The sequence below is a fragment of the Pyrus communis genome, chromosome 3 (assembly GCF_041283825.1).
Source record: "Pyrus communis isolate YQ-2024b chromosome 3, ASM4128382v1, whole genome shotgun sequence".
NCBI classification, from domain to species: Eukaryota; Viridiplantae; Streptophyta; class Magnoliopsida; order Rosales; family Rosaceae; genus Pyrus; species Pyrus communis.
Window position 1 is genome coordinate 22,766,570 of NC_142567.1, and position 72,089 is coordinate 22,838,658.

Genomic DNA, 72,089 nt, shown 5'->3' on the forward strand with positions numbered 1-72,089 from the left:
AATTGTGAGTTGACATAAAATTCATGAAGAATCCCACTTTAAGAGAGTTTCCTTAACATTTTTCTAAAATAAAATATTAATTAATTTCTAACACATCCCGGCCCAGGCCCCCACCACATCCTGGGCTCGACTCCACCGTAGCACGATATTGTTCGCTTTGGGCCCTGATCATGCCCTCATCGTTTTGTTTATGGGAACTCACACGAGAACTTCCCAGTGGGTCACCCATTCTGGGATTGCTCTTGTGCGAACTCGCTTAACTTTGGAGTTCCGGAGTTCCGATGGAATCCGAAACTAGTGAGTTCCCAAAAAATCTCGTGCTAGGTAGAGATAAAAATATACATATAAGCCTTACATGATTCACTCACCTGGACAACGTGGGATGTTACAATTTCCCTAGAAATTTGACCATTTTTTTTTCTCTGGTGAGTTTAGTAACTTTAGTTTCTGGCTTGGGTTCAAATGATTACAATAGAGTGGTACCAAAAAGGAAAATTATCACGAAATAACAGAGAGTCAAGATATTTCGATATTTTTATTTGGTCAAAGAGTTATGTAGAATTCCGGCTATAATAGAAAAACAAGTTGCACAAATAAAAAATAAAAAAATAAAAAAAACCCGTAAGCAAGACATCATGGAAAAGATATGTTTGGAATCTACACTTACCAAATATTTGTACTATCATTTGTATCATCTATCTAATATAAGTAAAGTCCACACATATGTGTGTCTCATCTCTGCTAAAGAGATCATACAAATATATGATAAGAGTAATAATTTTTTATTTGAAAATGACATATTTATGTTCATGTTTATGACTGTTAAATTAACGAGTTGACCCTTTTTTTACTAAGATATATACATGGACCATAATATATTTGATAGTGTTTTCTTTAAATGAGATTTTGATGTGACGATGCAATGATAGTAATACTATGGCCGTTATATGAAGTCGAGTTCTAAAGAGGCCTTTCCACCAAATCCATTTAGATCCCGGACTAGGTGGATTTGATGAAAAGGAATCCGGAGAGAATCACTTTCCTTCTAAGGGCATCAACTATTCACCCAATTCATGTAAAACATAAGATATTAGTCCCTTATAAGTATAAATGATGTTCACGAGAGGCCAAATATGATCAAACGAACACCATTAACACAATATTCCATTTTTATATTTTGAAAAGAAAAGAAGACAAATTAATAAACCATGCAATCAATCGCCCATCATTATTTAACTCTAATAATCAAATCTCAAGGTAGAGAATGTGAATTATCATCCTCTTCCAATAAAAATAGATAGAGAATGGCATTAGTAGCAGGAAAATGTTAGGAGATTACATATTTAGACCATATTCACTTACCATCTGATGTGGTAAGTGATGTGTAGTTGTCACGTTAATTAATGAATTTATCTCATTAGATGTTAATGATATACATTACTTGTCACATAAGATGGTATCCCAATGTAGTAAATATAGTTTCCCTCACATTACTCTTAATAGTACCATAGTGCATCTTGTACAAAGAACTAAAATTCAATAGTACGACTTTTTACATGTAATGTCTATTTATGCATGTGCGGCTCACATGTAAAAGCAGCTTGTTAAAGTTATAAAAAGATATATTTCTACACACATCAAATTCTAATTATGGTCCTTGGTGCATCTTTGGGGCATAAATATATATATATATATATATATATATATATATATATATATATATATATATATATCAAACTTAACCCTTGGTTTAGCCAAAAAGACCAAGAACATATACAAACCAAATTACTCTTCTTTATTCCAAAAGACATGCTTGCCAATTGCTTAAGACAAACCTTCTCTTACCATGATCATTAATAAGTAATGAAATGTTAGAATATAATTATGATAACTTAATTTTTACAATGTGTGTAAACACTATATGTACATAATAATCAATATATTCCCTCTTTCTCCGAGACATATCTATACACACGTCACATTGTAATCAATAATCTTATGACATTTTTTAACCGATCTTATGTCGGTTAGGAAACAAAATAAAGAGTCTATTCTTTGGTACAATTTTGTGATGTGTTGTGTCCAATCAATCTTTATTTCGTTATCCTTCCCACCATATTTCTCTATGTTTGGATCGTTTGCATTGCTTTTGTGTTTTACATATTTTTTACCGATTGGTGGTTAGGCACTCCATGGCAACATTGCTTTCCCTTTCTAATTAAAATATTTTTCTTAGTCGTACTTATTACGTCTCTCGAAGTCAAATGGTCATTTAACTTAGGAGGCAGATTGTTTGCCATACTGTTTGGATGCTATTCTCATCCCTTCTTATTTTGTGTGGTCACGGTTAAGTCACATCAACATTTTATATTGATTCTTTTTATAGAGACAATAAGACAAAAAGCAATAGGAACATAAAATGTTGACGTGACTTAAGCGTGACCGTACAAATAGGAGGGGATAAGAAGGGCACCCAAACAGGAGGGCAGACAATCTGCCTCCTTAACTTAATGATAATATCATATGGATTAATTATTTTTTACCAAATTTACAAATTATATAATGTGTTATTAATATGATATTTGTGCGGAACACTCCTTTTCTCTTAGACAGGGTTGAAATTTCTGGCAAGATTTTTATTGAGGCCCATTTTAGCACCATATTCTTTGTACGTGTTTTACGTACTTTCTTCAAAAAAATACATTAATCAATACTTAAGTAATATTTAATAATCAACAACAACATCATCTAGTTTATAAAATTTGATCTAAATAGTTGGTCTTTCTCGTAGATCAATCTCAAACCGATCAATCACGAGACGCCACACATGCCCACAGAAGAGCCACTTAATTGGAAAAGGATCTTCACCGGATCCTTTTCCTAAGGATCCCGCGATCGTAACCGTTCATCGTATATCGTGCAGTCAGTTTTCGTTAGGTACTATTTATATTTAATTTTAAATTTTAAATTTTGAAATAATTTCTAACCGTATGATGTATGATGAACAGTCACGATCACGGAATCCTTAGGATTCTTAGGAAAAGGATCGGGAGGATCTTTTCCCACTTAATTGACTAACGTGGCAACCTTGCTATTTTGATGCAATCTGTTCGTGACATGTATTTATAAGATGTCAATCATCCACGTAAGTGGCACCAAACAGAATTTTCTGTAATGCTAAGTATGCTTTATTCAGTAAACACGATTAATGATGACCTTGCAGCTTCTGCAACTAAATTTGACAGTCCCAAAACACTTTGACAAATTAAAGAGCAACGTTTGTTACCTTGCACTTCAACAAATCAACCTAGCCGAACCACTTCCAACAAAGCAGATCACCACGATTGGTATCCAGGTTCAACAACTGTGGTCTAAGACTGGAAATTGTCCAAGTTCGTCCGATCGATCCACCAAATTGTTTTTCCAATCTCACTAATACACATGATGTATGAAGTTGTAGGTCGCAGGTCCAGAGTCCCGATTCCCACAAGTGTGCCACATCAGCACACTAACGGAGTTTTTAACGTATTTCGATGGCAGGACCAAATTGATGCTTGGGAGCAAACATGAAGCCACAGTGATTGAAGTTAAACATAAAGGATTAAAATTATGGATTCGCAGAACATAAAAAACCATTTGTGATAAAAATCTTAATACCCCTCGGAATCTGACTTCGACACATCCTCTTCATCAAAATCCTCATCATCTTCATCATGTACAAAATATTGCCCTCATCCCATAGTGGCAATGGACATGTTGCCTTTGTCTTTCCACTCGGCTCCACAATTATAAAAGAACTCATGCCCACACCTGCAAAAGAGGGAAGCGCATTAGGATGAGTAATAAGATGACATAGATACAGTCACTTGCAAACTTGATACAACAGCTTTGTTGAGGCAATACCGTAGGGAGTTCAGTATGCAATTGCATCCAGTTTCGACGTTGTAACTTGTCACATCCTTTGCTCACGTTTCACATATGCATATTCGTTCTTCACATTTATAGTAACTATTGTTTTCAGAATTCGTCGTGAGCAGTCTTTCTTTTGATGGAGCTTGGCTTCTATGGCTATGGTGAATGGAAGCAGTGTGATTTTCTGAAGAAAATGACAGTTTTTTTTGGGGGTGTCTTATAATCTTATTGAAATCTGATGTCTCATTCCAAAATCTGCACTTTGTCTTCTTCGAAAATAGAGGACCTTCGATCCCATATGTCGATTCCTTCATACTCAAGAAAAATCGTATCTTGCTCTACATGAATGTAAAATAAAAACTAAAAGCGAAATGATCATCAATATGCTCGTATTGACTCCACGTTTGATTTAAGAAAAGTATTTGCTTCATGATTTATTGTTTTTCATTTCTTGGGTGTAAACTTGCTTCATGACTGACTCTTAATATAAACAATATTGGAAAGCCCACTGATCATAAAACTTGGTCTGCTTTGGGCCTTGGATCTCATTTTCTTTCGTTTTAAGTCATCATCTTAGGAAAATAAACGGGCCTTAGGAATTGGGATGAGAATTGGTTCTACACCTTTCCTTACGACTCTAAGGGCTGATTTGGTATTGTTGTGTGTTGAAAAAAAACTGTTTTTGCTGTACTGTGAGAATAAGCTAATTTTTGCTGCTTCACGTTTTCAGCTTTTTTTTTTTCACCAAAAACTATGAAAATAAGTTGTTTTTAAGTGTTTACCAAATACCTTTTTGAGCTCAGCTTTTTTTTTATACCGACTTTTTATAAAAGCACATTAGTACCAAACCAGTACTACGAAAGAGATCTTCAATGAAGAAGTTAAGCTTGGAAACCTAAAGCTAGTTGTTTTACTACCTCCTTGCACCTCCAAATAGGAAAATTGGGATGTACAAGGTTTAATTTGTTGTTCCAAATGAGGGAGATAATGAGAGTTCAAGGTGTTAAAATGTACACGACTTTTTAACAGTTTTGATCAGATGTTGTATTTGTAAGTTAATTTTTTCCATTCATTTCGAGCATAAACAGTGACAAGCAGTGATAAAAGTGGTGGTAGCTCCGCATTTACACCCTAACAATGGAGCTTTTCATCAAAAGAATTTGATTTCTCATCTCGTCATGCCCAAATTGATCAATCAACTCGAACTATTGGGGTCAAGTTGGTGGGTTGGTCTTGTTTAACGGAAGCCCCTAAACCTAAATACAAGTGTCACCACTTTATTCAACGTGGGGAAAACTGTTCATGAAAAATTCCAAAGGGTCAAATTTAATTTATGTCCGTTTGTATTAGTTTTCTAACTTGAGTTACGTAACAGATTACATATTGCTTGGACTAGTTGACTAGTTTGAAATTTCTTATACCGTATGTCCTGTGCACGTGGTCGAATTCATATATTTATACATTTTATCAATTGATTGTCCTCATTACCGTAGAACAGAGAATAAATCTTCTTTCTAGAGGGAAATTAAAGAAGCAACACTTCAATGAGGGCTTATTGATATCTTTAAATGTGATTGTATATATGTCGTGTTACGTAAGCCGTACCTTGTTATGTAAGACAAATATCTATAATATAGTATGAATTCTTGATTCGTGTCGATTTTGCCAAAGAAAATGATAAACACGCATTCTTTTAAGTTTTTCACACATTCTTTTTTTATCATGTTCGTTGTTTTCTTTTGATTTATTCAATCCGTTGTTTCGGTCTCAAGCATAATGTTTAGTTGAATACTTTAACTTATATATACTGTAATCAAAGATTGGGTCTATGATTCTATTCAAGATACCCTGCAGACTTTGAAGTTTTAATTTCCTTTCAAATGCACTACTATAGTGGACTTGAAAATAACGATGTTTCAAACAGTTGATATGACAAAAGGTTAGTTAATTACATCCAATTTAGTCCTAAATCGTAACACCATCCCACGAAATTAAACCTTAGTTATGAAAAGTATGTTATGAAATTTAAATGCGGAGAAAGATCGGGAAAGTGACATGTATCACACCAATAAAAGAGTCGAAAAATAATGCATAATATGTTACTAGTAAGTAGGAGGCTTTAAGTTCGACTTTCGTGAATTATAAGTTTACTACCAGCATATGGTCTAATATCCTGGTGGATAGGGTGTTGAGTTTCTACCCATACGTCATGCGTTCGAAACTCCCCTCCCAAATTATTATAATGTTTTCGAACTGTCCCCCTTCCCCCTAATAACAGTGAATTTGAAAAAAAAAATTGAAAAAAGAAGTAATGTACTACCAATTTATTATGTCGATCTATTGTGTAGTTTAGTTTAGATTTCTCACTCTTTAGTGTACAAATATAATGTAGAACCAAGTGTGTATGTAAAATCGCCACTTAGTACTACGGTCTAATGATATTCCTCTTAACTTGTAAGAGTGAGAGGTCATAGCTTCAATTCTCGCTAAAGGCAAATTTGAACTACATTATTGCTAGCTCATTGTGAGACTTTGACGAGAATCGAACCACATTATTGCTAGCTCATTGTGAGGCTAAGCCTACTACTTCTGTTAGTGTAGATAATATCATTTGTATAAAAAAAATAAAAAAATAAAAAAATAAAATAAAAAACCAAAACAAAAAGTGTGCATGTAAAATCTTATTGTATGCAACTTTTGGGAATGTCTCATGGAGTGACGGCCGAAGTTCAACGGCACCCACGGGCCGTATGGTGGTTGGCAACCAAAATAATTTGCAATGATGTCGGGGATCTCTACACTTTATCAGCTTAACCCTTTTTTTTTGTCTGAATATTTTATCACCTTAACTCCCGATGAGGTGAGAAAAGAAGCTCAAATGACTGCAAAGCTCAGATAGTGGCTACCCATGTGCATGCAAATCGCAGAAAACGTGTAACATACCAAGACTCATAAAAGCTATAGAGAACGAGAATAGAGAGGAACGTTTCAGGTGTACAACTTTTGGGTTACAGGTGCAACGCATCCATTTTTCTTTCTCTCTCTTTCTTTCTTTACATGAGAGAAGAGAAAAAGAGATAGAGACATGAATGCATTACACTCGTCACAAGAAAATACATCTTGTCTTTAGAGTTTTGATTCGTTAACTTGACAAGAGAGATAAAGACAAATATGAGTGCATTGCACATGCTCTCTCCTTTTCGAGTCTTCAATTTGCTCATTAATTATATATGCTCATTTCAAGTCTTAGTTCCCACGTTGAAACATTCTCTTTAGTAGCAGTTATTTAAGGTAATGCATTTTTCAAACAACATGTATAAGACTTGTACAAATTTTGACTCCTTCATTCTCGTTTTAGTTTGTGTTTGTCAATCTTCCCTTTTGTTAATCACTAAATTTTAGCAACTAAATGTGGATTTCATGTGTATATTAATGCGTTCGATCGTTCTCCAACTTCAAATTTTGGTGCAATCTGACCTCTTAAAACAGGCTACGTACACACCTAATGCCACTATGGGCGCCAATGGGAAATGATGTAGATTGATGGAAGATTCTTGTTTTTATGATTAAGAGATGGTGCCACATGAAATCTCATATAATTTCTTGATCAAATAATTAAAATAATGAGATGATGAGCTACAAATAGAACTATAGGGCATGTGTGTCATATCTATTTATAGATCTTGGCATGCACTAAAACAGTATAATGTTGGTAGGCGGTTCTATTTCCCACCCAACATTACTCAACTCAACTATTATACCTAAAAAAGAATAATAATGATCATTACTTCTTGATCATTTTCTTTTTGTTCAAAAATTAGGGTTAGGGTTTCATCATGCACATAAAAATAAACCCTGGTAAATGAATCATTTCTCTTTTCTCATAATGCCCAAGAATATTTGGGTATAAAAATTTAATTAATTATATTTTCATTGTCATTTCTTTGTATAGTGTGTAAGAAATAAAGCATTCGACTTAAAATCAATTGACAATCAATGCATAGACTCCAAATATTTTAAAAATTGACAATCAGCGCAAAGACTCAAAATATTTTAAACACTAACGTAAGTCTTTCATTCTCAACAAACACGATATATCATGACTATGAATATATATACCATCCTTGCCTTCTTCCACCAGCAACTCAAGATTTGCAACTTATTTACCCACTATATCCATTATTATCTTTATTTTTTTACACTATTTGTTAGGTTAGATAAAGTAATTACAACGTACAAATTGCTAGTACAGAAGAATTATTGTCATCATAGTGAAGAATATAATTTGAAGGATTATCATTGACATAGGCAACTCATTATTTTAAGTAGCTTTAGGTTTTGTTAATTTGATACCCCTATATATTACGGTACAATTTTGGGTCAAAAAAACAGACTTTGTTCCCGTTCAAGCATAGAAAATAATGGCATGTTGGGCAAGACAGAGATATATTGTCCCTTGACAAAAAAATGAAGAAGAAGAGAAGTCCAATACAGCGTCAAATTGGTTGCCGACAGGTGACAATCCTTTGTTGCCCTTGCTTCTTTGGCTTGGTTGAGAATTTTGAGAGGGTTCATCATCAACTCACGTGGGGTGCACATGAGTTGAATTATGCATCCAAAAACGCGTTTAATTAGGCGATCAAAGCCATGGTTACTAATGTGCTAATTACTATCGATGAGGGAGTAACACATTTACACGTGGTAATGACCCACAACAACAGGACCCCCCTTTCTGTTGTTGCATCATCGTCAAGTATAGAAGATGTGACTTTTAACAAACATAAGGGGAGACAGTAATAACTAATATGAACAAGACCTAGTGACTTATTGGCTAAGTGTCACCGTTTGGGACAGTAAGATGTAAATATGTAATTGATCCACACTAATCATTGTTTATAGTGGTAGTGGATGCAAAATGCGTTTTGAAGGATTTTATTTTTTTAACATGTTATGTTAGAGGAAGAGAAATGTTAAGAGGATTATCTTAAAGTGGAACTTTTCATGCATGAATTTTTTGTCACCTCACAGTTTAACGTTAATTCATGTGCCAACATTATAAAATATTATGCCAAAAACATAAGGTGACAGATAGTTCATAAAAAGTTTTACTTTTGAGAGAGTCTCCTTAACATTTTTCGTTAAAGGAATGATTGCATCATAGTAACATTTTCTTTCTACCATTTTGGTTGTCTTTTCATTCTACAATGTTGTGTGGTACATTTTCATTTTTTTGTCACTCTTAAAAATCAACCAAATTTAAAATCGTTTAGTCATCTAATAATTACACCATGTTTTTCACTTAACCACTAAATTTAACAACACTGATCGAATGGCTGAATGATTTCTGATGAGAATGAAAAGAAAAAAAAATCCGACAAGAAAGTCTGACTAAGGGCTGGTTTGGTATTACTGTGTTTTGAAAAAAAACTGCTTCTGCTATGCTGTGAGAATAAGCAACTGTGAAATAAAGCAGCTGAGTGTTTGGTAAACTTTTTTGTAAAAGTGCTTTTGAAAAAAAAAAAAAAAAAAAGCAATATTATAGGGTTTGGTAAACTTTTATGTAAAACATATATGAAAAAAAAGCTGGTTTTTCAAAGCTGGGTTTTGCAGTTTTTTGTTTTTGGCTTTTTTTCACCCAAAACTGTGAAAAAAAGCTGAAGCTGAATGTTTACCAAACACAAAAATAGCTCCTAATTTTTTTTTATACCAGCTTTTTTCAGAATCCCTCAGTACCAAACCAGGCCTAAGAAGGCCGATAACATCAAAGGAAAAACTCTTGGAATAGTGGGGATCAGATTGCAGATTACTCAAAGATTGCCTTTATTAAGGAAGTACTGCAGCTAGCATCAAACAGAAACGAAAAACGGAAAAGAAGAGATTAAAAATGGCATGTCACCTTGGAATTGTATTTATAAATTCCTTGAGATATTGTGGATTAATCAGTCATTTGCAGCAACCTAAACCTATTTACATTACAATATTGCCCAATGATGGCTATTAGAAAGTAGGAACAGACCTGATGCTGAAATGCTGTCGATTCTCAACGATTATTCGAGAGAGTCAAATTGCCTTAGAGCCATGACAAAAATTTTGGTACAAATACTACAAAATCATTCCTCTCCATGCAACTTAATTAGATTCCAATTTTTCATCTCCACGTAACTACATTACACCACTAATGAGTGTACAATTTTGAATTGATTTACGAGCAAAAGAACAAAAGTTCAAATTAATTCTAAAATTCTGATTACATCAGTTAATTAAATATGTTATAATAGTAAAGAACTTGTAATTTAAGTGATTATAAGTATTTATCTATGCACCTCGCATCGAGCGTTTGATCTCCTCTCCTTTATTATTCTTCAAGAACAACAAAAAACAGACATGATGCTGCATATATAATGACCCAAGTTGCAAAACAAAGTTTGTTGGCTTAAAGTTTGTTATACAGAAAGATGGTCAAAAGCATAAAATTTAAGTGATTATAGTAGGTGACCAAAAAGTTGGTTAAAGCTTAGATTCATTAATTAATAAGATCAGCATACAAATGGACTTCCAACATAATTTTTTCTCTCTCCAATATGGAGAAGATTACATATGGACCAAAAGCAAAAGACTCACCTATCTACTTTGCCTCCATCAAGCTGAAACAAAAGTGATTAGATCAATCCCAACTTGGGATGTTCCCTCCGTCTTGTTCAAACACTGTAGATCTCTCCACCACTTAATTCCTACTAGAGCTACCCAAAATTTATTAACTAATTATCATAATATCCTTCAACTTCTCCTTGGGAGAATTTCACTAGATTTAGAAACTTTTTTTGTTGCTATGGATATAATTAATAATTTTATTTTTCTCTAGATATTCATGTCCAAAGTGGATCCCACAATGAGCCTAGAGTGGTGGAATCATCAAGGAAGCCTAAGTTGGTCTGGTTGCCGCCGTGAGGAATGGTGGTGACGAAGTTGTGATCAAGTGATTGTGGAGGAGATCCTTGCTCGGAATTAGGTTGTGACATTTCCATGCAAATCAGAGCCACAAGGTTGGCTTGTTGGCATTGCATGTTGACAACCTCAGCCTGTGCCTTTGCTAGTTGTGCTTGCAGCTCATTCACTTGCTTCTGTAGGTGGCAGATTGCTCCTGCACACCCATAAACTGGGTCTCTAATTCTTGCACTTGCCTCATAAACCATGCTGCTCACTGCATCAGCTCTTTGAGATTCTGGAAGTTCCTGTTAAAAAAAAGTGCATGTTACATTTACTTATTATGTCTACAATTAAAAATGGGGTATCCACAAAATCAAGTAAATAATTTTTTTCTCAACTCTCTTGTACGAGATGAGGTTCCGAATAATGTTGGAAAACACATGACCCACTTCATAATAACGAAAATCTTGTACAAAAGCAGCCGAATCACGTATACTATTCGATTGCTTTCACAAAACCACAACCCCTTTATCTATTTGGAATATGCTAAAGAATCCTTACACCTCAAAACTTTAAAACAATATTGAGATATATATTTGATTAGATGTTAATTGTGAAGTTTTTCTTCCTTGTCATGTTGTTATCAAAATAATTTAGACAGGGACATGCTTAGGGAGACTAAATTTGTAAATTGAATGATGTGATTGTTGGTGATTGTATTATTATTTAGCGTTGATTAACGTGCTTATTTTCTATTAGTGACGCATTATTTGATTTAAAATTTTGGTCTCTCTAGATTACCCTTTAGTCAGACTAGTTGATCTCCCTGATAAAGTAGTATCAGGCCAGAGAATATGAAATGAAATTTCCTACCACTTTGGCACGTCTGCGTATTTATTTCTAGTGTCTACGGTGTGTGTGTGAACAACCCCTAGACTTTTCAAATATGGATGCAAACATAATAGTATTCCATGGAAAAATGTTGCCCTTAATTTACCATTTCACATGCGAAATATTTGTTGCAAAAACTACACAGTCTAGACATGTTTATGTTTTTGTATCAGACTAGTTCTGTGAATATAAATTACACATTTAGATAAGAATAATTGTATCTTTCAAATTCACGTTCGGACAATTAGACGATAATTTGACAAGAGAATACTTTCGTATATGAAATATTTCAAATCCCAAAGTTTTAGACCTACTTTGACTAGTTCTCTTGTTTTGTCCATGAGGAAGAAAATTACCTGCAATAACTTGATGATATTGCTTGCCCCAAAGACACGATGAGCTATAGTAAACTTGGCTGGCTCAGATGGAGGAAAGTAAGGAGCCAAAACGCACTTGTCTGCACATCTTCTCCTCAAGATCTTGCATGCAGCACAAGGACTTACAACAACTGTTGGACTTGGAGTCGGAGTTAGAGTTGGAGGAGACGATGGTGAAGAAGAAGGAGGAGATTGAGACATAGTTGATGAAGTGGTTGTGTAATTTGTGTTCATTGTTTCAGTACTGCACTCCATTGCAGCTAAAGCTTTGAGCCTTGTTTTGGACTTGGTATATGTTTAGAGAGAGAGAGAGAGAGAGAGAGAGAGAGAGAGAGAGAGAGAGGTGGGGTTTGTTTGAAGCGCAAAGTGAGGGTATAAATAAGGAAGATGAAGCTGGGGATGAGGTGTCATATGACGTCAGCTGTTGAATATTATTTTGTATTTAATTAGGCTGCGGCTTCTGCTGCCAATGCAATGACTGAATTATATATTTAATTTCTAATTAAGCCGTTAGGTTTGTGTGATTACTTTTTTGCTTTTGGATTATTTGGAGAAAAAAAAAAAAAACGTTTTTGCAAAGTTTGAAAATCTCAATCCTCTGTGGAAACCCAGTTCACTGAAAATCAAAATTAGCCAAATATAAACAATTCAATAATCTCCAATACTGTCCTTCAAACTTAGTATTTTAAGATGCAAATCACTTAAAATTGATCTTGTATTTGTTTGCATGTACAGACAAAATTTTCTTTAGTGCTAAAATTGTTTAGTTATTATGTTAATCAAATTTTACTTAATTTTTTTGTTAGTTAAGATAGTGGGAGGTTGGGTTTAGTCAAATGGTTACAGTATAAATTAAGAATTAATACAGAATGAAAACCATATCAACAAAACTAGGAAAAAATAAATAAAAAAACAAAAACACTTAATTTCTATTTCTAAAGCCACCCTCGGAATACCCTCTCTTCTTACTGACGGCCCTTGTTCACACGCAACTTTTCTTCCAAACTAGCTAGTGTTTCTACAATTTTAGCTTTAATATCTCATTTTCTGTACATGGTCGAGCGATTAAGGAACACGTAAGAGGCGGGGAACGCACTTTAAACTGAGACGTCATAGAACAAATTCTCACAGACACAAAAGTTTTGAAATTTATTAAGACAATATAGTTTGTAGACGAATGTACATATTTAATGTCTAAAATTCATGGTGACCTCTGACGAAATGATTTTTTCATGAGCTTTGATTTCTCATGTTTTACTTGCATGAATAGATGGTCAACGATTAAGGAACAAATATGAGACGTGGGATGGACTTTAAACTAAACGCGATTCAAATCTTCATGGATGTAAAGGCATTAGAATTTACTTAAACTTGTAGTTTGTAGAGGGCAATATATATTCAAGGTCTAAATTGAGGGCTTCTCTCCGGTGGAAGCTCGGATTTTCTCCTTAGCCAAAATAGTCTCACAGGAAATTTTGAATTATCGTTTTATGTCTGCAAATCTTTGATTATTGCCTACTTTTGTCAAGTTTAACTTTCTAATGGGAAAACTTGGTCCCTCCCCTTCTCTCCCTCCAATTTTCTTGGACTTCAGTTGTATATAGTACCGTTATTTCAAACAAAATTTTACACTACACAAAAAAGTCATATTTACTTTGAGAGTCACAAACAGTTTTTTTTTTTAACCAATATGTATTCATCCTATATTAAGTGAGCACCGATCTTTTAAATATTTCTCACTGTAATACACTTCTTTTAATGACTTACTCACATTATTCTATCATGTGACGATATGACTTTCACAGCTAAAAACTATATATATATATATATATATGAAAAAGAGGGAACAAGATCGAGTATTACAAAACCTACAGCTTTTTCTTTATTGTCTAACATTATTCTATCATGTGACGATATGATTTTCATAGCTAAAAATTATATAGGGAACAAGGGTATTACAAACCTACAGCTTTTCCTTTCTTGTCTACCATATTATGAAATGACAAATTGTGGTTAACCAAAACCCATATCGAGATGGTCAACACTTGAAACAAACTATCATTTAGCCTTTTGCCAGGGTGACATGTGGCAGAGATTGAGATAAACGAGTTAAAAAGTAGATCAGTTTTTTTGGTGAGTGATTGTGCCTGCCGAATACGCTGAGACAGTGCTAGTTTTCTTCTTCTCTAACCACCGCCTAATCACCTACTCATTTCATTGAGAACGACCCAAGAATCCCGATGTAGTTAAAATTTAAAAGCATTCTGCGTGTTTTTCTTGGAGAATGCCATCAATACCAATCTTTTACCCGATCACAGTAAAGATTCTTGTTCAATCAAGCAACAATAGTAAACTCTTTCGCGTAAATGCAAGTAAAGTTTCAGTCTCGCGTAAATTTCATAAGTGTAAGAGAAGTAATAACTAATATAATCAGTATATGAAGCAGTTAAGTTACATTGCAATCAACTTATCCCAAATAACTCTTTTGTTTTTAGTTAATTGAGCGAAGATGCAATTTTAATTTCAATAAAGGAGGTGTAAAATGTTTGATAAAATGTCTCTTAGGAGAGGCGTTACGGGAAAAATTGCTTATCTTCTGTTTTTCATAATTTTCTTTGTCACGACGTTCTATATAAACAAATAATTCCCTTCTCTGTCACTATGTAGTACAAAGAGACTTATACATGTCTGGCTGTATAAAGTTTCGAGGAAATGGATAGAGATAGGGTGGGGTATGGTTGGTAAGGAGCCGGTCAGCTCGTTATACGCATGAGGTGGGAAAAACTGGAAACTCTGGTAATCTAAAGTCTTAAGCTGCCATTGACGATTGTGATGTCTTAATCTAAGATATAAAAATATTTATTTTAGCATAAATATTTCCTTAACCAAATAATTAAAATTATTTTTTTGGTTCTTAATTAATTAATATTTAAGTGACTGATGAGTTTGCCGCCACTTCTTAAACTTCTACTTTGCAGTGGAAGCAGTTGGACTTGTGTTTTTTTCATCCATCTCCATCTCCACCTCACCCCACTGACCGTAGTTTATTTTTTTTTCTCTTAAAGAATCTTATGCGTGTGGACCTTAACATATTCCAAAATCTACTGTTATAGTTTGCTAGCTAGCTGCATTGCCACAGAAAGTCCGGATGAAAATAACGAGTTCATATTGCATAGCAAGCTGGCTAATAACCCCATGCAAACAGTAAGCATAAGCAGTTTGGAATTTTCCTCCCATAAATTTATGAAACAATGAATTCATCATTGATTATTGCCAAATGGTTTTCTTTTGTTAAGATAATGCATGCATGCTACTAATAACTTTGTCAAATGTTTGAGAGGAGTTGAAGGATATCATTTTGATTGCCATAATCTTAAGAATGAAACAAGTACTGTGTATCTGGTACAACGTGTAACAAGCTGATATATTGTATGGAAATCACAAGAAATATAATTTAAATATTAGGGATAGAGGTTGGATTTAAAATAACAAAAAACTTACTATAAAAGCACTAAAAGTCCATCAAAACCCAGACTCTTTAAAATCCTTTAAACCCAATGAAATCTTGAATACACTTGGACTTTTGTAGACTCACAAAAAGTCATAACTAAATACCACAAGATTTTCATAGACTTTTTAGAAATCATAAAAAGTTTTTATTGAATACAGTGTGACTTTTATTGATTCCTTAAAAGTCTATATTGAATAAACCTGAATTTCAGAATCAAGCAAAATCCATCAAGCTTCATATACAATACACCCTCTAAGACTTGTGTTTTCTTATGCATTTCGTGGAAACCCAAGTTTTACTAAACTGAGCAAAAATATGACAGAGGACGATGTGAAAACAACTTCAAACTCAACCGAATATGTATATGCGTGCTACAATTGGACTCTACGCACATACATGCATGTTAGGAAACGAAACAACTTCGAACAGTCCTTTTGCAAAAAAACCTAACCAAAATATATGAATGTGTGTTTCACGAAGATGTGGAGATTAGATACATGCATGGTATCAAAGGAACGTTATATATATATAGAAAGCATTGCATCTCTGTTTTTGTACTTACAAATTAATTTGATAAGGTATGCAAAATATCGAAGGAAAGTCATATATAGAAAGCCATCTGCTTTTTTCCCTTACAAATTAATTTGATATGGTATTGATGCTAATTTTCAATAAAATCTACAAAAGGGATCATAGATCGAGTTCTTGTCCCATCAAATTATTATTTGAAAGAATTGAAAACTGTCCAACTTAATTAGCAATTTTTTTTTCCAATAGTATGTCACATTGAATGTGTGAGGATGTGAAGGTATAAAAGAGTCCTTTATTGATGAAAGAAGAAAACTTGTAAGGGTTTATAAGAGGTTAGGCCACTCCCTATATAGCCAATTGGTTTTATGGTGAAACCTCAATTTTTCATGAGATCAGAGCAGGTAGTCCCACGTGTGAAGCCCAACAACCACACGCGCTCCACGTCAACCCATTTGTGTTGCCTACGTGCTAGGCTTGAAAATTGGCCACACGTGAGGGGGCGTGGTGAGAATGAGTACCACATTGATGGGAGGAGAGACCATGTAAGGGCTTATAAGTGAGTTTGGCTACTCCCATATTTCCAATTGGTTTTATGGTGAAACCGCAACTTTCTTCATGGTGTAAGAGTAAGTTGTCCCATGTGTGAAGCCTAACGGCCACATGTGCTTTGAGTCACCCTATTGTGTTGCTCACGTGTTAGTCTTCAAAATCACCATATGTGAGGGGCGTGTTGAGAATGGATCTCACATTGATGAGAATAGGGGACCTTCCATGTGCTTATAAGTAGTTGTGCTACTTCTCATGTTGCCAATTGGTTTATGGTGGAATGTTAACTTTCTCCACCCACATTGGTGAAAGGAGAAACCTTGCAAGGGCTTATAAGAGGTTGGAGTACTCCACATATTGTGGCAATTAGATTTATGATGGGACCTTAACTTTCTTCAAAGTGATATGGAAAAAGGAATGACGAATATTGAAAATAGAAAATTTAATAGATACATATATCAATCTAACGACTAAAACACTTGTATTACATAGCATTAAAGTCACACCCCTTAATTAGAGTTTAGAAACAGTGGATTATTGCCAAGGGGAAATGTCCTCATCATCCATTACACTAGTCATGGTGGTCGTAAGAAGAATCTCCTAGGTGCACTTGTGCAATACGGCATTGGTACTTTGAGCATTCAATTAAACCTCATTTTCCTAGCTCTTTTTATACATTCAAAAATAATTAAGTTGATTTTTTTTAGGTTGCATACTTCATAATTAAATGCAATTTCAACGTGAAAACTGTAATGATTTTGTGGTTCTTTGACATCATCCGACGACCCAGATTAATTTCATCCATGGGCATTCCATAAGTAGGGTTTGCATGGTTAGGTTGCCGTGCTCTTGAAGGTAGGGCACCCAAATATACTCATTGCATTTACGCTATGTGTACAGCACAAGTTTAGACCATGACCACAATATTCTCGAGAGTTGACCAAAAGTACTCTTAAATTATCAGTTGAGAGACAAATCAAAGTTGTAACCCTCATTAATATGCATAGGCTTCCACTGGAAGACCGACTGATTTCAAATTCTGAAGTGCAATCAGTCGCACGCTTAAAATACAAATACAAATGATTATATTGCATTGCCTGCCATTTCACAGAATGATAGATGGGAACACGTGGCACCCATTATCCACCCTCATGAGGCATTGAATTTGTGATGTGGGCCATGTATAGGGTATAGGCATTACAATACCTCACAAACTTAGGACAAGTAATATTATTTTTCTTCAAATTCTCTTTTCATTCCGTTCTCTCTCATTTAAACAATCACGATTAAATCATGTCAACATTTTATATTAATTTATTTAAAGAAAGAGAATGAAAAAGAAGAAAGTGAGAGAGAAAGAGAATGAAGGGGAGAAAATCCTATTCCAATTTGGTTCAAATTGGTAATAGCCGCGACTAAAACAAAAAATATAATTTGTCCTTCATTGCTTCGAGCTCTCTCAAAACCTCGATCTTGATCCGAACTTCCTATGTTCAATCTTTTACAACAAAAGTTCCCAAGTCATTTACTATCAGTTTATAGATTGTTCTGTATGAGAAGTACACAATGACTGTTTTGAAATTTCAATAACATCTCCTTATAATAATACTCCAAATATATTATCGATCATGTAAATATGTAACTCAAACTTAGAGTCTAAACATATAACATGTTACATATTTGGTACCAAATTATTATACTTATCCTTGAGTAAAAATGAAAACTAAAAAGTCTTGTTCAAATGGGTGAAAGTTGTCAGTATTGTAGAGCTTTGAGAACGAATAGGAGGCTTCTAAGTCCATATGTTTTCCATAGAAGTATTCATTCGGTTTCAAAAGATCAAGGCCCACGCGGTTTTAGCATGAAATTAAAAAGGTCTTTGACAGAAATAGAAGTAGAACCAGTTGGCAGTTCCCACTCAGACCGCTAAGAGCAATTGACCTCCAATTAAGCTGGCTCTTTCTTTCTTAATTCTCTCTATCAATGACTTGTTCAAGTAGCCCAATTAGCGGACATAACACGGTAATTTGTCTCGTTTTCTACTGAATTACGCAAATGGATTACAAGCAATAAACACGAAAGCAATCATTTTATTGTTGAAATAGAATACTACACTGATGTAGTGATAACTGATGAGATTGTAGAAAAAGCGTTAGCGGCCTACTACTGGTCACGCTAATAGTATTTTCTGCATTCATATGGTACAGTTGAGAGAAGTTTTATCACAAAAAACATCAGTGTAACTAGAAGGAAAATTTGTTGTTTGACGTGTGATTTTTGTATTCATCATGTGGCTCATAAGAAATGTTTATGGCCTCATTTGATTTTAGTGATTAGATTCGAATAGATTACTCTCTAAATTCAAGATATAATAATATTGAAGGTAGAAAATAATGATTTTTTTTCTCTTATTTTAAGGAGATTAGAAGAGGATTAGACATGAAATAAACTTCTCACTTCTAATCCTACCATTTCATGGAGGATTGAAAACTTGAAATATATAAATTTTCTTCTTGACTAATCCATCTCGTACGTCCAAGTTAACCACAATTTTTTCATTTCTTCTTTATGATACCTTAAAAATAGTGACTTATCCATTCCAACGTAATCCTCCATTCTAAACAAAGTCGATTTCTATCTCCTTTATCATGTGACTAGAGAGAACTTTTACGGTAATTCATGAAAATCGCATATGAGAGAAATATAAACACATGATTGTATATAACATGCGATCTGACAGTTTTTCCCGTAGCTCATTGGAAGCAGAGACTTGATACCCAGATGACCATACTTATCACATGTAGGACTAAGTTGATACAGGGTCGAATATGTTGGCATCACATGCAGGGAAAATGGCTGCTCGTCCTAAATTGGACAACGTGGAGAGCCGCAGGATTTTTTGGAAAATTCAAGCGTAACCCAGAAAATTTGTATAACAACAATAGCATTTGGATTTTGGACCTAACCTTATCATGAATTGACTCTAATATTAGAGATTTTATTTATTATTGTTATTATTATTTAACAACGGGAGAGGGGAATTGGAATTAGAACGTTTTTTAATGATAGATTCAAAAGTACAACTATACAAAAAGCTTTTGTTTTGAACTTTTACTAATAGATAAGAGCTCATTTGAAAGTATTTTTAAATTGATTGAAAGCATTTTTTGTGAAAATATTTTTGGAATCAATCCTTGGTAAAAATGCAAGTAAATCCTAAAAAATCACGTGAAGTGCTTCATGATGATTCTTGTAGGAAGCACTTAAAGTGCATTTATAATCCAAAAATATTTTCTCTAAAAACGCTTCCAATTATTACAAAAGTAAATCCAAACCAGCCCTAAAATTTATTAAACTATTTTCCTGAACTTTTTCCCTAGTGCCGATTAGTTCCGTAAGCTTTTGTTTTGGGCAATTATATTTCCCTATGTTTCATTTAAATTTTCGTTAATATTGTCACATTTCAAGAAATGTAAACTATCAAACAAAAATAACATTAAATGATCAACATTTGAACTTTTTGGGGCAAAACGTTGAATTGAACGTGGGTAAAAACGAAGATATATTCGTCATTTACATTAGTTCGGGGAAAAATGGTCTGAATAAAAATTTAAGGAAGTAACTCTCAATGATATAAGTTCAAGGGAGAAATCAACAATATACTTTGTATCGTATCTGTTATAATAAATAATTGACCAAAAACATATATGTTGTGAAGAATAGGTTATTGTACTCAAAATTCAGAGAGAAAATTGGAGCCATTGGTCCGTGGAGTTTACCACACTTAGGGTTTTATTAATTTTTATATTATCTAAACTAACTATTAACAAAAAAAAAATATGAACCAAAAAGGGATGAAAAGATCAAATTAACCTTGTCAACAAAACTAAAGAAATATAACCAGTTAAAATTTATGGCCAGTATAGTAAGTTAAACACAATAATTTTACTATTTTTTTTTTTCTCAAAGCCCAAGAGCCAAATCAGTTGCCTCCAATTTCTCTCTCATGTCTTTCTTTCAAATAAAATAAACTTTTGATAACAAAATAGTTATCTAGAAACAATCACTAAAGAATGAACAACCTCTTCAGCTAAGAAAAATCCTTTGAAGGTCATCACCAAAAAGTTCTAGTGGCCATTTTATAATTTCTCTCTTTGTCTTATTTATTTTTTTAAAAAAGACAAAGAAAAATTAATAAGCACATGTATAGCATGTGTACAATTGTTTTTTTTATTTTGTCAAACGATAGATTTATTAGATTATATATTAAATTAGGAAGCCGACGGAGTTCGAACTCATATCGTGATGCAAGTGTAACATTCATCTTCATCACTGTAGTAGAAAACCACCAACACAACAAAATTTTCAATTGATATGATTATTCACCTTAACTGCACAATTAGTGATGTCATCGCATTTAATATTGAATTTATATAAGTGAATGTTAACATAAATTATAAAAAATATGGTAAGTGTAGGCCTGCCATTTTGTCTCCTTGTTGGAAATGACATTAGCTAACAGCTGGATAGCGGAACCTTGAAGTTATATTGATCTTTTGACTTGCAGTCAAATTACATACTGGTTGAAGAGGACCCGGCTTCTCTGTCCTCTCAGTTTTCATACACTTTTATTCTTTTTTATTTTGTGGGATCACGATTAAGTCAAGTTAATATTTTATATTGATTTTTTTTATAGAGATAATAAGACAAAAAGTAATAGTGATATTAAATGTTGACGTGGTTTAACCATGACCGCACAAATAGGAAGAGATGAGAGTGTATGGGAATTGCGAAGGTAGAGAAGCCAGGTCCGGTTGATGACATGTTCAACTTTTGGATGGTTCGTCTTTGGTGGTCTTTTTTATTTTAGAATGGTAAGTAGGAAAAAAAAATAGTATTTCCTCAATACAATCATGATCGCTTATTTCGCGTACAATTTATTACGTAATTGTCTAGATGATACAAGAAAATTTGAGTTTTGTGTGCTAGCAAATAAAAAATGTAAAGCAATATAATTGGGTTTGGGCTCAAATTGAACCAAACTATAGTTTGGTTTGGTTTGATTTGGTTTTGTAAAAAATGGATATTGCATCTTTTGGTGAAATCTAATTTGGCTGTCAATATGATTCTACAAGGTGCGAGTGACAACCATCCTCTTGGTAAATTGATGCAAACTTGCCATGAGCTGCTAGACAAAGATTGGAATTGTGTTTATCATGAAATGAATTTTGTAGATAATGAACTTGCTAACTTGAGTTTGTCGTATTCTCTTAGTCCAGTTTATTTTGATCACGCTCATGCCTCTTGTGGACATCTCCTAGTGTCATACGTTGATTAGATCTCTAGACCTGGTGATGTTTTGCTTTATTTTCTCTTTGGGCGTTTAGCACCGTTTTTTACCAAAAAATAAAAATAAAAATAGCTTTGATAAACAGAACGTAACGAAACCATTATATTATACTTGACTTGGCCGTGGTGTTTTGGGGCAAACCCAATCCACTCGAGAATGTGTCCATCCCTAAATGAAAATCCTTTGCATTCAAAAATCAAGTCTGATAGCCACTTAATGCTACGGTTTAGTGATATTTCTCTTCTTGTGAAAGGTCTTAAGTTCGATACCTGCTAAAGGTGAATTTGAATCACATTATTGCAAGCCAATTGTAAAGCTTAGCCCACTTCCACACCCACTTAGTACCAGAAAATATTGTTCGTTAAAAAAATATACGCCAGGTATGGTGGTCAAGTGAAAGTCTTGAGAGAACGTCCTAATTACACTAATAACTCAGTTGAAGTAGGTCGGGCTTGACCGCAATCTACATAATTATACAAACACAAAGCATTCAAAACCAACTAATAATTAAGGGTTGAAAATCTCCTCTCAAGTGTCCCAACCCTTAATTAAATATCAAACAATCACTTGAACCGTTAATTATACATCAAACAATCACTACAGCAATCATGAGAACCAAGAAAATTAAGGTCATGAATGAATCACGCACCAGAAAGGGCAAAAACGAGTGCAGAATTCAATGTATTTCTAAGTGCAAACATAACGAACAGGCTACTAGTCTACGGCAGCAGACAACATTCCTGGACCAGCTAAATTCAAATATACATTGGCAGTGCAGAGAAAATGGTCAAAGGTCCTGTACTTGCGTCACCTTGGGTTGGGAAAGACTAAAGGCTGCGGTGGAAAAGCATCCATGCCGAAAACGGGAAAATTTTGTGAAGTAACACCCCAAGACGTCGACTGATAGCACGCGACAGCGATGGGTTTGTACTTCAGACTGAACCAATAACAGTTTGAGAGAGAATTTATTGCCGAAAAGAAAGAAGAAATCCAGTCACAATAATCAACCACAATCATTACATTTGGAAAAGTTTTAGGTAAAGGTTCTGTCTAGATGTCTTTATAACTCCGTTAAAACAGAAACACTCCTCTTGTTTATCAACTAGGATCATGACCGAAATGCTCAATCAGATAGAAAAGAAAAGCTAATTCAGCTGCTACACCTATACCAAGTTTTACTAGCTCAAGAGAATTCCAAAATGACCAAGAACAGTTCACACACGCGTGACCAAAGAAAATGTTAATGCGCCACGCAAAGAGCATAAAATGTTAGACCAGAAGTGATGTGGTAGTCAATAGGGGGCCAGGGTAATGGCAAATCTATCCTCTCCTAAGAGCCTGTCTCGGGTGTGAGCCCATGCAAAAACACCACTATGATATGTCCAAAAACTGAATTCCTGAAAACTGTGGCTGTTAACTACCATTTCTAGATATAATAATGCTACAAAAACCAGTGTAAGTTCGAATGGTTGCTGTATTATATCTGAAGCATGCTGTAGGTATGGTACATCGGAACATTCACTTTCTCAATAAAGTATAAGTATTCTGATGATCAAGCTGCGTATAAAGCATTTTGAAAAAGTACGTCATAGTGAAATAACATACAGCACAGAATAGCTATCCTACAAACAGACCATGATTGTACCACCATCAAACTAATCTATGATACGCACACCAATGCCTTAAAATCCTACATTATAGCTAATCCAAAATTTGCAATTATAGCTTCCACAAAAGGGGAGGGAAAAAATTGGATTTGGCCAAATTTTGGTAAAAAATAATAACTCAACGGCAACCTGTTCATAACATTACCAGATACGTATGTTAGAAACAAAACGAAAACAGAGGAAGTGGAAGCCCAACTGCTTACCAGACAATCTAGGTCAGCTCAGAGGGAGGAAGTAACTGTCTGCAACAATTTATCACTCCCAGCTTTGTTCTCATCCTCAAAGAAGTCCTGCAGTGCAATCATCTTAATAGTGCTAGACTTTAGGCTCTTTATTGCTTCTGCAGTTGCCAAAGCTCCGGCAATAGTTGTTATTACTGGAATCTTGTAAGCAAGGCCCAACCTCCTCAGTTGCCGTCCATCAATCTGATCGAGTGCATCACCCGAACTTGTGATCACCATTAATTGGATTTGCCCATTGGCAACCATATCAGCGGCATGAGGCCGCCCTTCATGAAGTTTCAGCACTCGTTCCACTGGAAGTTTTGCTAACTCAAGAATATGAGCCGTCCCAGAAGTTGAAACAATCTTGAATCCAAGTCCTAAAAAGGCTTTGGCAATCTTTTCAAGATGAGGCTTGGTCAAATCATTTAAGCTGAGGAACACTGTGCCAGCAAGTGGCAGCTTCTGCCCAGCAGAAATCTGCGCCTTGGCGAATGCAATGGGAAACTCATAATCAATACCCATCACCTCCCCAGTGCTACGCATCTCAGGCCCCAGCAACACATCACAGCCTGGGAACTTCTCAAATGGAAGAACAGCTTCCTTTACTGATACATGTGCAGGAATGACCTCTTTTGTGAAATTTAGATCATGAAGGGACTTCCCAGACATGACAAGAGAAGCATATTTTGCCAATGGATGCCCAATCACCTTTGACACAAAAGGGACAGTACGGGAAGCACGAGGGTTTGCCTCAAGTAAGAAAACGTCTCCAGACAATGTAATTGCATACTGACAGTTCATCAGCCCACATACATTCAGCCTCTTGGCCAATTTTGTAGTCCATGTCCTAATTGTGTCCAAGCAAGAAGTAGGGATAGTTTTTGTTGGAATCGAGCAAGCAGAGTCTCCAGAATGGACCCCAGCCTGTTCAATGTGCTCCATTATCCCACCAATGACAACATTCCCCTGAGAGTCGGCAAGTGCATCGACATCAATCTCAATGGCATCAGATAGATACTTGTCAATCAACACAGGGCGCTCTGGGTCCACCTCAACAGCATTTTCGAGGTAGGTCGCAAGTTTTTCGTCACTATATACAATCTCCATGGCTCGGCCACCCAATACATACGAAGGCCGAACAACAACTGGGTACCCAATGTCCTTCGCAATGGCAACAGCATCAGCTTCACTCTTGGCAATACCTCCTTTTGGTTGTTCAATCTTTAACTCATTAAGGATTGTATTGAACTTCTCCCTGTCCTCAGCAGCATCTATGGAAGCTGGTGAAGTACCCCAAATGCGTACGTGTCCATTCCCACTTGCACATTTAGGCTTGTTTTCATCTAGATACTGCTGAATAGGAAGTGACAGCTTCAACGGTGTTTGACCTCCAAACTGCACAATGATGCCATCAGGTCTTTCCAAATCAATTATGTTCAGCACATCTTCGACAGTTAGTGGTTCAAAATATAGACGGTCACTTGTGTCATAATCTGTGGATACTGTTTCAGGATTTGAATTCATCATTATTGTCTCATATCCTGCTTTCTGTAGAAGGGAAGGGAGAAGCAGGCAAATCAATAGAGGATTTGAGCAAATTACATCTCTTAAATGCACAGGCACCATCTATTCATTAAATTATAAAAAAAAGGGTAAAACTTGCAGAGGCCAAGTATAAGTAATGGCGGCCAATGTATAACTATGTTTGCATGTATGTGCATTAATGACACAGGAGGGATTCCTTAAAACTTGCAGAGGCCAAGTATAAGTAATGGCGGCCAATGTATAACTATGTTTGCATGTATGTGCATTAATGACACAGGAGGGATTCCTTCTTCCAGTAAGCTCGTTGATAAAACATACACACCAAATTCAATAAATCCATAGATCTATTTTAGATATGCAAGTAACAGAACTACTTTTCAAGAACAAGATACTACAAATGCATCAAATGATATTGCATCTCCAAATTTCTTATCTACTGCCACTGAAATTGAAGTGTATCACACTCACCGACCCCAAGTCTAAATCCCATAGGCATCTTACTAGAGTAATCTAATTGTAGTATTGAGGAGAAAAAGGTCTGATTGCCCAACTTGTAACTGCCTAGTTAAAAAATTCATGAGTAGGATCTATTATTATTAAGCAAATATATCTAAAACCAATTGTGTTCAGCTAAAGCAGCCTATTAACTAAAAGTTAGGATATCTAGGTTTTGCTTAGAAACTTAGGTTCAGGAACGTAGGCAAGTGGGCAGTTAACATATCAAAGACAAACCTGAAGTGCAAAGGACGTGTGGCAACAACAGTAGTCAAACTCGATCCCTTGGCCAATTCGATTTGGTCCTCCACCTAAAATCAAAACCTTCTTACTTTGGGTGGGAGCTGATTCACACTCATAGTCATAGGAAGAGTACATGTACGGAGTATTGGCCTCAAATTCTGCAGCACAAGTATCCACCCGCTTATATGCTGGAGCAATACCTAATGATAGTCTCTTCAACCTGACAACTTTTTCAGAGGATTTAGTGGCAAAAGCTATCTGTTTGTCACTGAAACCTCTTTTTTTCACTTCGTAGAACTCATCCTTTGTTAAATCAGATAAGTTTCTAGCCAGGAGGTATTGCTCCACATCTACCAGCTCCTTAAGCTGTGTGAGGAACCATTTGTCAATGAAACTCAAGTCATGAATATCATCGACCTTCATACCCCTCTTCATTGCAGCATATACGGCATGGATGCGGTCTGGGTTAGGGACTCGGAGGCTATACTTCAATTGTTCCCAATCCCAGTCAAGCTCCTTAATTTTAGCACAGCCCCATCCAGAGAAACCACATTCCAAAGATCGAACTGCTTTCTGAAACGACTCCTGAAATGTGCGACCCAGTGCCATTGACTCACCAACAGATTTCATTTGTGTAGTCAATATTGGTAGTGAACCTGGAAATTTTTCAAATGCAAACCTGGGAATCTGCACAATTCAATACAACGAGAACAAATAAGAAATGACATACAAACCAGGTCTAAAAGTGCATGGGATAACAGAAACATACTGCTAACAATGAAATGAACAACGACAATAATTGATGACCTTCCTTCATGCATAAGTAATCGTGATTTAGTAAAGTATCCAGGAAGCTGATGGACAATGATTATCTAACATTATAAAAAAAAAGCTAAAGCCCCGTCTAAGGTCTAACCATCGCATCGTTGCTAACATGTGACTAAACAAGTATAAGGCACAACGTGTTTATCAGAGTGTTTAATTAGAGTGCTACGTAAAGGGTAATGAAAAAGCACTTGCCTTGGTCACTACATAATCTATGGAAGGCTCAAAGCTCGCCGGGGTTTTCTTTGTAATGTCATTAGGTATCTGATCCAAGGAATACCCAACCGACAACTTGGCAGCCATTTTCGCAATGGGAAAACCAGTAGCTTTGGATGCCAAAGCTGAGGACCGAGACACCCTCGGGTTCATCTCAATCACCATAACCTCACCATCGACAGGATTAACCGCAAACTGCACATTGGAACCGCCACATTCCACTCCAATCTCCCTTATGATAGCAATGGAATAGTCCCTCAGCCGCTGATACTCCTTATCCGTCAAAGTCTGAGCCGGGGCCACAGTGATCGAATCCCCTGTATGAACCCCCATTGGGTCAATATTCTCAATGGAACATATAATCACTACATTGTCAGCCAAGTCCCTCATCACCTCAAGCTCGTACTCCTTCCATCCCAACAATGACTTCTCAACCAAAACCTGAGACGTCACACTAGCCGCAATCCCCGCCTTACAAATGTCCTCAAATTCTTCTCTGTTATAAGCAATGCCACCTCCGGTTCCTCCCAAAGTAAACGCCGGCCTGATAATCAACGGAAACTCCCCAATCTCATTCGCAATTTTGATACATTCCTCCAAAGTAGTCGCAATCCCAGATGGCGGTGTCTTGATACCTATGTTCTTCATGGCCTGCTTGAACAAGTCCCTGTCCTCTGCTTTCTTGATGGCATCCAGCTTCGCTCCGATCAATTCGACCCCGTATTTGGCCAAAGCCCCGCTCTCGGCCAGTGCCACGGCCAAATTCAGCGCCGTCTGGCCTCCCATTGTTGGCAACAGAGCGTCAGGCCGCTCCTTCTCGAGCACCTGCTCAACCAGCTCGGGAGTCATGGGCGTAATGTAAGTCTTGTCGGCCAAGTCCGGGTCGGTCATGATCGTGGCCGGGTTGGAATTGATCAAAACGACCTCGTATCCGTCCTCCTTCAGCGCCTTGCACGCCTGAGTCCCCGAGTAATCGAACTCGCAAGCTTGTCCAATCACAATCGGCCCGGCTCCGAGAATCATGATCTTCTTAATGTCCGTCCTCTTCCCCAGCTTCGGCGCCGCCCCTTCCTTCGCCGCAGCAGCTCCGCCATTACCCGAGTCGCACTGGACCGAGTTGACTCGGTGACTCGTACGGTTGGGGAAAGTGGCGAACAGCGACGGAGATGATCGGAGGCGGAGAGCGGGGGAGGATGAGCTTCGCGCTCCGAATTTCTTGGAGTAGAGGACGAAGCGGAAGCTGTTTGGTTTCGACGAATAGAGCTTGGAGTTGCCGAAAATTGAGAGCTTCGAGGAGAGAACCTCGCTGTGGCTGAGGCAACGGTCCATTTCTGTTGCGGGAAATGGAGACTGTCACGGAGGAGGCTGAGAGATTAGAGAGAGAAAGAGGAGAGAGGAGAGAGATGTAGATTTGGGGATTAGGGTTTAGGGAGGTTTAGAGGATATCCAGTTTTGTGCTGTTGGAAGTGTATGTCAGTGAGTGAGTGGGGCTTTGGGAGTGTTTGTTTTTAGCTGGCGGGGGAAGGAAAAGGATCTCCGCCGCATCCTGTTTGTGGCGATCCGGAGCTAAGCTTGTTTATCGCATAGCTAAGGTTGTTCATCGCATATCGTACAATTAATTTTTGTTAATTATATATATTTAATTTAAAATTTAAAATTTAAAATAATTTTTAATCGTATGATATACGATGAATTGAATGATTGTGATTGTTTAATCTTCTGAATCCTTACAAAAAAGATACGGTGAGGATCATTTTCCGTGGGAAAGGCAATGCAACAGTACAGGCGGCGACGCCGTACTGTGCAACTAAGATTTTAGGGTTTTTGTTTTGTCAAATCATATTAAATGTTTTGTTTTGATTTTTAACTTTTATTGGATTTGGACTTTCAACGACTCAGCCCATAATCAAACACTAAGGACGAACATATGGAAAACGTTTTTATTACAATTGTGATTAAACCGTTATTAATTCACACGTTACAATATAAATTTAACAAAACATTTTTTTTTTGTCAAAAATTTGATAAAACATTAGGAGATAGCTAATACTTTATGAACATAGACAATAAGTTTAATAAGTACGTACTCCTACAATTGTATCCTAACAAAGAGTTGCTTATGTACAATTTAGAATTGGGTATCCAAGCTCATACCCGAAATCGAAAGTATTTATTTTCCATAACGGCTTTTATTCATAAAGAAAGATAAATACATCATACTTATGTGATGATCATGATGTAAAAGAGAGACATAAATGGTAAGGTGCATTTTAATCAAGTGATAATCGTGATGAGAGAAAAAAACACAATAAGAAATATACAACTGTTACAAGACAAATTATCCCCTCAAGAATGTCATGCCCCATGATAGACAAATGACACACATAAACCTGTCATCCTTCAAATTTCAAACGGTAAATCCTAAACTACAAGCAACTCTACAACAATTAAAAGATACAGTAAATTTATTAACCGTGATTTAACTTTTACAATATTGTGGTCATTCATGAGAGAAAACCCTATCTATCTATTATTGTGTACAATATACGCATCTCTTTGTTTTTTACCACATGACTAGTCACATAATGGTCATGCGACGAGAGAGACTGAAAGATAGCAACATACTAACATGGGAGTTCCTCTCCATCCATGGATCATTTAAAGCACAAATTTTAAAATCTTCCAACATGCAAAATTTTCACCATAGGAGAAACAATAGAAAAACAGTTAATATCTTTCTAGTTTTGTTATTTCATATCATGTCATGTTACCATTATATCAAGTTAGCCTTAAAAAATCGTAAACTTGGTTGATGTGAAACTGGCATTTTTCTCGAAACTTGACATTTTCTCTCTTTCGACTTCAATTCCACGAGATCCAAGTAAATTATTCTCCAGATCGGCTTGACAATATTGGATAGTTTGAGACTTAAAATGAAAGCAATGGTAGAAAAGTCAGGCAGTTGCAAGTTCATTGGGAAAAATGAGATTTTCATCAAAGCATACGAGGAATATAAACAAAAAACTTTCAAAGTTTAAGTATCCTTCATTATTCCTTTTGATTGTATAACCGTCAAATTAACTTTCATTTCTATTACTTATATGAATCAAGCACCCTGAGTTTAATTCTTATAACACTATTTTTCTAATGATGTGAGTTTGATAGATATTAGTTCTATAGTGCGTGGTAGCAAAGGTCCTTAAATTGTACTCCACGTTTAGTTTTCGTTCTTGAACTCTCATATTAGTTTCTCACATCTTCCAACTTAACTTTGCATTGCATGATTCGTACATACGTCAAATATGTCTTCTTTTTCGTCAAAGTTAAGGGCACAATGGTCTTTTCATTCTAAAAAAATCTAGTTTTTTTTTTTTTTTTTTTAAAGTGCTTGGCTCCTCAAAGTTAAGGAGGATTTAGTCCTCAAAATACTTCATGGCCTATCCACAGAATATAGTGCTTATGATCAGAACAATTTATATTATAAATATCAATGTAAAGATTACTTCTACAAAAAATCAATTTTATAAAATCGTTTAGCCAAAGAAAAAAAAAATCAAACTTTGAGGCCAAATTGAACAAACAAACCTGCAAACAATGATTTGGTTAGGATCTATTTCGCCCATAGTTTAGTGAAAATTGAACAAGATCGATCCGTTATATCATTAGCTTGATTGCGATTTGATTGTGAAATCGATTTAAACCAGAACGCGCCCTCCTCTAGGACTCATATCTCATCACTTAACAAAGTAGATAATCAAGGATAAAACTCCTTAAATCTAAGGAAATCTTTCCCCTTAGTGGAGGATGACCATTTGTTGAGGCGAAATTGCAATCTAAGACAAATTAGCAAGTAGCAATGACAGATTTAGGTGGAGCACAATGAAGCATAACAAATCTTTCCCCTTAATAATGCATTATGCATGTGACAACGCTGCCGGATAATTAGGGATTTAATATAAACAACAAATTAAAGCAAATCCTTCTTGTGGTTGCCGTTCCCCTAATCTTTCATCCCTCTCTAATTTCCTTCAAGAAAAGAAAATCCCAAAAAATATAAAGTGGAAAATACAGCCGGCTTGAACGATGCAATGTGGTGTCATTGTCAATCAAACAAAAATAAAAGAAAAAAAATATACTATTTCTATTTTCTTACGGAGGAAACGACGTCGTCTTAGCGGCAAAACGCGTGTCTAGGAACTCCAAAAAAGTGTTAACCCAAAATAAAATAAAATAAAATAAAATAAAAAACCCCTCAAAAGTCAGAAGGGACTCGCATCTACTCTTCCAACGTTCATTGGCTCCGTCTCCTGGCTCGACTCATGCTAAAATGCGCTGGGGGTTGAGCTGGTGACGACGTGACGTGCCTTTTTATTACAACGCCAACGGTATAAAGAAGCGAAGACTCTCTAATTTCCCTGCACTTGGCAAGAACAGAAAGATATTTTCTTCAATCCTGCTTGCTCAAATAATCCTCTGACTTCTGGGTTGAATTCTGCTTCTGCCTCTGCTTTTTGGGTTCAAAATCTGCTTCTGCTTTCTGGGTTCTGTCTGTTTTGTGCCACATTTGAAGTTGGGGATCACAGTTTTGGTCGGATTTTGAAGATTAAAGTCGGTGGAAATGGTTCTGATGAAGGAATTGTATCCTTTATATTTTTCCTTAATTATGGTTTCTGGATTGTTTATTTGTTACCCCTTTATCTGGTTGCTGAGAAAATGCTGTTTGATCTTGATTTATGTTGTTTTACAGATTTTTACTTGAGGTGGTCGATATTGGATTAACACAAACTTGAGCAAATTATGGTTTTTAATTTTGTTTTCTGTCACAAATTATGGTTAGTTTGGTGAATGAATGTACACTTCTGCACCCTGCATTTCTGGATTTTATTTTTATTTTTGTGGGTTTGAAGGATTAAGCATTTCCTTTTCTTTGCTTGCTGAGGAAAATGAAGAACAATGAACAACAGTAAGGCAAAGTTTCAATCTTTTCTGTTAATCCTGGGGTTTATGTTCTTTATTTGGTATTCAAATTTCAAAGTTTTCTTAGTCGTTACATATTTGGCGAATAAGAACTGATTGCTAATTCAAAGCTTTTATCTTTTTCTCAATATAGCATACATATATATAGTCTATATATATTTATGTATATGTGTACGTGTATCTGTGCTTGTATATATATATATATTCTTATTTAATAGTCTGCATATTATATGACTATATGGGTTCATGTCTTTATATATAAGCAGTGATTCACAGTCTGGATACGTATGCACGAAATCGTTTGCGAAGAGATTCATGAGAGTTTCGTACTAATTTAGTCAGCAAGAAGCACATTGTAGGCTATGCCGCTATGGAGAGTTTTCTCTCACAACTCTTGCTATACAAAAACTAAGTCACCTTTCCATTGAGGTTTCCTTAACTCTTTGTCTTCTTCAACTGGGGATTTGCGTGAAGTCGGATTGTCATGCCCATGTCGTTGGAAGAGGTAAATGCAGTTAACGAGCTTACGATTCTGTGTTCTACTAAAATTCTCAGCCATTAGTTTTGTTTAGTTTTCACTTGTAAAAGAACTCTGGAGTGATTGTTAACAACAACTTTGAACTGCAGTATCAAGTAGCCCAGACGTACATGGTCATGAAGATGCAGGAACAGAACACGAACAGTACCGAAGGGGTGGAAATAGTAGAGAGTAAATCCTTTGAAGATGATGTATTTGGAAAGGGTCACTACAGCTCTAAAATTTATCGTCTACAAAGGTAAAACCAGTTCAGATTTGTCAGTTTAAGTTGCTATCGCTAAATTGTTTATTTAATGATGTTGAACTTTGTTTCCTCAGTTAAAAAATTACTTGGTACATTATTTGGTTCTGATTTTACCACAGCATTGATACCACCTATGTTCCTACGTATATGGTGGCCGAACTGTTTGTTCACTCTCTTTTCCGTGAAGTGGATCATCTGTTTATACGTTTCATTGAGACATGTATTTTATGAATTCCAAGGTTACTTATTCATTCATCTTCTTATTCCAGCAAAGCTCCTGGTTGGCTTACCACTTTTGCGCCAGCAGATGCTCTCATCATGCAAGAGGAAGCCTGGAATGCACACCCAAGATGCAAGACAGGTTTTCCATTCTTTCTTCAAGTCAATTGTCATGTATCTTATTTTTAAACACACTTCAAACTTATTCTAACTTGGGTTTTGGTTGACTTCAAATGGATGGCCAATGGACAGTAATCAAGGTATTTATTTATTTATTTTTGTCCGTCTCTGAAAACAATTGATACTTCATGTATTCTTGGCCTTTTTTGAAATTAATGTTTTGGAATTTTGCAGTGCCCGTACTTCACCAAGTTTCAGCTGACCGTCGAAACAGTTAACAGAGCTGACAATGGCCATTCGGATAACGTAAGTTTCTAGAAAAGTTTTGTGTTCTTTTATTTTGTAGCTCTGTTTGCAGCCAAAATTTGGTCATTTACTGTCTTTATCGTCCTCTTTGACACTTTGTTAACTACAACCTAGGTTCATGGTCTAAGCAAAGCACAACTAGCAACCAGGGATGTGGAAACTGTTGATATTGCTTCATCTGCAAAGGATTACTGGAGTCTCATAGTTGGCACTAACAACACCGACTTTTCCCAATTTACATCAATGAAAACTGGACGTGGTCCACTTTTAGAGGGCTGGCAGGTTGGAATAATCCCTACCATTAGTTTAATCTTGTATTGATTTATGAATTGTCTATTACTCACTGTGCTTAGTAATGCTTTTTACATGGATATTATGTCTTGCAAAATCTTACTCTCTGATTTGTATTTGACTTGGATTGGATTGTCTTCTAGGTCTAACTGCTAATCTGTTAATTATTTTTTAAAATTTCAGGACACGTCGGATCCAGTTATGACAGCCTACAAACTGGTCACCATTGATGCACCATATTGGGGTTTCGGCAATAAACTTGAACGAGCTTTGCTATTGGTAGGCTCTCTTAGATTTGATTATCAGTTATTATTTTTGTTATACGTTACACATCTTTGGGTTATGACAACCATCTTCCATAATACAATAGCTATGCAAATGGCAGCATCACCCAACTAACCATTAAGTTATATTTATAAATAGTTGATTTGTTTTCATAGTTCAGGTTTGTTTTGCAGCAGAATGAGGCAATGTTTACTACTGTTGGAAATAAAAATAATGATACGGGGGAAACAAAGAGATTTTCTTTTTTATTTTCTAAGGAAGATGCTAAGCCGAGTGAAACGTTAATTTTATATTGGTTTTCGATTTTACCATGTGTGTGATTATCTTCAGAACGTCTATTCATATTATAAGATCTTGGAGTTTACCTTTTATTATACTTTTAACAGTGTCATTATAATTGGGATACTTTTTATAGGGTGAAAGGGCTCTTTTCCTAGAAAGCCATCGGAATTGCTTTTCTTGGATTGATGAATGGTCCGGAATGACAGTTGAACAGATACGTGAACATGAACGTGAACGACATAGAAACTCAGAGGTATGAAGGTTCTTATAGTGCATATCTTTTAACATTCATTAGCTATCCAAAGAAAAGAAAAAAAAAAAAAAAAAAAAGAAATCTGCATCAACTTTAAATTGTATAGCTTTACATAAAGTTGCATCTTGTCGATGTGTTGGTGATAGAAAATTACATTTACATAAGCCGAAGTATATATACACTTCTATTCCCTGTAATTTACTAAAAGTTTCAATCTGGGATTCTGGGGCATCTAGCCAATTTGATTAATGTCAACCTTGTAATTTCCAGTTGATCACAAAAATTGGAACTTATAAGGAATTGACGACACAACGTCTATTCCTTATAGTTTCACAACATGATCGATGTCAATCCTTCTTCTATTTTGTTGTAATTTACTGTAGCCAATTCTATTCAGCTAGTTAAGGCAAAATTGAGTACTGAATTTTACATCAGACAATCTCAGTTTCACTTGACAGACCAGATTGACATTTCTTAAGAGGGACCAGATTGACACATTAAAATTTAAGATTAAGGTTGTTCAAATAAAATTGAGGGAGCAAATTAAAACTCTAAGCAAACTGGAGAAAGGTAAAGTGTACTTCGGTTGTTTAAATCAATCTTTCATTGTTTCCAGTCATTCAAATTAATTTACCAAAAAAGAGTCATTAAAATTTGTAGTTAGTGACAATTATCAGCTTTGCTTCGAGTGTGGGTTTTTGTGTGACTGTCTGGTTAGTTTCTGCGAATTCCCCGTCTTCTGTGCTTCGAAAATTGCAGACTTCTGTTCTATTTTGAAACTGAACCTTGCAGTACAAGTCAATGTCCCAATTATACATCATCAGTTCTTAACGTAAGACTGCTTTTTCCATGCTACAGATCCAGGAACTTGGAAGGCCAACTTTGGTGAAGAGCCTAGAAGATATCGACCAGAGATTATTACCCGAAAGCGAAGAAATTTTTAGCGGGCAGAGACCTCAACTTTCAACTTAAATCCACTCAGCATGGACTCTGTTGACTTGGAGCAAAATTTTTATACGTATGCTGCATTCGAACAACAATCACTTGCGCCCATCACAGAACAGTAGGCCTCACCTGTTTCGTATTACACTGCGCCGGGGGTGCTGAAGAAATTGTATTTGGCATGCCAGGGTCGGAGTTGTTTTCCTGCCGATTTGGCAGCATAAACTTGAGAGAATGTATAGCACACTTCATGTAACATACCCAGATAAATTATCAAAGAAATGAACACCCAGTCACTCAGCTTGGAAATTTTCCGAAAGAATTGTGCATCAAGCATGGTGGAACCGTGGAAGGCACCACATTCATAATTTGATTGCATTCCAAAGTACATGCCACATTTACAAATAACAAGTTTATACACTGAGAATGCTGCAACATACTTGTGAACTTCATTTGGGGGAGGGTAGTGATTTTTGTACCCCTGGTTTCTACTTCTGCGCGCCTCCCTTGTTTATGCACGTTGATTCACCTTCGATTTAATCAATCATAAGGCTAGAAACAATGGGAAGGAGTGCAGAACGTGAAAAAGGGAGTGCAAAAATCACTTCCCTCAGAAAAAAAATGTCTTGAGAAACAAATGGCGAACAATATATCTTGATCCTTTCTTTTACATGAGAAACAAATCATATAAACCATCAGAGTCAAATTCACTTGGAGGAGTTGAAACCTCTCCTGAAATTCATAAAATGCAAGTATCAACAAGCAAGTTAACTACCTCTTCCCACTTCACTCATCGTTTGATTCGTAAGGAAGTTGATTGAGATCCAAGTCCAGTTTTTCAGGAACAGTAGTGATCTCACCGTCTTCTTCAGCCACTGGTGCTACTTCTGCTGTCTCTGGAGCTTCTTCCACCGGCACTCTATTGTTGTGACATCTCTTGTGGCCTCCCAGAGCCTGACCTGTTGAGAACTTGGAGGGGCAGATGTTACACACAAACTCTTTGGTCTCGTGCTCCACTGCTTCAGCTTCTTCTGCTCTTTCAAGTACTTGGTTACTGGTAGCGCTAGGGCCATTGTAATTTTCTCTTTCAGCATACTTCGCACCAAATTCCTGAGTTCTTCGTGAAACCTGGTAGTGGGTTTGATCATTTAAAGCCGTGTCTTTAATGGTTTTTTTACCTGTTTTCGAAACCTCCTTCATCATCGCCTTTTTCAACTTCACCTTCCAACTAGTCTGATCAATATTCTCATCGTTGTTGTCGTGATCATCATCATCATCATAATCATCCACAGAAGCCTTTTCTTTACCTCCAATGCTTAACTTATTCGGCACGAAATTCACACTCTCAGACCTACTTTTCTCCGAAGTTTTATTGCCTTCGTATCCACCAGGTGACTTTTCTATTGCCTTCTCCAATGCCGATTCACTAACTTGGTGAGCTGCATATTTACTACTAAACCCGGCTGATTCGTCTACATTCATGTCACTCAACGTTGCATCTGATCTTGTGACTCTAAACTCTTGAGGCTTCTTTGAAATTTGTTTGTGGGTTTGACCAAACAAGCTGAAATCTTTTTTGGGTTTTGCACCTCCAAAATTTTTACTCCCCTCCTTGGTAATTTTCTTACTACCATCATCAAATTTGATGTTCTTGGATGAAGGGTTACCTTTGTATCCAACTGGTGACTCTTCTATTAGCTTCTTCCGTCCGAATTCGCCAACTTTGTCTTCACCATTAGGATCTCTTTGGTAAGCAATCCTGCGTCTTTGTTCAATATTCCTCCAGTTTACTAAAAAAATTGCTGCATCATTGTCTGTCTCTATGGTGTGATCAGAAAAACTACTATCACCATAGCAGTCATCATTGCCGTCATCTTCACCATCATCATCGGAGCCATTTTCGTATGAAGAAGATTTACTTTCTTCAGAAAGAGGCCGAACAGCCCCAGGAGGTCTGACACCCTTCCAGTCTCTTTCGCGATGGAGTCTCATGTGTCCGTGCAAGGATTTGATAGATGGGAAATCCTTTTTGCAAACGTAGCACGAGACTTCACTGCTGCTGCCGCCTTTGGAAGAACCACGCTTCTTCTTCTGCTTAAACAATGCTTTGTTCTTCTGGTGAAGAAGAGACTGATTGTGATGAACCTTTCTGTGACCTCCCAAAGCTTTTCCATTTTGAAATCTCTTCCCACATTGCTCACAAACCCGATCTCCACTTCGATGATGAACATCACTGTCTAGTACTACTTGTTTACCCTTATGATAATCATCGCCACGTAGCGCTACTTGTTCTTCAATCTCTTGTGCATGTACGTCATCATCATCCATGATTTCTTGATCTTCTTCTCCTTCATAATCTTCTTTGAGGTCCTTGTTTTTCTCTTGGAAGTTTTTCATCAAAAAAAAAGAAAACAGTCCAAATTTGTTTTCAGCTAAACTGATAGAGAAGCTTATGAAGAAGAAGAAGCTGGTTGTATAAAAAAAAAACTCCACAATTTTTTAGACCCTATCAAAAAGGTTCAAAGCCCTAATTGATTTTCTGTGAGTCCCTGGCCTTTTTTTGTTATTTTTTTTGGAGTGACAGAATCGTCCCGATTAATTAGTGGAAATTAATTAAGATTGATATGGAGTTTAATTTGTGACTCTTGGGGGTTTGGCTGAAATCTGTGATTATGATCCCTCCAATGACGAGTTGTGTCAAGATTAGTATGTTTGAGTATCCGATAAGTTTGCTGTAATTAATCTGCTGGGGTAAAATGGGTAACAAAATATTGTTGGTTAGGGAAGATAACTGTTGGGGTTCAATTGTTCAAATAGGACTTTTTGTTTAATCTTTAATTGGTCAAAGTTTAGTCCTTTTTTTTTATTTGATGAAAGTTTAGTCCTATTGAAAATTCTAATTTGCTTGACTTTGCTACCAAATCGGATTCTCACCTGCTTTAAGGTCCCACATTGACTCTCCAATCAGATATCTCTTTTCGGTAGCTTGGAGGAATTTTTCAGTGTGTTTGAAATACGATCATATACACCAAATGTCATATATAATTGGAGTAATACTTGTATAATATCATATAACCCGTATTTCACTGTTATTGTTTATTCTAATGGACCAAAATTGCGCTCTCTGTCTCAATATAATTCATGAATTTTGTTCTCATGATTGTAATGAGATTCAACAATTATATTGACCTATGCAATCTTGGGGTTTCTGGTGAGCTTGATTTTCAACAAAATGCTTGAAGCCTGCTCATTATTTTGTAAATATGTATCTTAACGCTTTTTGACACACCCCGACCGAAGTTCAGATGTGCTGGCCATCATGTGAGGGTAACGTAGCTAAGTGCGCAATAGAAGTGTATATAATAATAAGAAAATGCGAATAAAAATAAAAACCAACTAAAACTTAGTGTAACATCCCACATTGACTAACGGAGGGGGTGATGTGCATTATATATACACGCCCACCTCCATATAGCACGAGACATTTTGGGAACTCATTAGCTTCGAATTCCATCGGAACTTCGAAGTTAAGCAAGTTCGGACAAGAGCATTCTTAGGATGGGTGGCCCACTGAGAAGTTCTCGTCTGAGATCCCAGAAACAACCCTCAGGGCTTAGCTGAGTCACAAAGCGAACAATATCGTGTAACGACGGAATTAGGACTAGGATGTGACACTTTTTTTTTTTCAATGAATGACATATCATACTTCTTTACTTGAATCAATAGAGTTCGTGTGCAGCTAATCAATAGATTTTTTTTTTTTTTATATTTTTAATCAAACGAATTACGTACTGACATAACATACCAAGACAACATGAAATTAAGGTTATGTAGCCAAAGGAAATGGTGAACATGTGATTTCATTGGTGGGGTGGATTTGATTTTTCGTCCCTCTAGGGTATCGAAAGAGGGATGGATTGCACATGTGATTACTTATTTGGTAGACAAATTTTTATTAGTAATTTTTTTTTAAGTGATTTGGCAATGATGTGTCAGACGTATCGGTGATTAAATGGGCCATTCATGCAACGTCAAAGTATTTAACATATTTATATATTAACAGAGCTTCGACCATTTTACAACATTATAAAATGGAAACGATAAGGAAAATAGGCACCTAGAGCAATATGGATTAATATGCCTAATTGCATAGCTAAGCAAAAACAAAGTTGTTATAATCTTTGGGCTAATTTGGTTATATGGAAATCAGATTATGATGATTTATTTTTTAAACAAATAGTTATGTTGCCAAGTAGTCAATCTTTTGTGAAATTGATCCCATTCTCCAATCTCCACAGTCCAGGGGTGATTTTTGTAATATTGATCATTGATGAGTTTATCTCCAGATTCTGAAATAGGTAATTGTTTCTTTTCTTTCTGGTCATGGTTTAGGTAGGAGATACTTATAAACTTGTAGCTTAACTGATTAAGAGCGTTCGTTCTCACACCTAAAATATCCTGTTGTAATTTAAATGAATTTAATGTAAATTATCTTGTAAAAACAAAATCACACCTTATACATCTTTGATTGTTTGGTTGATATAGCAGCACTCAATTATAGGATTAAATTGAAGTCATGATGATTCGCAGAATAGTAATTGCTGGTATCTTTTTGTTTTTTTTTTTTCATTAATAGAATTGCTGGCATCTTATTAACCATTGAATTTTTTCCTAGAACGTGGTTATTCTAAACTAATTATATATTAATAAAGTTATTTTTGTCAACTAAAAGAGGATGAAAGACAACTTAATTTCTTCCACAAAATAAAATCATGGGCAATGAAGTTAATACACACAAACTAAATTTTATAGTTCTTTTTTAAAGTCTTACCCAAATGTGATCCTAACATCCTCTATTTAAAAAAAAATGAAAACTTCTTTTCGCAACCATGATTAACCTAAAGCACCGGTGGGGTACCGGCCAAAGGCTATCACAAGTTAGTAAGCAATATAAGACTCGTGAACAAGAAAATAATGAGTATGCGATGATTGCGTTAATTACCAGATATGAACAGAGATGAACTCCAGATAGGTATATTTATATTAATTAGATGAGAGACCTTTTTGATATAGAATCCGTATTAAACAAGGAGAATCCAAGGGGATGTCTAGGATTATATATTGTGTCCTCTTAGGAGTGATTAGTTGAGGAGCACGCCAATCTCTAAATTGTAGGAATCTCTGAGAATATAGGAAACTAGTTTGATCCTTAATCAGATCAGGTTTTCGTATCTTTTGGATCCTAGATTGTAGGAATCTCCAAAAATATAAGAAACTAGTCTGATCCCCAATTGAATCAAGTCTTCATGTCTTGCTGAAAAAGAATGGTCAATCTCAGCAAGTCTGGTGAACTTCGCCTATATACCTTTTTCGTAGCACAACAGCACGTGGTGGCATCACCGACCCTTTTACTTTTGAGTAGCTCAACCCAATCAGAGCTATTTAGTTCATGACCCGACTTCTAAGGTACACCTGTTTCGATCTGTCTTACTCCGGGCTTAGAAAATTATGATCCTACAATAACCCCTTTGTTGTGGGCCATTGATCTAACAAAGTTACAAGTAAAAGGTATACATCACAAATGTTCACCCTTAGATAGTATTCTAGCATATCCGAAGTTTGAGAGAAGCTCTTGAATTTCAATTAATAACGATGATAAGATGATAGTGCTTAAAAGGTTTCATAATAGCAATCCTAACTCAAAAGGAAAACAAATAAGAAATTCTTTAGTAGAGCGATATTGTTTGTTAGGGAGGAGGGAACCGGAAAATCACAAACTAACACCAGGATGCATAGATATGATTGTTTCCCACAACTACGAGAAAAAATTAGTTATTTACTCTTTCTTTTTGTTTGATAAAATACAGTTAGTGAATTACCTAAGAAAATTAATTGGGAGCGCAGTTGCGCTCCCCTAAAATCTAACTAATCAATTAGTAAATCAAGCTATCTATCTACAAAAATAGACCTACTATCTAATTCGAAACGTCATCACCCTCCTTAGGAGGTTTGTTGAGATCCAAGTCTAATAATATTCTAGGACTCGCAACGTGAATTGTTTTATCAGTCCAATATTGACTTCCTGGATCTATGATCACACAATCTTCACGATCATCGGCCGATGCAACTTTGATTTTAGCTGAATCTTCATGTCCATCGGTCGATGCAACTTTGTTTTTAGCTGCTCCTGTAGCTTTTAAAACTGGTTCTCCTTTATAGTAGTGAGATCTCTTATGGCCGCCAAGTGCCTGCCCTGTTGGGAACGTCTTGAAGCAAATAGGGCATACATGATGGCCTTTGTAGCCATCTAAGAATTTTCTTTTCTTTGACTTGGGGTACTTGTAGTGCTTGCTTGCAGAATCAATATAACTATCACCGTCCGAGTACTGATCAGCTGAAGATAAGGAAGAAGATGGAGGAGGAGACTGGGCTCTTTGGCGATGTGATCCCATGTGGCCACACAAGGATTTCATAGATGGGAAAGTCTTGTTGCAAACTTGGCATGAGAGTCTACTATTATTCCAAGAAGGGTATTCTAATAACAATTGTTGTTGCTTCACTTTACACTTCTTGTTGTTCTTCGGACCTAGATGGCGTTGAAAGTGGATGCTTATGTGACCTCCCAAAGCTTGTCCATTCCGAAATCTCATACCGCACTCGCTACATGTTCGACTTCGATCTACTGCCTGGGTTTTATGACCATTATACAGTACTAGTTCTTTACCCTTGGTATCATCAGCACCATTCAGATATTCTCCCAAGATTTTCCGCTGAAAGGTCTTCATGACGAAAAGAATAGGTTCGAATAAGTTGAACCTAAACAAAGTATGCAACTGATTGAAGGCGCAGATGTAGAAATATAGAGAGCATGGAGAAGAATCTGAATCACAACTTTGAGGTACGATTTGAATCGTTTTCTGAATGTGTTACTTGATCTCTGCTCGAATGAGTTTTGCTAAAAAGTTTGAGAAAGGATGGATATTTATAAGGGAAGGCTACCAGAGTAACGGCCAAATAAACGGCAATCCTTTTTGAATTTGGACTGGGATTCGGTGGGTCCATCCACCGATTTTCAAGTTTCCAACTTAAAATAAGAGTGTAGCGTGAGAAAGACAAAAGGTTAAGTTTGGAGAAGACGAACCCGGTTATGTTATATACAACGTGTTTGACCAGATAAAGTCAAAAGGATATTTATAGTAACTACTATCTTTTGGATACGTCTTTATGCAGGAGGCTTGTTTGGATACTTCGGGTAGGAAAGAAATATTTGAGAATCCAACAATAAATGGCTGTTTAATTTGGTTGTGGGTCACGTGTGGGATATGTGAGATTTTTTAGTGTATCTAGAACACAAGAATGGTACATCATGTATCACTATAACGAGTTGCTTGCATATGTTGGATTAATCCAACACAGGATGAGGCCTCATACAAAGTTATAAAATTACCAATTTTTCTTTTTTGATCTATATAAAATTACCAATTAATCGTAACAAAGATGTTCTCGAGGTCACCAGATGATCAAGGAATGTATGATCATCACTCACCATTGGATTTGATATCAAGGACGGAGAATGAATAAATGCAATTGTAGTGTTTTAATCTTATCTCTTGATGTCGAATTCAAGGATGAGTGACTATGATATCAAGCAAGCTAAATATAAGTAAATGTAAATAACAACCTCATTTTTCCTTTTTCCTTTTTCTTTCAAGTCCCTTTCCTTTCCTTTCCTTTCCTTTCCTTTCCTTTCCTGCTTACTTAGATGAATATTGCTGGACCTATGACGATCTCTCATCATGTGTTTTGATGCTTGTGGCCTTCACTAATTGCAGGACCGTTTGATAATCATTTGAGTCTAATTTTCAGTACTTTTTATTTTTTAAGTTTTTGTTATGTCTTTGTTTCTCCCTCCTCTTTCTCACAAACACCACTCTAGCATTCTTCATAGAGTGGTTAGGCAGGTACTATACCGGTACCACACGGATAGGTCACAAAGTCATTCCTTCCACTACGGACGCCGACAGGTTTCTTTTCTCTTTTTTTTTTCTGTGTTGGACGTCGAATTGGCACTTGACATTTTTTACACAAGGAAAAATCCCAAATCTTTTCTGCTACCAGATTCCTATACACACACACAAATCACACAAACAGGGACAAGTAAAAATGTGCCGTTCTCCAAAAATCGTTGCGTTCTTTTAACAAACACCTTCTCCCTACCCAAACCCTAAACCTAGCCCTATTTTCTCACTATCAAAACCCATATCTTCCTCCTTTCTACAGCACCATTCATTCCATACTTCTTCCGCACGCACCATCAAACACAACCACAATTCCTACATTCTCACCACTGTCTACTTCTCAAACCCGGCAACCCTTTCCAATTCCACATATCATAACACCCCAGACACTATAATCAGACATGAGATAAAATGTTGAAATATCAGGATGCATGGACACGGACACGGATACGGCGATACGACACGGGGACACGTCAAATTTCTAAAAATGAAGACACGATACGTCAAGGATACGGCAATTAAAAATATATATAAATAAATAAATATATCTAAAATATTATAAAATAAACATTCAAATTTATTACTCAAGTTTAAATTTATTTCAATAAACTCCTAACAGTTAGAAAGATAGTCCATCCAACAAGCAATTAGTCTTCAAACTTGAAAAATTAAAATGAAAATCCAAACGAAAATTAAAAAAAGCAAAGTCTCATTCAACTTCCACATTCATGATGTCTCCTCCAGTAACTAAAGTAGTCTCCAATGACGGTTCATCAAGTGAAAGGTTAGCTATTTCAAGCATCCCGACACTTTCTTCACCCAAGTTTTCAAAGCCATCTCCTCCAACATCCCACAATTGAGTGATACCTTCCTTGTAGGTTGAGCTATTCCTTGATAAAAGACGAAGATTATTATGCACAAATACCAAATCCTCAGCTCTTTGTGGTGTAATCTTGTTCCTTCTTAAAGAGTGAATAAAACTATAAGTGCTCCAATTTCTTTCACAACAAGAGGAGGAACAAAGTTGTCCAAGTAGCTTCAACGCTATGGATTGGAGACTAGGTGTAGAAGCTCCATGGATAATCCACCACATCACTGGTTCCAAATGAAATCTATCATTCATAGAATCAATAGCTCCAAAGTCATTCAAGCACATAGAGAAAGAGGCATACTCCACATTGATATTTCATCTAATTTCCTCATTGGAAAAGTATCTCTCAAAGCACTTTTTCCTTTCAATTGTAAGTTCAACATCTCGGTGTGGAGCAAGACGACTAGGGTCTTCTTGGAGCCATTCTGAACTATAATACCTAAAATAAAAGAAATAACAGTTTAAAAATGTACTCATAAAGCTAAAAATTAATCTAGAAGAATTTATAAGTAAGTTAGCAAAATCATTACCTTGGATTTAATGAATGTGCCAAACAATGAAGTGGTGTGCTACTTTTAGTCCATCGCTCCAATAAAATGCGATACACCGCATCAAAAAAGCTGCTTTTTTCATGTAATGCCTTGCGCTCATTCCTGTATATAGCAGCTTTCACCTTTTCAATCATAGCATCCCACCACTCATACACCAAGTGAAGACAAGGTTTATCTGTGTCAGCCATTCTAATAACCTCATATATTGGAGCTGTAAAGAAAAGAATATAATCAATCTTCTCTCAAAAATCCTCATCCAATATCTTTTGCTTCACCATCATTGCTTTAACCAAATCATCTTCTTTGTACAAAGCCCAATTCGGGCTAATCACCATTTGTTGTAAACCTTCCTTTATTTCCTTCAATCTTCTAAGCATCACAAGTGTGGAAGCAAATCTGAAAAATTTAAAAATTAGGACAACTTATAATTAAATAAGGAAAAAAAAAAGTGGAGAAAACAAACCTTGTTTCGGCAATGGAAAGTAACTTTAGTTTGCAATGTTCATTAAACATGGACAATCTCATGCTATGGTTCATAATAAAATTTTTTATGGACCAAGCATCACTAGCAATAGTTGAAATCCAATTGCAGTCATCATAGGAAACTTCTGTTTGTTTCGGAGTACATATACTCTTCAAAGCAAGATTAAGAGTGTGAACAACACAGGGTGTCCAAAAGATATGGGGATAGTGGGCCTCAATAAGTAACCCAGCAGCTTTACAAACAGGGGCATTATCAGTGATCACTTGAACAACATTTTCATGACCAATTTCTTTAATAGCTTCTGTAAGAAAGTTGGCAATACAATGCTTGTCTTTGTATTCACCTTCACAATTAATTGCTCTCAAGAACATTGGCCCACTTTCACAAGTTGCCATAATATTAATAAGTGGTCTCCTTTGAGCATATGTCCACCCATCACTGCAAACACTTACACCTTTAGTGCTTCATGTGCGCTTGATTGGTTGGAGGCACTGCTCAATGTGACTCTTCTTTTGTTGCAGAAGAGTAGTTCTCAGTGCGTTGTAACCTGGTGGAACATACCCTGGAAGTGTAGAAGCACGAACATATGAGTTCCGATAGTGCGGATTTCTTGCAAGGTTAAATGATAAGCCATCTGTATAAAACATCCTTGCAACTTCGGCATCACATTGATCTCGAGCCTCCTTGTTAAAAGCTTTACTGAGAGGCCCACTTGTTCCCTTTCTCTTCTTTGGATCAAGATTTGCTTCAGGTAGATCATAACAGAATGAACCAGTATTGGGCAACGAAACATGTTTAGGAGCAGAACTCTTCAACTTGTATTCACACTCTCGAACTAACTTATTCATTTCCGCAAGAGTTTCATCAGTAACCTTGTTGCAAGGCGCGATCCCATTTCCAGACATTTTTAACAAATGAAACTTGACCCTAGAGTAGGATCCTTTATAAGTTTTTTGACAATAATTGCACTCAAATTTAGTATTTCCTCCTCCTCTATTTCCCACTTTTTCGAGCTTTTTGACATACTTCCACAGCGGAGCATTATAATTTTCAACAATCTCATCCAGATTAGCATTATCATTCACATGATTATCAGGGTGATTCATTTTCCTAAATTAACAAACATATAAACAATAAAAGTCAATTCATCGTATAATCGTATAGACAAAGACTAATACATGAAAAATTTATATTAACTTAAGAAATAAAAAATGCATCATGAAAGCATATACATAAAATATTATAATCTAAATATCTAAAACATTGTATTCCCAATTTACATAAAAGATTAAGCTAAATATCATGAAAGCACAATAATATCTAGAACAATGTATTATAATCTAAATATCATGAAAGGCTATTCCAATAGAAAAATGTTGGTGTAAGGCTGGAATCCAATAATAATATTATAATATCATATACAAAAAGCAAAAGGCCATTTTTCCAATCTACACTCATTGAATCAGTCAAAGCAAAAGCTTTTAGCTTCGAAATTAAAAACAGGAAAGCAAGCTTTCCTTTCAGTTGCAGAGATGGGTTCTGCAAAACAGGAAAGTAACCTTCGAAATTAAAAGTCGAAAGCTCTTACCAGCAGTTGCAGACGGAGACTATGGAGACGACGAAGAAGTTGGACGGAGACGACGAAGCAGTTGGACGGAGACGACGGAGCAGTTGCAGACGACAAGTCTGATTTTTGAATTCTGAGGTTCGAGTGAAGAAAAATAGGTAAATCATTATTTTATACCCAAAATCGTTTTGGGTTTTAGCCAAACAATCGTTTCAGTTTAGCTAATTGGAATCAATCACGATTCTGTGCGGATTTCTTGATTTATTTTTTATTTTTTTTCTTCTGATTATCCTCTGATTTAGTTGGATTATCCTCTGATTTAGTTGGAACGTATCCGAAAAGTGTGATACGCGTATCTCGACAGTATGATACGCGTATCTCATCAATAAACAACGTATCTCTTCATTCCGATACGTATCGGGCTCGTATCCACACGTATCCTATGCGTATCCGTATCCCTGCGTGTCATATACGGGATACGCTGGCTGTTACCCATGTCCATGCATCATATCTCTAAGAAAAGAAGAGTTTAAATATCTCAATCTCACTCCAACTACATATCATAATTGAAAAGAAATTACAAATCATGCTAAGGCTTGTGGCTTCACCCTAGCAAAGAGAATTAGTTCCACATATTCATAACTGAAAAGCAAAATATTATTAAGATGAAAGTTAAAGGAGAAACACCCCTTTAGAACCTAAAAGCTCTCTAGCCAAGGTCTCCAATACAATACTCTGTGAGAGACCCTAGCAAAACTCGGCTAAATATAACTTGGGTAATCTGGGTAGCTAAAGATTCCCCACGTTTAATGATCAAATCAGCACCAAATTAGGCTCACAAGTTGGTGTTGGAAAAATAAAACCGTACCCTACAATTTTGCAAAGGAACTTTCTTAATAAAATCTTCAATGACTTAAGGGCCAAAAAATCTTAAAATGTCAATTTGGCAACACTGTGCAGTCAGCCTTCATTTAATTGCCATGATCAAACAACTTAGGGTTGAGAATTTGACACAATCATATTGGAAGACTTATGAATCCACTTCAGTTAGAATTATTCCAAAATTCCTTCGTTTCATTGCTTTTTGCACAAAGTAGACTTACATTTCCTCTAATTGAATTATATAGCTGTTGATCCTAAAAACTACCAAGCCTACATGGCGCGCAGACCGAGTAACTAATGAGCTAACTACATCCTTCGGTTGATGTGGGGCGTGCCAACTCGTTGGCCGAGCTCGGCCGAGGAGCAAAATTTGTTGATGCTGCGTTGAACGCGCTATTGACTTCTTGATTTTGCAACAGCGACCGACGAAGGAACACGTCTCGGCCTTTGGGCTCTTGAGCCTAAGGATAAGGCTATTATTTCTGCGAAGTTCACGAATCGTCGGCACTGGGTTCGATCATAGTGATTATATTCGTAAGAGTATAAGCACGTCGAACTGGCTCCAAACTATACTGACACAGGTACTAAAAAAAGATGTATGTCTTGATGGTAAATGTGGTTCGGCCGTTAGAATGCCGAACTCTGAAACTTACTTGTGAGTATCCAATCATAAAATCACTCAGCGTTCAATGTGCCGAATATAGTAACTTGTAACACCTTACTTTGCCGAGAAGGCTAATAAGATGACCTCTGCCAATAAGGATGCGGAAACCCTTCTCGACCCAGACTTGGATAGGTAACCAGTTGGCCTCGATAAAATGTTGTTTATCTAAATTGAAGGTGCTCCTCGGTCGGCTGATTCTACGGCAACAATGTTGTTTATCCAAACTAAAGATGTTCGCCGGTTGCCTTCACAGTGCTGTTATCCAAACTGAAGATATGTTGGCGGAAGGAGAAAAAAAAAAATTCTCAAGATGTTTGAGAGGTTTGCACAGGGCAGTTGTGTGTTGAATTGGAGGGGCTTCGAATGATGCATTCCCCTTCTATTTATAGCGACCAATCCCACCTTAGCCGAATTAGAACTATATTCGGATTAGGATTCTTCGTCCTAGTCCTACAGGGCTCGGCCAATCCTACTCCTACTAGGACTTTGAACCAAACTTGCTATCCGGCCACCTTCACTTCTCAAATCTTAGTGTCCTTACTCCATTGAGACCCCTTATTATACTAGGACTTCAACCCATCCGCTCTTATCCAAATCACTCCTTCTTGCAATAGGACTCGGCCACCCTAACTGAGCAGCTTATGACTACTAGACAGCCCATAGTACATTTGGAAAAGTTTTGGGCTATCACAAACCTACACTCGACCCAATAATATTATTTTGGGCCCAAACAATAGCAAAGTATCAAAATTATCTCAAAATAAAAATAAATTATAACTAAGATAAGGGGTATCATGAAAAATAAATAAATATATATATAGCAAAGTATCAAAATCATCTCAAAATAAAAATAAATTATAATTAAGATAAGAGTAAAGTTACAGAATAATATCAACTCATCACTCCCACAATCAACATTGAAGAGAGTTTTTTAGCTCCCACGATGTTTGCCATTAGAACAGGGCAAATCCATGCTCTAATACCAATTGACACAGCATAAGGATTACAATCATGAAGAACAAAGATTTTTGGAATCCACTAGAGAGGGAGATAAAACCGAAAGATTGTTTTATTTCTGAATTGATGAATTACATAAATACATAAACATAGCCCCTGGGGATGCTAAAGGGTTCTTAAGAAATTAAACAACATAAATTCGGACGGAAATTGAAAAAGTACAAAATTTATTACAAATTTTTATTTGCGGTTTTGGAAGCCTACTATCTATAACTTTGCCGTCGTCCTCATTTTCTGTTGAACTGGCTGTGAATATGCAAGCAGCTCCTTATTGTTTTCAATTTTGGCCAAGTCTTCTTCCTTGAGAGTCAAGATCACTTCCATGCCATCACCATCTCTTGTATCCATGAACTTTATCGCGTTCTTGATATCTGCACTGCTAATAAAGACCCATAACGGCTTTCCCCATCCAAAATCGGCTGAATAAAAGGGCAACCTGCACATACTGCTGCAACTATAGGTCTCTATATCATCCCTCCTTAAGAGGTTTCCATACTCTTTGAAGATTTCAAATGCTTCTTCCCCACTAATTCCGTTGCCAAAGTTTTCTTTAAATTCCTCCATGCCTTTCCTCAATAAAGCAACCAAGGTTAGAAGATCTTGATTATCAATATCTAGTTGTGTCTTTGTCATAGACAACCCCACAAGACTTCCCAATAAGTATTTGTCCGCCAAGGGCTTAGCTAATATTTCACGCATATTCACCGCTTGGCACCAGACGGAGGTCTTCATAAAACCCGAGTTTGATCTTGATGCTTCCATTGTGCATTTCCAAACGAGGGCGGACACAACTTCAATGCGTGAAGGATTTGGCACGGTGGAGCTAGCAGATTTGGACTTGAGAGCAGCAATCTCTGAGGCACCAAACAGAAATCTCCTTGTCATACACTTTTCTTTAGCATATTCCACGACGGGGTGGTGTGTGTTTAGGAAATCTAGTGGAGGGAAGAGCGAAGCTGGGACACCAAACATTTTTGGAGCGGGAAACTTCACCACCTCTTGATGATCACCAGTAGTAGTACTACTGACGACTGATGAGCCAAAGGCAAACGCAGCCCAAGTATTAATGAATGTGCTGCCTGTAATGGCATCGGCGACCTTGTGAGAAATACTGGCCCCGATTGCTACCCCACCGCGTTCAAAGAAGCTGGCCTGGACTAGTACAAGATTGCCTGATCCTGCAGCTCTTGCTAATCCCATATGCTCAGCTGGAAGAAGTTGCTTAAATAGCATTTGATGAGCATCCGGGTTGTCCAAAATCTTTGATATCGGACAGTTGACTTGGGCTTCAAGAAACTCAGCCCCACGGTCATTGCAGCCGATTGAATCATTATATTGGAATTGGCCTGCCCAGGGATAAAAGAGAGTTAGAGTTTTAGATAATGATGTTTTTAGAATATTGGATATTTCAGCAGAAGGGACTGAAGAATTATGGTGTCGATAGAAGAACAGAAGCGGAACGTAAACATCGGAAGCAATCTGATCAAAGACAGAAAGTTTGAGGATTTTGAAGTGGCGAGGAGTTGGTGAGGATGGTTTAATTGTTTCCTTGTGGATGATTTCAACCTTGATCTCTGAAGTGGTCATCTTTTAGTTGCTCCCACACAACTTGAGTTCCATAACCTAATAAGCACTCCCTTTTATAAAAACAGAAGTACAGCTAGTTCCTTCGAACTTCGGAGTTTGAGTCTTTATTGATTAGTTTATTTGTATGATTGTATCTTTATTTTTTTATTTTTTCAGTATAAATTGAATGTGTATTAACTGGAGGCTAACCACTCTACATAATTATTAATTTGTTTGTTTATTGCAAATTGCGGGAAGCATGCTTTCACCAGTTTCAGTGAGATCCCCATGACTCCAGCAATCTCTCCTAAATTGATCCAAGAATGGTCAACTGTATAGTTTTATACAAGCAAAAAAGCCCACGCGCGGGTTTACAACTCTAGTTACACATAATTACAACAATGTTTCCAATTCTACTACTACATATATACAACCATACTCACAATCCTATTTACAGATATACTAATCAGTATTTAAAACTATGTTAAATGGAGAGAGTTTTACCTCAGTACAAAACTTGATAAAATTAAACAAATTCTCATGTCATTGGTCAATTTGACCCCTGCTCTTATAAAATGAGCTGAATGCTGCACATGGAAATCGACTGTCCATATGCAGCATTCAGCTCTTATAAACATGGAAATCGACTGGCCATGTGCAACATTCAGCTCATTTTATAAGAGCAGGGGTCAAAGTGACCAATGACATAAGAATTTGTTTAATTTTATCAAGTTTTGTACTGAGATAAAACTCCCCCCATTTAACATAGTTTTAAATACTAATTAGTATATCTGTAAATAGGATTGTGAGTACGGTTGTATATATGTAGTAGTAGAATTGTAAATAGGATTGTAAGTATGGTTGTTTACTTTTATCAAGTTTTGTAGGGTTAAAATATGTTAGTCACAAAGAGGAGGAAAAAAAAGGGGAAAGGAAATGCATGTCTCTAGAAGGTTTATTTCTCCTTTTACCAATCCCGCATCACTATCCCCTGCTCACATCATCAGAAGGGGATGTCAAAGCGGGCATCATTCCTAAACAATTACAAAATATGTTAGTTAAAAAATAAATTAATTATAACATATAATAAGCTGGGATTAATTTATGTTATAATTAATTTGTCATGTACGTACATAAGATACGTATAACCCATATCTCAAACCCTCTGATAAAAAAAAACCCATTTCTCAATCCTAATTAGGGGATTTCAGCCCGTATTTCACAAGCAAGTTTTAGGTTCGATTTCTGGTACTGGTGAATTACGCGATGATGGTCAGGAAAAGGCTGAAATGCTTCTGTGAGTCTTCCTAACGGAATAGTGGACTACTGTGATGAAGCCATTGACTAATCGCTTTTAAGAAAAAAAATATCCGAATTAATTTAAACATATAATCTATTTAGTGAACATTATTTAATTTCACCCACCATAATATAACCTTCTCATCCAACAAAACAAAAATCTAATCATTTATTTATGCAATTATAACATAATAATCTGCTGAGCAATACACATCATAGTGCCCACTGCCCACATACACTGAAAACAACATAACAACTTAGGGTACCGCGGCAAAGAAATCTTTTTACTGGCTAGGATCTAACTTAGGGTTAGGGTACGACTGGGAACAAGGGGAAATAATGCAGGTAAGTCTGTCTATGAATTATATCTTTTAAGATTTGCAGTGGGAGAGAAAATAATCTGGGTGAAGCAATAGGAATGGAGTGTGATAATGCCACTCTAAACTTTTCTTTAACATATAATTTGTGAATCTGTTATTAATTAACAAAATAATTAACTCCCACTTAAAAGCTTCGAATGATATAGGTGTATTATTTATCATATTTTCATGTTAATTATCCTAAATTTTGTTAAGGAATTGATTGTAAAAGAGCATAATTTTTCTTTTCTCAGTTTCAGCCATTCTGAGCACTTATAACGTTTTTGGTGATAATTCAACTTTCCGGAGGAGTTTTGATGCAAAGCCAATTGGAGAAGGGAGCTAAGAGGCTAAAGACTGTATTATCCGAATTTCATAATTTTCCATGGAGCCATTCATTCCAGTTTTACAAATCAATCCCGCAGAAGTTGTTTTCCTGTTAGAATTGTGCAGCTATGGGAGAATGAAGATTTGAAGGCTTTCCCAATTTTTCCTAGTGGAGTGCAATATATGCTTGGAAAGATAAGATATAAAACTACGTTTCCCATATTTTTACAGAATTTTTCAGAAGATAAATCGACCCTAAAACTAGCTAGCAACACAGGTGACGTGTTTCCCAAGCCAAGAAGGATTATTTCCTAGTTTGTGTCATTAATTGTTTAGGAGTTTGTTTTATTTAGGAAAGTTTCTCCCAGACCTTTTAGTGTTTTTCTAGTATAAATAAGGTACCCTAAGCTCTCTCTAGAGGATCCTGACATCACCCCACATCCATACCATCATTTACCATCTCCGCAATTTGTGAAGAAAAGTTTAGGGACATACTTTGTCATGGATTCTAGGTTCTATCTTTCTTTTATTTTTATTTCTATGTGTATCTAAATTTTTTTTCTAAGGTTTATGATAAGGCCTTGACATGAATATTTGCAAAGTATTTTGTTAATTATTATCCGATTATATGCCATGTTATATTCTTAATCTTTGTGGGTATTTTATTCTAGATTCAAATTTCTAATGACTGAACACCTTTAGTAATTTTGCATCTAGATATTTAGATAAATCTATGAGGATGACCAATCAATTAGGTTTTTTGGAACTCAGATTAAGAAGAGTAGACAAACTAGTGAGGATGACCAATATCAAGCTAATCCTACTTGGTTGACATGATTCTTCTACACTTAATGTTCTACACTTAATGGGTTTTTATGTGTTTAATTGTATGTCTAACCAATATGATATAATTATCATATAGATATACAAGAGTTGATGTCTGACCACGGATTAATTCATACTTATAAGAACAACCTTTAACATTGGCATTATAATTGGATAGTAGTTGGCTCTAGGAAAAGTAAATAGGATTGTTATTGGCGAATTCATAACCTTAGATTTTCTCGTGTGTGATTTTAATTAATTGTATTTTCTTTTTCTTGTTAATTTTAGTCTAAATCAATTACTCAATTATTCAACTCAATCTATCTTTTGTTTGTTTAATTAAGTCTTGCATGACTAATCGGTTAAATTGGTGTTAAAGTAATCCCTATGGGATCGACCTCGTATTTGCATATATTACTACAATTGATTCGTGCGCTTGAGAGTTTAATTTGGTTTAAATTAATCTATTATTTAGGTTAATTTAAATATACATCATTGACCATATCTTTCTAACCTACCAACTGGATGCAGCTACACCCCAGACTTGACATATTTCTTGAAGTGAAAAAACACATCAATTTACCCCCAAACTTTAGTAATGTGCATTTGTATCACCCCCAATGTTCAAAAGATTAGTCGAACATGACCATACCTCCTTTTTCCGATAAAAATTAAGAGGGCCAAAAGAAACAACTAACTAGGAACTAATCAAAAGTCTACTTATTTCATGACTTGGTGACAACTCATGTATTTCATACATTTATACCATCCATTCCTAGTCCCTTTGTGATATTTTTGAGTTAAACTAGTTGCATTTTACCCTCTTTTGTGTTAGTGTGCAACTAATCGTATTTTGAAGCTCAGTTGAGGACAAATAAGGCAAAATGGTACTAAAAGTGGAGAATTGAATAAGGATACTGATGTAGACAAAGAATTAAAAATGGAAACTGAATATGGTGATGAATATGACTCTTTATAAGACTAATAACAGCAAAAAACGTGGGAATTAAATGCCCAATTACTGGGATGTATTGGCAATCTGTAACAGCCTCTTTAACCTTATAAAACTGAGAGTTTCAACCACTTTTACATAAGCTTCCCCTTGGCGACGCCCATAGCTCTCTCTCTTCTCTTTCTTTGGCCTTCCTTCCAAAAACAAAATCATTTCTCCATTCACCATCCGCAGCCGCGCTGTTCTTGGAGAAGTTCAACATCAGAATTGCTTCAAAAGGGTTTCTTGTATGAACTTTAATTTCACTCATGTTGTTCTTGATATTTATATATTCTGTATTCATGTTGTGTAATTAAGTTCATAGCTGGGGATTTCGATGTAGCCTTGCAAAATTATTCTATGTTATTAAGTTAAAGTATTTGATTCATCAATCTGTTTTCATGTTTCATTCACTGATTTTATAGTATAATTTGTTTGTTAATCTTAATGTTTGATCACTATTAGGGCTGCTTATGAATTATTTGATCAGGGTTATAGTACACATCATGCGTAATCTTGGTAAACATGTGAATGAATGAAGAAACGGCTATGCATACATCTTGCCATGTGATTTCTTTGGTTCTTTGAAGTTTTCTTGTTCTTAATGGATTCTTATTTGGTAATCTAAGTTGAACATCACAACTAGGTTGTAGATTAAGAGTACTTGATCACAACCACACATCAAATGGATGATCATAAATAAGTAAAATGAACCCTAGTTGCAGATTGGAGAGTTGAATGCGTTTTGACTTAATTTTCATGGAATTGACTTGTAATGGCAAAATTGGTATCCTTGGCTCATTTCCATCATTTCTGAATCATTATATTATTCATATTTACATTCTCTTGCATTTTAGGTTACTTTACTTCTCAAATCAAAATCAAAACTCAATTTGTTAGTTTCATTATTTAGTTAAGGTTCATATAAAGCTAGTAATTTGTAGAGGTCTAATCAGTCCATGTGGTTCGACACCCTTACTTGTGCCATTATACTATCATTATATTTGCACTTGAAAGAAACACAACAAAATTTTGCCGCCATTGCCAGGGATTGATTTCAGTCCCCTATAATTGCTTGCTTTATAAACCCTATCTATTTTTCTGTTCTTAGTTTAGATTTTTAATTTACATTTTAGGTTGTTTGATTTCAGGTGGTATACAAAGATGCATGGTGAATGTCCGTTATGTGCTAAAACTGGCCATCCTCTTCAATTCTACCCAAGGAAAGATGAGTTTCCTATATTTGTCTAATAGCACTCACACCGCATGTGTTTCTCTAACCAAGGGCCACTACAACCATTGCCAAATACATACAACCCCGCTTGGAGAAACTCTCATCATGACTCTTGGAACAACATACAAGCTCCAAATCAAGCATTTACACCTCCACCACAGCAAGAATCCTTTGACACTACATTGGAGGACACTTTGAAGCTACTCGCTCAAAACAATTTGCAATTTCAACAATCAACGAGTTGTATTATTCAAAACTACTCTTTAGCACTAACTAAGTTGGTAATTCAAGTGGGTCAGATTGTCCAAGCTATAAATGAACATCAATCTGGTGGTGATGATCAAGAAGAGAAGGAGGAACAACCAAAGGAAGCTTTCCGTGCATATTTTCACAGTGAGGTTCTTGCATTTTATGAAGATGAAGAGCCTTACACTTCTCCCAAGCCATATGTTCCACCAATTCCTTTTCCAGGGAGAATTGTCAAACAAAAGCATGATAAGCCACCTATTGATGTGCTTGAAGAAATTGTGCCAAACATAGTGTTTGAAGCTCTTCCTCAATCTTCTAATTCAATTGAATGTTTTTCAAAATCTATGTCAGATTCTCCATGTTGTTTTACATCTTTTCAGGTGCCATATTTGGAGTCTTTGGGAGATGATTTGCCGACATATCAAGAGAAAAACATATTGAAGTTGGATGACGAATCATTGTTGCCCATTCACCATAAGAAAGAAGATTCGGAGCTAGACGATGAGATTGCTACCTTGAACGAATTTCATTCATCCATTGAAATAATTGCTCCAGCCACATCTTCAACAATTTTTGAGGATATGCTTCTTCGCAAGGAGAGACGAAAACACCATCACAATCAAGTCCTTGTGGAGATTCAACGCACCATATTCAAAGTCCCTCAAAAGAAACCACTTCTTCAGACCAAGGTTCGGAGGTACCTTGACTTCCTGCCACCTTAGGCGTTCATCTATCATGGTACCATGTCTCACCTAGACGTTAAATAAAGCGCTTGCTAGGAGGCAACCTAGCTGGGTTTGTGTTCTTTTCTATTATTTACGGTCTTTTAGTTTTTGTTTTATTTCATTCCATGCTTACTCTGCCTTCCTGCATTGCTGCATTTCATTCATTTTTTTTACGCATCAAGGACAATGCTTAGTTTAGGTTTGGGGGTGTTAGATTGAAATTTTCTGTTTGCTTTTAGTTTTGGCTAAAGTTTGCTTTTGCTTACTAATGTGAATGTATATGATAGCTGTGTATACAATCTGACTATGGTGCTGTCATGAAAAGTTCCATATCATAATTTTTGTAGTTCACAAAGTTGTTACTCTTGGAATTATGATGGTTAAAGTACCATGCTCAAATTATTGAAGAAGAATAGTGAAGACTACCCTAGTGAGTTATTTTGAGCCTATTTGCTTCTTTGAGAGGGTTTAAAGTGTTTCTCTCCTATCTTTTTCTTTCAATTTCACTTTAAATGATCTCATTATTTCTCTTTGATTGAATGCTAAGAATAATCCTATGTTGCAGATACCATTGTTTATTATCACCTACGAATGAACTCATTGAGACGATGTTAGGCTATGCATGATTTAACCACTAAAAGGCCTAATTCCCATCCATTTGTGTGTTCCATTCATCTTTGTTGGAGCCAAACACTTTAGCCTAGTTTTTTCATCACCTACACCAAATTCAACCCATCTTAGCCCATTACAGCCATACCTTATAGTTTGGAGAATACCAAAGTGATGAAGACAAAGATAGTTTGAGCTCTAGATCAAGAATGTGGCGTGTACCGAGGTAACATGTGCCGGAATTGCAAAACAAAAAAAAAAGTTTGAAAGAAAAAAAAAAGAATAAAGAAGATGCAATTTCCAAATCCTTCACTATCGCACATGTGTCCTGGATACCAAGAACAAACAACGAAGATCAATTCAAGAGGAGAGAGATTGCTGGTTTCACAACAAAGACACTTTGGTATGTTCCAAGCTTTAGTATTTCATATCCATTCTTTCGTAGCCCCTAGCCTAAGCCTTAAATTACAACCTTGTGAAAGACCTAGCTGATCTTTGGAGATATATTCATGGGTGCTGGTAAGTATGTGTGCTTATATACTATCCTTACTTGTGCCATTATACTACCTTTATATTTGCACTTGAAAGGAACACAACACTTGGAGGTGTCAAAGTAACATAGCAGCCTAAATACATATGCAAACAAGTGATGCAAATGCAAGCCTGTATGAGCAACAAGGGTTGCCTTCTCTGTGTTGAACTCTCTAAAAGTATCCCATTCATCAGAAGCTTGGAGGATGAAGAGCCTTATAGCTAGACTTATTGAGCAAAACTGCAAGCAATTAATCAGACCGGATAGAGGATGATGAGCATCATATATCTGGATCCATTAATTCAACAAAGCCAAGCAATCTTGTCGCTAGGATTAAACTCAACTATCAGGTAGCTAGCTTCTTGCCCTTTCTTTAATGAATCCAAGTATATATTAGAACCTTAGCATTGTACGTACGTAGTATGCTCTTTAAATATTTTAATGTACACTGAATCCACATATGTACATCTACAGAATAACGCTAGAACAACCACAATTTTGTACTAGATTTCCATCTCATTGGATGAAATTTGATATACATGTCAAATATTATTTTTAGCAAGGCATGGCTAATTACATTTAGTACCCTCGACGTTTGACATCGTAGCACATATTGGCCCCCGCAGTTTAAAAATAGCAAAAGAAGCCCCAAAAAAACTACAAATTGTTGCAACATCGACCCTTATGTTAGGTTGACTCTTTGGTTAATTATATGTTGACATATGAAGAAATCTGAGGGGACATTAGTGAAGACCAAATCAGAACTAGTGAGGATGTTATTTTTTTCAACAAAAATGTGCTCCAGTTGCCAAGGAAATTTAGGTGACTCCACTATTGCATGCATATGCTTTTCCACTGAAGTTTCACCATGCATGTGCACCGAATAAAAGGTACAATAAGCTGTTTAGGTATACCAAAGTGAGATTGGCTAAAGAGTTCACTTTACAATCATTTTCTTACACTGAGCTTGAAGATGCAACACTACAAGGATGAGTTAGAAAGTGGCACTTGAAGCTGTTAACAAAGAAATGCGTCTGGAACTAGCTAGTAACAAAATGTTAAGAGATCACTGGAGAAAGTTGTTTTGAAGGAGTGAGGGATTCAAAGATGAAATCGATACAGTTGGATACTCATCACAGAAAATTTGTTTCTGTATCGAGGGATCCCAAAACTTCTTGTTTATGAATACATGAACAATGTGCCTCACTTGCAGATTTTCTTTTAAGGCTGCAGCCCTTCCTGGACTTAGAGTAGGAATTGGAGCACACTTTTGTTGGAAGTTTTGAAACATAAAAAAACTCTCCCTCATTAGATCTGATTTGTTAAAAACAAGTGGACCCTAAATTTGTGCACGTTAGCGAATAATTGTGTTGGCCAAACGGTTAACCTAACAGAAGGATTAATGGTGTAACAATTTGTAACTTTAATAGTCTTATTTTTCTATTTTTAAAACAACATGAATTAATGTGTTTCAAACATCAAACCTAAAGTGCTAAGTGCAGTCTGTCCTATAATTAATTTTAGTAGTGTTGGTGCAGCTTGAAGCTAAATACATGACCTAGTGTTACTAAAACATCAAGCACAGCATATAGCATTTCTTAAAGTATCACTTCAGTGTTCCACCTCCAAAAATCACAATCTAATTACAGAGAAAATCTGTTAGGTGTGAGCCTCTTGCAATTTAGTAGTAGGGCGCACAAGTGAATTCCTCGTATCGCCAGTTATCATATTTAATCAATGTGTAATACACACAAATGTTAAAAAAAGTTGACAATAATATTTTAAAGTATCTATTGTTTGTCTGCTTATTTTCATCAATTATGTGTATTACACAGTATATATGATGTGCAGGTATTGTATATCTACTATGATACTATGAATGTATGAACACATTCCTATATCCTATTCTCATTAATCCATACATGCATAGGGCACCATGCCTACAGGTCCTATACACAGGATATGAGCGCAGTTAAAAGAGAAAAGAGATGTAATACAATAGTTTTAGCAAATTATGGGGTATCTGATAAAATAGACAACTTCAAGAATCACTCAAATTAAGTACGTATATTTTTGGCCGCTCACTCTATCTCTTCCTTGCCCACACACAAGCTAGGTATAAGGTCACTCAGTTTGTTTTCATAACCTCTTCTACATTAACACACTTAAACCAAATGGAAATATCAACAACCAAACATATAATTAATGAAGAATGATGAAACTAATAGAAACAGGCCGGTTGAGTACTGTCAATCATGTTGAATATCATCAAGCCGAGATAGAGTTATTAGTGAACAAAACTAAAGCTAAGATATGATAACCTTATAAACTATCATAACAACGTAGGGCTTGTTTACACAGCTCGTCCTTGAGCAGAAGTTCCATCCTTCATCTAAAAGGAAGTTACAACTTTTGATCACGTAATCTTTTAGTTTTTTCTTCTTTTTTTTCTTTCATTTTATTGAATTATATGTATGTATATATGTGTGTGTGTGTGTGTGTGTGTAGAGAGAGAGAGAGAGAGAGAGAGAGAGAGAGAGAGAGAGGAAAAGAGGCTAAAAGGTGATGAGAAGGGAGGTGGAAGAAATTAATATATAAAAAATGTAAAAGAAAAAAAAAGTAAAGACAATTCTTAATTTGGATAGGAAATAAAAACAATATTAACTAAGAGAAAAACTAGCACAACCAAGTCCAATGCAATCAAATTCTAGGGCACTCCTAGCACAACTAGGGATTGTCCTATGTAAAAGCAATTTCAACTTGTTTTGTTTTCAAATTTTTTCCCATACATTCGCATTTGTTTGTCCCTCCTCTCTTTATACCACACTATAACAAAAATAACATGAAAACCAACACAAAAGATAACAAGTTCCCAAACAGGCCTGAAATTTCAAATTTTCATTTTTGTTCTCTTTAATCCATTGCCTCCTGAAGAAAAATTAATTAAAGATAAGGTCTATGAATTAATATCCAATTAAGCTGGATTCGGAGCAACTGACCTTCCCTGAAACCTATTTCATCTCCCTTGGCTTGTTCACCTAAGGAGGCCTAGCCGGACCAGAACGCTCACGATCTTTTTCCATGGCAGCCACCTCCGCTTTATACCTTTCATATAAAAGTTTCTTTAAAGGAAGTCCGCATTTGTACCCGACCGCAGGCTGGCTCACTACTGGCTCAATAATCTCCGGTGAACAGTCACGAACTCGACTCTCCCTCCCTCTTTTATCAGTCTTCCCCCACTTGAACGAGAATGTTTCTACATTAATTGTACCTGATGGCTTCACTCTCGTCTCATCTTCTGCTAAACTAACACCATTATCATCATCATTTGAATACTCAGATGAAGGAGGAGGAGGTGGTGGTGGTTCTAGCGGACAGGTACGCTGCATGATTTCGTTCACGGAATAGTACTTATTAGGGCGCTTAAACTTGTACCTTTTTCTGTTATTGTTAATGGGAAGAAAAGGTTGATGAGAGTGGCCATTTTCTTCTGAAGGTAAAGGTACGCCATTGTTATCGTCCCCGTTGCCGTGGTCGTGAGCGCGTTCATTCAATTGGAGGGACTTGTTTCTCTCATGGCGGTTCTTCATGAGGAAAATGAAAATTCAACCGGAGAAGGAGAGAGAAATTTTTCTGCTGCGGTTGGGAATTTGGGGGAATTGGGGTTAATAGGATTTCATTTGATTTTGTAAGGGTGTCTGATGACGCGCAGAGTGGCTATCCAGTGTGTCTTGTTATTTATAATTAAAACGTTGGAGCTATACCATTAATGATGGGTTATTATTTAGAATTTTTTTTTATTAGGAAAGTAATAATCATACGTCATTTTTCCTTAACACAGTTTTATATATTTTTAACCACAGGATTTAAAAATCAAAACGAAAACTATGGTCAAGATTAAACAGGGTAGGTGAGAAGAGAATAATAATGTATAATTAACATTTCTCTTTTTATTATTTGGACACATGATACGTTCAATTTTCAATATAAAGAATTCAAATTTGTGCGCAAAATGGCGCGCTCTTCACTAACAAATTGACCTATCCATATTTGTGTTTATTTTGAAGTTTATGATGAGTAGCCATATACTTAGGGTTTTTCTTTTTCATTTGGAATAAATTGTTAAAAGAAAACTACATAAATTGGAGCAATCTTGTAGCAGTACAGAGTCATCGATATGTTCAGCATCACATCAACCGCAATCATAGTGCTACTCGGTTTCGGATAAACCGAAACCTGAAATGGCATATGGCAACCTAAAGATTTAGTTTAGAAAACATATGATAACTAGCTCTTCATCTATTGGTATATATTTTTTTGAAATGGCAAGCGTAAGCCCCAGCAAAAAACAAAAAACTGGTACTATCTTTTCCAATGCTAAAAGGATGTGTCAAGTTTGGATCTCCATAAGAGTATAGTGAATCTGGAGGGAATGTACCAGTCCCGTAGCAAGTACCCTTGCAGACTTCTGTCAAATTACACGTACGTGGCGCCTTATAAGCTGAACATCGATCGAGTACCTGATGCCACTAGATGGATGGGTGCTTGGGAGGGTTATACGAAATGGTGCAGGTAGTTTCAAGGCTGCTGCTTATGGCCATTTTACATGAGAAATCTTTCAGGTCAACGCATAGAGATGAAGCTGTATACATATAGTTGATTTCTTTAACTGTATGGATTTGTTCTAACGAAGCATGATCTCCATTTTTTATTTTTTATTCACATTTAAGTCCCACTGGACTGTACGGCAGTTGACCTGAAGTTTAACTTTGTTATTTTTATTTTTATATCAGTACTAGTTCATTTCCAAGTCCCTATTCCCTAACCATCGATTATTGCTACTCTTAGCCTTACCACAATATTTTGCAATAATTGTATATCAACTTATGTGACGGTTAAAAAGGTAAAAATGTACTTTTAATACATTTTAAAAAACCCTATTTTACATTATCTTTCTAATAGAGATAGGACTCACATTTGTTGGTGGGCTCTACCTCTATTACAAAGGTGATATAAATGTGGTCAATGTAGCATTTCACCAATTAAAGTAGACAACCACATATGTAAACTACTTAATGAGTCAGATATAGACAGTTTGAATAATGCAAGAGATACCAAATTTGAGTAACAAATAATGTTGTAAATGTAGCATTACCCCAGTTAAAGTGGACAACCACATATGTTAGCTATTTTATGAGTCAGATATGGCCAATTTGAATAATGCAAGAGATACCAAATTTGAGTACCAAGTGATGTGGCATGTGACATATCACCGCTAAAAAATTAATGAAATTTCCAACGGGTATTAAGAGAAATTAATTTTGATAAGTATTTGATTTAATAACCAACAAAATCTCAATGAGGTAAGGTTTACCATCTCCCACCACCACTTAAACTATCGTTCCCTGCACTGTTCGCAACACCACCACACTGTCATTCACTGTCACATCATGTGTGACATGTCTCGATTCCGGTGTCCGAAGGACAATGGAATGGTCATGTGTTGGACGATATCCGAGGGTGATGCAAGCCATTTTATGAATGCATATGTCGAGAATATATGAAACATGCATAGTAATTTTGCGCGTAATTACGCAATATAGTAACCAAGTACAAACCTTAATAAAATATAATATTCAACTGCCAACAATTTAAAAGTAGTAATACATGAACATGTTGAGAGCATACTACTAGTTAAGATTACTAAGAAAAGGTGTCAATAGATCTTCAAGTAAGAATGTAACCGTTGGCTCAAGGTCAAAGATAGGATGGTTCACCACATACGGTTCCAACCGTCAAGAGGCACACACGTTACTCGATCATAATGCATCAGCGTGCAGCCAAACATTCAATAACACATCACCGTAGAATTCAAAATTGTCGATGTCATCGAAAAGTGTAAAAATAATGATCAAGTGAGACAATACTTCAGTTGTCAGAAACTTCGTTCACCTTCAACATTTCAAACAAAATTGACTAGTTCCTTAGCTATAAAGGAATAAGGCTCTGCTCAAAGAATCATTAAGAACTGCCGATAGAAAGTGACAAGACCAAGGATATTTCGTATCTCACAACACCTTGTGAGGATTTTCAATTTCCAATGGTCGCAACTCTTTTGGAAATTGATGAGAATAGCGTCTGCTACAAAGAGTCTCCCAAGAAAAGTATCTAATCTAAACAAAATCAACGTTCAAAGAATTTGGTGTAAAGCTGACTGTCGATGTTTAGTGAACTTGACCTCGTTGTTGGAGTAAGCAAGAAGGTTATTGGTAAAACAATCACCGAGAAATCTTCTGAGGGTCCACACAAATTCCCTCAGTGGAAACAACAAGTCCAAAAACATGATTCGATCCCACCAACTAACACTTGTCAAACTATGCCTTCAACTGGTGCTTCCTCACTTTCTCCGACACGACTTCGGATGTTTCATTAACGTACTAACCCCCAAAGTTTATGAAAACTCAATAGTATAATATGTAATAGGTTTTCCGAAAACCCTAGCATGCCAGAAAACCTTCGTAAAACATATATCATATAGTGTGCTTAGTAATGGTATCAAAATCGCCCGAAGGCCTTCACTCGCCCGTAAGCCCCTACATCACCCGACCAAAGCCATATGTAAATCTTCATTCGCCGAAGGCCTTCATTTGCCCGTAGGCCCCTACATCACCCGACCGAAGCCATATATAAATCTTCATTCGCCCGTAGGCACATAATATGAGTAACCACTAAATAAGCACATAAAAATCATCGAACATAATCTTTCCAAAATATATATCATCGGAGCTCAATAGCTCAAACATCACATCATAAATCATATTCATAAATATCTCAATAAACATAAGTCCAATGAAGCATGATATTTCATAAAACATAAAATCCAATTTACTCATAAACGTTTCATAAAACATTAAATCATGCTTTTCATGTATGCATTTCTAATAATTAAATCATACATTTTGGAAGGGGTCCACTTACATTTTTTTATGCCCCCTCAGGACTTAGAATCGAGGCGTACAATTCCGGCATCAAGGCACTCCCGCATCAGTATCTTCGAGTCTTCTCGGTGTAGGACCATTCCCTTTGTTCGTACATTTGTGTAATACTCCTTCTTAAATGTTCTGGATTAGTTGTATGCTCTGAACACGTTTCACAATTGCATATTCATTATAGTTGAATTTATGAGTTTTATTTATGTTAGTTCTTTCTTCATAGTTCTCATGCATGTTAGTATAGCTTCTTCACCTTCGGGTGTCGGCCAGCACGTGCCTACCCTAGTGTTCAAAAGATATCAGGTTCGGGAGTGTCAATGTGGTATACCAATGTAGCACTAAAATGTTGTATTAATAAAACTACTCTTTGAATTCAAGGCATATTCAAGATTGAGGGAAATGATTTTTCATTTTAAAGGAATTACACATGAAAAAACTTTTCCTTTCTGGTTCTACCATTTTGGGATGATTGGAATGGATAAATTTTCATTTTGAGTATTTATCTCCCACCCTCAATTTGGTTACAATTTTTTTTATTTCCTCCTTCAACATATTTTCAATAAGATCTTATCTATTCCAATCCAATATTCCTCTGTACCAAAGGAGAACTATAAATACAATGACATGGGAATGACAATGCCAATAACAAGAGATTTGAGTAGCCCAAATTTGGGCTCTGTTGGAACCAAATCCGCACACCACCGTCAAGAGTGGAGATGCACAAACTTGTTTACATATAAAATAGAAAACAACCGCAAGCAGCATAGGGGTCAGTGTCAACCAAAGGCTCTTCGATAGTCAAGTTAATAAGCAATATATTTGAGACTCAAGCAATAGGTAAGAGAATAAGTATGTGATAATTGCATTAGAATTCTTTTAGAAGGGCGTATTCATACTAGTCAAGATAAAGTCCTTCTAGAGTATGAAATCCGTATTAAACCGGGAGAATCCTAGAGGATATCTAGCAATAAATATTGCATCCTCTTAGGAGTATGATTACTTGCAACGCATGCCAATCCCTATATTTTAGGAACTCCAAGAATAAACCTGGCTAATTCCATATCGGATCAGGTTTCCGTAGCTTGCAGAACAAACATGGTTTATGTCAGTGAAGTCGACGGACTTCGCCCACTGCTCTGGAACAATATGATGGTGGCATCGCTACCATGTCTGTGCAACTTTACTATGGAAGCTTTCAAGTCCATGACCGAAGGACTTCTAAGGTAATGTATTCCGATCCACCTTATTCAGGCCCTAGAAAATCATAATCTCACAATTGCCTCTAACTATGTATTTGAAAGGACTATTCCCCTTGAAGATGGATCTTTATCCAAAGACCATACTTTTCGGAGTAAATTGGATTACATATCGTATCCCGATTTTCAAACCAAAGCATGGCTCTTCTCTATTCCTATTATGCTCCAGTTTTCATACCCATCCCCCACTTTGAGCCTTCATTGATTAAGATATGTAGTCAAGAAATTTGCAACACTCACATTTTTTGTTATCAAGAATTATATATTAGGTGAAGTAAGGATGAGCCATAACCTTTCAGCAATGAACTTTCCTCCCTTATCAGGTTCTTTAGTCTCTATACTCTGCTGCATGGATAAAAGCAACATCCTCCTTGCAATATTTGCATACGGGTTCAACTTGAGTAGAGTGTCAAGATACTTCAGTCAGTTCCTCTTCATTGGAGCCTTCTCGGCATCCTCTTGAAGCAAGCTGAGGAAGATGGAATAACAAGCATCATTGCTAGAAGAAAACATCATCCTTAGAGAAATTTTTGACATAAGGGTGAAGGTGTGTCTCCCCCAAGAATCGTACTCTTTTTGCTCTATTCATGGGACTTTGATAATAAACATGTGTTTACACAATTTGTTAAATATTGCTTTACTTAAGTCATTAATCTTGTTATAGTAAGGCACTTGAAACTTTTCAAGTAAAGTCTTCCACGAATGACGTTGTATGTTGAACCCTTTAGACCAATTTCTTGGCTAGCTAAACGGTGATCTTCAGGAAGTTTCTCATCTTGGATGTAGCCGATGATCACGTCTATCTAGTTATCTTGTACTGATAGTAGTAATCACGTCTAGCTCTGGTTCATGAACACTTGGGGTGGCGAGGTACTTAAAGGAAATTGTTCATCGGAATAAGCAGTCCACAATGGATGCGATGGTTGCTAGTGCATCGGCATGGCTATTACATTTTGTGGGACTTGTTGAATTTTGTGTTTCTCAATTCCTTCAAGTAGTCCCTTGGCCTTGACCAAATATAGCCTCATAGTCTGATAGTAAGGAACATAATCTCTTTTGACTTGGTTGACGATCAAAGTCGAATCGCAATGAATTGGAAAGTTTTTGACTTGGAGTTCTTATGCTGCCCTAAGTCTGGCGAACAGTGCTTCATATGCTGCCTCGTTGTTACTTGCTCGAAATTTGAGCTTCAAGACTTGTTTAAGTATAAATCCATCATGCATCATCAAGACCATTCATGATCCTGCTCCGTTCACATTTGACGATCCGTCCACGTAGAGTTTCCAGAGACGAGGATCTCAGGCGTTTTCCGCTGATCCGTGAAGGATGAGGCATCTTGCTTAGCCGAGGTGAATTCTTTTACGAAGTCTGCAAGTACTTGGGCCTTGATTGCCATCTTAGGCCAACAAATGATTTCATGTTGCCCTAGCTCGCCGACCTACTTATTAATTTTGGAAGAAGCATCTGGACTGTGTATAGAAACGGAGTGGGTATTCGGTCATATAGAAGACCAGATATTGAAAGTACGATCAAAACTTCTTCACTATCGTCACCAACACATGAATAAGTTTTTCCATCTTTGAAATGTAGTATCTGGTTCGAGAAGAGCTTTGGACAGATAATATATCGGCTTTTGCTTCCCCGGGTCTTCTCGAATTAGAGCTACGTTGGCTGCACACTTTGATACCACCAGGTACAAGTAAAAATCTTCTCCATGTACGGGTTTCGAAAGGAGTGGCGGATTAGATAGGTACTCTTTTAGCTTCGTAAAATCCACCTTGCATTCATCAATCCATAGTAGACACTTGCTTTTCTTTATTGCAGTATAAAAGGCTTGCATTTATTAGTAGACCGTGAGAGGAATCGACTAAGGGCGATTGCTCTCCTAGTCAGACTTTGAATTTCCTTCACAGTCCGAAGAAATTTCATTTCCATGATGGCTTTGATCTGGTTTGGATTGGCTTTAGTTCCGCACTTTGTGACCAGGTTACCTAAGTACATCTTGCACCACTTAGCTGCCTAGAATGATAACCTACAATGCACAGACATGTTAATCCAATGTTGCATCCTGTATCCAATGTAGTATCGGATACGCTACTTGATCGATATGGTTGGATACTTCTTCTGGTCAAGAGATACAGTCAACTCCGACAGACACGCGTATCAAAACTTCAGGATATGGGTTTTCTATTTCCGGATACGTCTGGCCTTCAAATGAAAAATTTAATAGGAGAAGCTCGAAATTATTTGAAACTCTGATTCTGAGACGTCTCATACAATTCTTCTTATGTCACGCATCTTTTTTCCTATATATCAAGATTTTCATCAACCATCACTCATATTATAATGCTCGAGACAAACAATATATTGCAGACACAGCATATATGTCCATTTTTTTCTTACAAATAGTATAGTAGCAATTGATATTTTTGAATAATCTTCAGGATTTATGGTTGAACTTATGCGAGGATCAGTTGTTTTGTTTACTTGGACCAAATGGAGCTGGGAAAACCTCGGCAATTAATTGTCTAACTTGTTGGAAATTCAAATAAAAACAAGCTGTAAAAGGTTGCTTCTAGCTGTTAGTTTCTTTACAGGTTGTATCCACACATGCTGCAACTACAAAGACTAAAGTTTCCTCCATGTGCTAGCTAAAATGGTGATGAAAGACAGCAAGTGTGCTGCCATGTGATGTGCTAGCAGGAAGACAGCAGTGTGCTGCTGTGTATTAGCCGAAAGAGTGTTGATTGCAAGCTGGAAAGATAGCTGCATATGTGTGCTAGACTGTCCAAAGTTCTTGCATGTGTTTTAAAGGGTGTAAAGAAGTTAAACACCCCATTCATTGCATGTGTTGTTGCATTGTTTATCAATTTCTGTTTTGTATAAATAGGCCATCTTGCTAAGCTTAAATCATCCCATCCAAATCCCATTTCCATTCTCATTTTCAGCTTGTAAGCTTTAAGAGTTGTAAACTCTTCTAATATTTCAAAGTGTTTGTTATCACCAAGCTTGCTACTTCTTTCATATATCAAAGTCCAAGTGTTTTACCAAAGCTTGTTGCTTCCCTCCTTTCTCTATTTCTTTGTCCAATTTTATTAAGAGTGAAAGTGAGAGGTGTGATAGAGTTTGTAAACTTATCACCCACATATTTTGGTATTGAGTTAGTAAACTCTTGTGAATACCAACAATTGGTATCAAAGCCAGAATACCATTCTGGCAAGTGCAGTAGCTATGGCGTCCAATTTAGTGCAACTCCAAGTTCCCACATTGAAGAAAGAAAATTATGAAAGATGGTGCATCCAATTCAAAGCATTGTTTGGATCACAGGAGCTATGGGAAGTTGTCAGTAGTGGGTATGTTGTACCCACTGCCGAGCAAGAAGCCGTATATACTGCGGATCAAAGGAACACTCTCAAGGACTTACAAAAGAAGGACCAAAAGGCGCTGTATCTTCTATACCAGGGTTTGGAAGATTCAACGTTCGAGAAGGTTGCAGAAGCAACAACGAGCAAGCAAGTATGGGATACACTCAGTATAATCTACAAAGGAGTAGATCGAGTCAAGAAAGCGAGGTTACAGTCACTTCGAGCAGATTTTGAAACTGCTCACATGAATGAAGGGGAGAGCATCTCCGACTATCACTCAAGGCTCATTGTGATAGTAAATCAGATGAGGAGAAATGGCGAGAGACTCGATGAAGTACGAGTTGTGGAGAAGATACTCCGGTCACTCACATCTAAGTTTGAGCATGTGGTGACTGCCATTGAGGAATCCAAGGATTTGGAGGTGATGAGCGCAGAGGAGCTACTAGGATCCCTCCTAGTTCACGAGTAACGCATTCAGAAGAATGCAAACCCCACAACGCTAGAGCAAGCTTTGGAGTCAAAGTTGAATATTGACAAACCAAATGGAGGTCGTGGGCAGTGGAACTCACGTCGTGGGAGTTCATCTAACCGTAGCCGAGGACGAGCTCGAGGAAGAGGTCGAGGCAATGCACAAAATCGAGGTCAGTCTCAAGAGTGGAGATCTACTTGAGGAAAGGCGCATATCCAATGTCACAATTGCAAGCAATATGGACATTATGCCAATGAATGTCCACATAAAAATGGTGAGCATGTCAACATGGCAGAATCAAGTGGAAATACTGATGAAGAACTTACAGTCTTGCTAGCACACCATGATTCCAGTAGCCAACAAGATGTTTGGTATTTGGACTCTGGTGCAAGCAATCACATGTGTGGAAAGAATGAGTTTTTTTGCCGAACTAAAAGATGGGGCCTATGGATCTGTAAGTCTTGGTGACTCCTCAAAGTTGCCAGTTGAAGGCAAAGGGAAGATCAAGATCATCCAGAAGGATGGTAAAGAAGAATACATCTCCGATACCTACTACATACCAGGTATGAAGAGCAACATTCTAAGCATTGGTCAACTGCTCCAGAAAGGGTACATTATACATATGGAGAATATGTTTCTCACTCTTAGAAATGCAAGGAGAAAACTTATTGCACGTGTTCAAATGTCAAAGAACTGAATGTTCCCGTTGAAGTTGAACACAAAGATTGGGAGTTGCAACATCGGTGTGATGGAAGATGAGTCATGGAAATGGCATCTTCGATTTGGCCATCTTCATTTCAATGGCCTAAAGTTGTTGTCAAGTGGAGGAATGGTTCGTGGTTTACCCCAGATTGAAGCCACACGCCAAGTATGTGCAGGTTGTGTGCTTGGCAAGCAAGCACGACTATCGTTCCCTGTTGGTGATACATGGAGAGCAAAGGCACCACTGCAGTTGGTGCACACAGATATATGTGGTCCATTGGATCCCATGTCTTATGGAGGTAATAGGTATTTTATTACCTTCATTGATGATTTCAGTAGAAAGACTTGGGTCTATTTTCTCAAGAAGAAGTGAGCTGCCCTAAAAAATTTCAAGGAGTTCAAGGCACTCACAGAGGTTGAAAGTAACTACAAGCTTGTGGCTGTGAGATCAGATAGAAGTGGAGAGTACACCTCCAATGCTTTCCAAGCATACTGCAAGGAGCAAGGAATTAGGCATCAACTTACTGCTGCCTATACCCCACAGCAAAATGGGATAGCCGAAAGAAAGAATCGAACCATCCTTGACATGACAAGGTCCATGCTTAAGGAGAAGAATTTGCCAAAAGAGTTATGGGCAGAAGCTATAGCTTGTTCGATTTATTTGTTGAATCGATGTCCAACAAAGAGTGTCAAGAGGATGACACCACAAGAGGCTTGGAGTGGATACAAGCCGAATGTTACACACCTAAGAATTTTTTGGTGTGTTGCATATGCTCAAGTTCCAGAAGCCAAGAGGAGGAAACTTGATGATAGAGGTG

The 72,089-nt window shown here is 36.4% G+C and overlaps 5 protein-coding genes and 1 pseudogene across 12 annotated transcripts; 1 reads left to right on the forward strand and 5 right to left on the reverse strand.

Annotated features, from left to right (window-relative positions):
- Positions 1–10,415: 10,415 nt before the first annotated feature.
- LOC137716114 (LOB domain-containing protein 1) lies at positions 10,416–12,450 on the reverse strand. The gene is made up of 2 exons (XM_068455509.2): positions 12,087–12,450; positions 10,416–11,144 (listed from the first exon to the last, which is right to left on the reverse strand). The coding sequence occupies exons 1-2, from the start codon at positions 12,360–12,362 to the stop codon at positions 10,779–10,781; spliced, it is 642 nt and encodes a 213-aa protein (XP_068311610.1). The 5' UTR covers positions 12,363–12,450; the 3' UTR covers positions 10,416–10,778.
- Positions 12,451–22,118: 9,668 nt separating this feature from the next.
- LOC137715804 (carbamoyl phosphate synthase arginine-specific large chain, chloroplastic) lies at positions 22,119–28,913 on the reverse strand. Of its 5 annotated transcripts, none has more exons than XM_088691366.1 (4): positions 27,240–28,913; positions 26,214–26,906; positions 23,916–25,484; positions 22,119–22,508 (listed from the first exon to the last, which is right to left on the reverse strand). In XM_088691366.1, exons 1-3 carry the CDS (start codon positions 28,587–28,589, stop codon positions 23,934–23,936), a joined length of 3,594 nt encoding a protein of 1,197 aa, XP_088547492.1. In that variant the 5' UTR covers positions 28,590–28,913; the 3' UTR covers positions 22,119–22,508; positions 23,916–23,933. The 5 variants fall into 5 exon arrangements, with proteins under 5 accessions (XP_088547492.1, XP_068311253.1, XP_088547491.1 ...); XM_068455152.2 differs by lacking the exon at positions 22,119–22,508 and adding an exon at positions 22,599–22,982; XM_088691365.1 differs by lacking the exon at positions 22,119–22,508 and adding an exon at positions 23,026–23,434.
- A 2,624-nt stretch (positions 28,914–31,537) lies between these two features.
- LOC137716271 (uncharacterized) lies at positions 31,538–36,039 on the forward strand. 3 transcript variants are annotated; one of them, XM_068455697.2, is made up of 10 exons: positions 31,544–31,898; positions 32,712–32,742; positions 32,865–33,013; positions 33,289–33,380; positions 33,491–33,498; positions 33,593–33,664; positions 33,779–33,946; positions 34,139–34,234; positions 34,656–34,775; positions 35,634–36,039. In XM_068455697.2, exons 1-10 carry the CDS (start codon positions 31,879–31,881, stop codon positions 35,745–35,747), a joined length of 870 nt encoding a protein of 289 aa, XP_068311798.2. In that variant the 5' UTR covers positions 31,544–31,878; the 3' UTR covers positions 35,748–36,039. The 3 variants fall into 3 exon arrangements, with proteins under 3 accessions (XP_088547493.1, XP_068311798.2, XP_088547494.1); XM_088691367.1 differs by lacking the exon at positions 33,491–33,498 and having other exon boundaries at positions 31,538–31,898; XM_088691368.1 differs by lacking the exons at positions 31,544–31,898; positions 33,491–33,498 and adding an exon at positions 32,008–32,223 and having other exon boundaries at positions 32,587–32,742.
- A 464-nt stretch (positions 36,040–36,503) lies between these two features.
- Positions 36,504–38,114, reverse strand: LOC137714297 (uncharacterized). Its single transcript, XM_088690390.1, has 2 exons — positions 36,788–38,114; positions 36,504–36,748 (listed from the first exon to the last, which is right to left on the reverse strand). The coding sequence occupies exons 1-2, from the start codon at positions 38,112–38,114 to the stop codon at positions 36,504–36,506; spliced, it is 1,572 nt and encodes a 523-aa protein (XP_088546516.1).
- Positions 38,115–44,291: 6,177 nt separating this feature from the next.
- Positions 44,292–47,696, reverse strand: LOC137716629 (uncharacterized; annotated as a pseudogene). The gene is made up of 4 exons (XR_015960891.1): positions 47,230–47,696; positions 45,621–46,751; positions 45,137–45,553; positions 44,292–45,045 (listed from the first exon to the last, which is right to left on the reverse strand). The product of XR_015960891.1 is annotated as an uncharacterized LOC137716629 (transcript).
- Positions 47,697–49,805: 2,109 nt separating this feature from the next.
- On the reverse strand, positions 49,806–51,376 carry LOC137714296 (akuammiline synthase 1-like). The gene has a single exon (XM_068453540.2). It carries the CDS (start codon positions 51,356–51,358, stop codon positions 49,979–49,981), a length of 1,380 nt encoding a protein of 459 aa, XP_068309641.2. The 5' UTR covers positions 51,359–51,376; the 3' UTR covers positions 49,806–49,978.
- Positions 51,377–72,089: the final 20,713 nt, after the last annotated feature.

Excerpts from the sequence above, each read along its gene's own strand:
- LOC137716114 (XM_068455509.2), bottom strand. The coding sequence starts at position 12,362 with ATGGAGTGCAGTACTGAAACAATGAACACAAATTACACAACCACTTCA. Across the intron at positions 11,145-12,086 it reads ATATCATCAAGTTATTGCAG|GAACTTCCAGAATCTCAAAG; the intron begins GTAATTTTCTTC and ends TTTTTTTAACAG.
- LOC137715804 (XM_088691366.1), bottom strand. The coding sequence starts at position 28,589 with ATGGACCGTTGCCTCAGCCACAGCGAGGTTCTCTCCTCGAAGCTCTCA. Across the intron at positions 26,907-27,239 it reads TAGATTATGTAGTGACCAAG|ATTCCCAGGTTTGCATTTGA; the intron begins GCAAGTGCTTTT and ends TGAATTGTGCAG. Across the intron at positions 25,485-26,213 it reads ACACGTCCTTTGCACTTCAG|AAAGCAGGATATGAGACAAT; the intron begins GTTTGTCTTTGA and ends TCCCTTCTACAG.
- LOC137716271 (XM_068455697.2), top strand. The coding sequence starts at position 31,879 with ATGGTTCTGATGAAGGAATT. Across the intron at positions 31,899-32,711 it reads ATGGTTCTGATGAAGGAATT|TCGGATTGTCATGCCCATGT; the intron begins GTATCCTTTATA and ends ATTTGCGTGAAG. Across the intron at positions 32,743-32,864 it reads TGCCCATGTCGTTGGAAGAG|TATCAAGTAGCCCAGACGTA; the intron begins GTAAATGCAGTT and ends TTTGAACTGCAG.
- LOC137714297 (XM_088690390.1), bottom strand. The coding sequence starts at position 38,114 with ATGAAAAACTTCCAAGAGAAAAACAAGGACCTCAAAGAAGATTATGAA. Across the intron at positions 36,749-36,787 it reads TGAAAGAGAAAATTACAATG|AAGAAGCTGAAGCAGTGGAG; the intron begins GCCCTAGCGCTA and ends TTGAAAGAGCAG.
- LOC137714296 (XM_068453540.2), bottom strand. The coding sequence starts at position 51,358 with ATGACCACTTCAGAGATCAAGGTTGAAATCATCCACAAGGAAACAATT.